This window comes from Lethenteron reissneri, unplaced genomic scaffold (assembly GCF_015708825.2).
Source record: "Lethenteron reissneri isolate LAM-NWPU_2019-01 unplaced genomic scaffold, ASM1570882v1 scaffold_1638, whole genome shotgun sequence".
NCBI classification, from domain to species: domain Eukaryota; kingdom Metazoa; phylum Chordata; class Hyperoartia; order Petromyzontiformes; family Petromyzontidae; genus Lethenteron; species Lethenteron reissneri.
Genome location: NW_026891375.1, coordinates 700,642 through 760,883, shown reverse-complemented (window position 1 = coordinate 760,883; position 60,242 = coordinate 700,642). Strand labels below are relative to the sequence as shown.

Here is a 60,242-nt window from a genome sequence, read left to right as displayed (position 1 = left end):
GGGTGAGTGGCTGTGTGAGTGGGTAAAGTGAAGCCCAAATCAGAGTTCGCCGCTGCCAGTCACTTCAAACAACCGATGGCAACTCCTCTCTCCGCCTCTCAAGGTAATGATGGAATGATCTTGGCAGGGAAGGATGCAGAGTTGCACTCGGGGTTCAAAGCTCAGAGGTCTTGGACGAGGGGCGTGTTAAATGTAACCCGATTGGAAACACAATTTGTCTCGAGAAACTAGTTTTTTGCGCCTCAGGGGCCGTCCATAAATGACGTCACGCACCTAGGGGGGAGGGGCAGATTTTTGTAACTATGTGTGACGTCACATCAACATGCGCAACTTTGAATAAATATAGAATCGTTATAAAAACACTAATTGTTATTGAAACACTCCTACAACAGAGAGTGCAGCGCCACATCAGAGTGCAGCGCCACATTAAATACGCACCACAATGACAACAATAGTTTAAAGCGATTTGAAGCATGTTTCATTTTATAACAAGTAAACCCGTAAAAACAAAGTTTTTCACTATAAATCCTTTATATGCGTGGCGGCTAGAGTCCTCTCGTCCTCTGGCTTGAGATGGCTGCCACCTATGGGTCAGATGATTGTCTGCCACCATTAAGCAATTGGTAATTCAATATTTAATTTGTTTTCCCTAAACAGTGTAAAATTTTGGAATTTTTTTCACGAAAATTAATTGTCACACACAACGAGTCTGTGTGGAAAATGTCAGCTCGATTGGATCACGGGAAGTGGGTTAAAAAACGAGCGAAAAATTTGCACGGTCCTAAGCAAGCAAGCGAACTTAATATAAAGGATTTAAAAATATATTCGCCTGTGGAGGACGCGGGGATCGATCCCGCGACCTTTGGCATGGGAAGCGAGGGCGCTACCAACTGCGCTACTCCGCCACGGCCTGTGGAGGGGTTACGCTCTGGGCTCTTACACTCTGACGTTCAGCCAAAGCGATGAATGAGTTATATTTGAATATATGTAAAATAAAAAAATTTTGCCTAAAAAGTGTAAAATTTTGGGAATTTTTTTCACGAACATTAATTATCTGGCACAACGAGTCTTTGTGGAAAATGTCAGCTCGATTGGATCACGGGAAGTGGGTTAAAAAACGACCGAAAGATTTGCACGGTCGTAAGCAAGCAAGCAAGCACGCACGCAAGCAAGCGAACTTAATATAAAGGATTTAAAAAGAAATATAGTTTTTTGGGGGGGGGGGCAGAGCTTTGTGACGTCATATTTGGGGGGGGGTGGTCTGACTTTGTGACGCCGTGTGACGAGAAGGGGGGTCAAAAATCGTCCAAAGTCGCGTGACGTCATTTATGGACGGCCCCTCACGACGTCAGCTGTGGGTTCCCAGCGCCGAGAATGACTTCGTAGGCCAATCCCCGTGCGTGGCAATCCTCGTGCCGCGGCCATTACAGGCGAATGCGGTGGCTGCTGTGGCTGCTGCTTCAGAGGTGGCTGCTGCTTTTTAAATCCTTTATATTAAGTTCGCTTGCTTGCTTAGGACCGTGCAAATCTTTCGGTCGTTTTTTAACCCACTTCCCGTGATCCAATCGAGCTGACATTTTCCACACAGACTCGTTGTGCGTGACAATTAATGTTCGTGAAAAAATAATTCCCAAAATTTTACACTTTTTAGGCAAAAAAAAAATATTTTACATATATTCAAAAGAACTCATTCTTGGCCAGAGCGTAACCCCTCCACAGGCCGTGGCGGAGTAGCGCAGTTGGTAGCGCCCTCTCTTCCCATGCCAAAGGTCGCGGGATCGATCCCCGCATCCTCCACAGGCGAATATATTTTTAAATCCTTTATATTAAGTTCGCTGCCACGCATATAAAGGATTTATAGTGAAAAACTTTGTTTTTACGGGTTATACTTATTAAATCCTTTATATTAAGTTCGCTTGCTTGCTTACGACCGTGCAAATCTTTCGGTCGTTTTTTAACCCACTTCCCGTGATCCAATCGAGCTGACATTTTGCACACAGACTCGTTGTGCGTGACAATTAATGTTCGTGAAAAATTTTTTCAAAAATTTTACACTTTTTAGGACAAAAATATAATATTTAATTACCAATTGCTTAATGGTGCAATGCAATCATCTGACCCATAGGTGGCAGCCATCTCAAGCCAGAGAGAGGACTCTAGCCGCCACGCATATAAAGGATTTATAGTGAAAAACTTTGTTTTTACGGGTTATACTTGTTACACGCTTTTATTTCGCTCACTTTGTCTGTTGTATCCTCAAAAAATAAATCTTGCAACTCAATTTCAACACACTTCCCAATGTGCTATGGACTGCAAACTTGGTATAGCGATGTCATACTGATGGCAACACGATATTATATCATAAAACATCCAAAACATATCTTTTAAAACTTTTTACACGCTTTTATTTAACTTTGTGTGTTGTCGTATCCAAAAATCTTGTAACTCAATTTCAACCGTATTCCCAATGTCGTATCGACTGCAAACTTGGTATAGGTGTGTCATACTGATGACAATACTATATTCTATCATTACATTTTTTAAATAAAAGCATAGTTTGAAACATTCTTTTACACGCTTTTATTTAACTAACTCTGTCTGTTGTCGTATCCTCAAATCTTGTGACTAAATTTTAACCCACTTCCCAATGTGCTATCGACTGCAACCTTGGTATACTTATGTCATACTGATGACAATACTATATTCTATAATTAAAAATAAAAAAAATATTTTGAAACATTATTTTTATAAGTTATGTTTCGGCTTGGGTCTAATTGTCCACGCTCAACTGACGTTGGCTGTGATTGGCCACGGCCCCTTACGTCGTGGCAAACTTCGGGGCCACTTCCAGGAGTCGTGGAGTTCTTCCGTCACTAGAACATTTCATAAAAGTTTTTACAAACATTCCTTATCGCTCCGTCGCTCCCTGTTGGTGCGCCAAGCGGTGCTGAGGCGTTGGGACTGCGAGCTTGCCACGCGATCCCGAGGATGGATGCGCCTGAGACCAGCGGAGGTGGAATGTGTTTAGGGGCCGTCCATAAATGACGTCACGCGATTTTGGACGATTTTTGACCCCCCCCCCCTCGTCACACGACGTCACAAAAAGTCAGACCCCCCCTCAAATATGACGTCACAAAGCTCTGCCCCCCCCCCCCCCAAAATATAAAACATGCTTCAAATCGCTTTAAACTATTGTTGTCATTGTAGTGCGTATTTAATGTGGCGCTGCACTCTGATGTTGTAGGAGAAAACATTAATTAAAAAGTCTATTTAATTAAGTAGAACGTGTTGTCTGTATTTATTTAGAGTTGCGCATGTTTACGTGACGTCACATTTCTCAAACCCCCCCTCCCCCCCTCGTCACACATCGTCACAAATGTCTGACCTCCCCCCCCCCCCCAGGTGCGTGACGTCATTTATGGACGGCCCCTTAGTCGATGTTTCTGACGGGCGAATGTTGTCCCGGACTCGGACCCGTAGCGGAGGGAGCTACGGGCACTTTGGTGTTGGGAATTCTCCACCACTCTGTTGGCCAACCTGAACATCGCTCTAGAATTGACACTACGAGACCTCCTTTACCAGAAGCAAAATATAGTAACAGGTTTTTACCCTTCAATCTGGTACAAAAACTGACAGATTAAAGGGTACCAGATAAAATGGTAAAAACCTATCACTATATTTTGCCACTGGTAAAGGAGATGTCTCATAGTGTAAATGCTTCACCCCGAGCTCTCAATACTCTGATAGTGCCGCTGTCTTTGAGTTGTATATGTAAAGTAGTAACTCGGCAGGAGACGACTTCACGGGTAGCACACTCTTTATTTTCGCCAACTTGTAGCTACACGGATGACTAACACCCACTCAGCTACACGGGTGACTAACACCCACTCAGCTACACGGGTGACCAACACCCACTTAGCTACACGGGTGACGGACACCCACTCAGCTACACGGGTGACTAACACCCACTTAGCTACACGGGTGACCAACACCCACTCAGCTACACGGGTGACCAACACCCACTCAGCTACACGGGTGACCAACACCCACTCAGCTACACGGGTGACTAACACCCACTCAGCTACACGGGTGACCAACACCCACTCAGCTACACGGGTGACTAACACCCACTCAGCTACACGGGTGACCAACACCCACTCAGCTACACGGGTGACTAACACCCACTCAGCTACACGGGTGACCAACACCCACTCAGCTACACGGGTGACCAACACCCACTCAGCTACACGGGTGACTAACACCCACTCAGCTACACGGGTGACCAACACCCACTCAGCTACACGGGTGACCAACACCCACTCAGCTACACGGGTGACCAACACCCACTTAGCTACACGGGTGACTAACACCCACTCAGCTACACGGGTGACTAACACCCACTCAGCTACACGGGTGACCAACACCCACTCAGCTACACGGGTGACTAACACCCACTCAGCTACACGGGTGACCAACACCCACTCAGCTACACGGGTGACTAACACCCACTCAGCTACACGGGTGACCAACACCCACTCAGCTACACGGGTGACCAACACCCACTCAGCTACACGGGTGACTAACACCCACTCAGCTACACGGGTGACCAACACCCACTCAGCTACACGGGTGACCAACACCCACTCAGCTACACGGGTGACCAACACCCACTTAGCTACACGGGTGACTAACACCCACTCAGCTACACGGGTGACCAACACCCACTCAGCTACACGGGTGACCAACACCCACTTAGCTACACGGGTGACTAACACCCACTCAGCTACACGGGTGACCAACACCCACTTAGCTACACGGGTGACCAACACCCACTTAGCTACACGGGTGACTAACACCCACTCAGCTACACGGGTGACCAACACCCACTTAGCTACACGGGTGACCAACACCCACTCAGCTACACGGGTGACCAACACCCACTCAGCTACACGGGTGACCAACACCCACTCAGCTACACGGGTGACCAACACCCACTCAGCTACACGGGTGACCAACACCCACTTAGCTACACGGGTGACTAACACCCACTCAGCTACACGGGTGACCAACACCCACTCAGCTACACGGGTGACCAACACCCACTCAGCTACACGGGTGACCAACACCCACTTAGCTACACGGGTGACTAACACCCACTCAGCTACACGGGTGACCAACACCCACTCAGCTACACGGGTGACCAACACCCACTCAGCTACACGGGTGACCAACACCCACTCAGCTACACGGGTGACTAACACCCACTCAGCTGTACTGACACGGGCTCTTACGCCCCGTAGCCTTCCGGGACACACCCAGCCGGGGTGCCCGTCTCGGCTCTGGGTACCACCGTCCCGACCCACACGGGCGTCGGACTACGGTCCCCCCAGTCTCGGCTCCGAGCCACACAGGGCCCCGGTCCCCACAAGGACGGCGGGACTAGGGGTCTCGGGCCCCTACCTCCTCCACCCCGTCTTCGGTCTTCAACTGGTTAACACTGACCACGAGTGCTCTCGCGCGTCCCCCTTTATACCCCTCCTGCGGACGTCGCTGAGAGTACCCACTTATCTGACCAATCACTGCGCACTCGCTACGATCCTCTTTTCCCAGCTTGTGTGAGCGCGCCTCACCACCGGCGCGCGCGTCCATGCCACGCCCACACCGCGTGCCCAACCCCGCGCCCCGTGATCCATCACTGCCGGCGCACGTCAATACCACCACTACATATACAAGGCATCATGTTTTTGAGTTGTACGCCTTTTGGCGTCATCTGGTCCAACACCGATGGAGACTAGGCTCTAAGAAAAGCTGTCTCGGGTGTGGACCAATCAACTTCAAGGACAGTGCATATCATTACCAGAGTTGTTTCTTTTTGTTTGCATTTTGGCTGCTTGTGTTGTGGTTATTGCAAACATGATCCCTTGTATAAAGGTGTCAGTTTTTGTACCAGTTAAAAGGGTAAAAACCTATCACTATATCGCTGTAGAAGCCTTCCATCTCTGTGGCAAGGGACACACAGCGGGTGATGGTGGAACCCAAACAGGTGAAGTCCTGGACAGCTTCCAGTGTCTCGCTGCCAGTGTCTCTGGAAGGGGTGTCTCTGACATTCAGGCCCCGGACATTGGTCTTTTTTAGACCACCACTCACAATAGTCTAGTCCATCCCCATCACTCACAATAGTCTAGTCCATCCCCTTCACTCACAATAGTCTAGTCCAACCCCATCACTCACAATAGTCTAGTCCAACCCCATCACTCACAATAGTCTAGTCCATCCCCATCACTCACAATAGTCTAGTCCATCCCCTTCACTCACAATAGTCTAGTCCAACCCCATCACTCACAATAGTCTAGTCCAACCCCATCACTCACAATAGTCTAGTCCATCCCCATCACTCACAATAGTCTAGTCCAACCCCATCACTCACAATAGTCTAGTCCATCCCCTTCACTCACAATAGTCTAGTCCAACCCCATCACTCACAATAGTCTAGTCCAACCCCTTCACTCACAATAGTCTTTTTTAGACCACCACTCACAATAGTCTAGTCCATCCCCATCACTCACAATAGTCTAGTCCATCCCTTCACTCACAATAGTCTAGTCCATCCCCTTCACTCACAATAGTCTAGTCCAACCCCACACTCACAATAGTCTAGTCCAACCCCATCACTCACAATAGTCATCCCCATCACTCACAATAGTCTAGTCCAACCCCATCACTCACAATAGTCTAGTCCATCCCCTTCACTCACAATAGTCTAGTCCATCCCCATCACTCACAATAGTCTAGTCCATCCCCATCACTCACAATAGTCTAGTCCCACCCCTTCACTCACAATAGACTAGTCCAACCCCATCACTCACAATAGTCTAGTCCATCCCCTTCACTCACAATAGTCTAGTCCATCCCCATCACTCACAATAGTCTAGTCCAACCCTTCACTCACAATAGTCTAGTCCATCCCCTTCACTCACAATAGTCTAGTCCAACCCCTTCACTCACAATAGTCTAGTCCAACCCCTTCACTCACAATAGTCTAGTCCAACCCCTTCACTCACAATAGTCTAGTCCAACCCCTTCACTCACAATAGTCTAGTCCAACCCCATCACTTACAATAGTCTAGTCCAACCACTTCACTCACAATAGTCTAGTCCAACCCCATCACTCACAATAGTCTAGTCCCACCCCTTCACTCACAATAGTCTAGTCCAACCCCATCACAATAGTCTAGTCCAACCCCTTCACTCACAATAGTCTAGTCCAACCCCTTCACTCACAATAGTCTAGTCCAACCCCTTCACTCACAATAGTCTAGTCCAACCCCTTCACTCACAATAGTCTAGTCCAACCCCTTCACTCACAATAGTCTAGTCCAACCCCTTCACTCTACAATAGACTAGTCCAACCCCTTCACTCACAATAGTCTAGTCCAACCCCCTTCACTCACAATAGTCTAGTCCAACCCCATTCACTCACAATAGTCTAGTCCAACCCCTTCACTCACAATAGTCTAGTCCAATCCCTTCACTCCACTCAGTCAATAGTCTAGTCCAACCCCATCACTCACAATAGTCTAGTCCAACCCCTTCACTCACAATAGTCTAGTCCAACCCCTTCACTCACAATAGTCTAGTCCATCCCCTTCACTCACAATAGTCTAGTCCAACCCCATCACTCACAATAGTCTAGTCCAACCCCTTCACTCACAATAGTCTAGTCCAACCCCATCACTCACAATAGTCTAGTCCAACCCCATCACTCACAATAGTCTAGTGCAACCCCTTCACTCACAATGGACTAGTCCAACCCCATCACTCACAATAGTCTAGTCCAACCCCATCACTCACAGTAGTCTAGTCCAACCCCTTCACTCACAATAGTCTAGTCCAACCCCTTCACTCACAATAGTCTAGTCCAACCCCTTCACTCACAATGGACTAGTCCAACCCCTTCACTCACAATAGTCTAGTCCAACCCCATCACTCACAATAGTCTAGTCCAACCCCTTCACTCACAATAGTCTAGTCCCACCCCTTCACTCACAATAGTCTAGTCCAACCCCATCACTCACAATAGACTAGTCCAACCCCATCACTCACAATAGACTAGTCCAACCCCTTCACTCACAATGGACTAGTCCAACCCCTTCACTCACAATAGACTAGTCCAACCCCATCACTCACAATAGACTAGTCCAACCCCTTCACTCACAATGGACTAGTCCAACCCCATCACTCACAATGGACTAGTCCAACCCCTTCACTCACAATGGACTAGTCCAACCCCTTCACTCACAATAGTCTAGTCCAACCCCTTCACTCACAATAGTCTAGTCCAACCCCTTCACTCACAATGGACTAGTCCAACCCCATCACTCACAATAGTCTAGTCCAACCCCTTCACTCATAATAGTCGAGTCCAACCCCATCACTCACAATAGTCTAGTCCAACCCCATCACTCACAATGGACTAGTCCAACCCCATCACTCACAATAGTCTAGTCCAACCCCTTCACTCACAATGGACTAGTCCAACCCCATCACTTACAATAGTCTAGTCCCACCCCTTCACTCACAATAGTCTAGTCCAACCCCATCACTCACAATGGACTAGTCCAACCCCTTCACTCACAATGGACTAGTCCAACCCCTTCACTCACAATGGACTAGTCCGACCCCATCACTCACGTTGGTATCGATCCGCGGTTTTGTTGTTGTCGTCGCTCTCGTTGCAACCAATGAGCGCGCGCGTCCGGCTGTCACGTGACGCGCACATCCGGGTACCGCGGCGGAGTCGTCGTCGAGGCGGCAGTTTGCCCGCGGCCGCCTCCGTCGTCCGCGCGTTGCCATGGGCGCGATTTTTGAGGTAAAAAAAATTAAATCTTTAAAATAATAATTTTTTTATTGACTCAGTCCCACTTTGAAATCTCTCTCGAGTTGTTAACATTGTCGACAGTAGCCCCCCGCCCCCCCGGCCCCCCGAGCGCTGAGTGAGTCGCTACCGGGATGAGTGTTTCTCTCTTGAAGCTTCTGGAAAGTGGGTTTAGCAGTCGCGGTGGGTGGGGGTGGGGAGGGGGGCGATATCGCGATACGATATCGATCAAGTCGCGATTATCGCGATACGATATCGATCAAGTCGAGATATCGCTATGCGATATCAAACATTGCGCGTATGGGGCCGTCCATAAATGACGTCACGCACTTGGGGGGGGGGAGAAATGTGACGTCACATCAAAGTTGCGCAACTTTAAATAAATAAAGACAACGCGTTCTACCTAATTATATTCTTAGGTTTTTTCGGTAAAGTCACGTAGGTAAAACATCAAAATTAATTAAAATAAAATAAAGATCACGACGTTTCGGAGGCAACACAACGCCGTGATCTTTATTTTATTTTTTATTAATTTTGATGTTTTACCTACACGGTGACTTTACCGAAAAAAACCCAAGAATATGAATCCTTGCAGTCACGAAAGCTTCAAATCTAGAATTACTTAATTATACTTCTTAAGAAAAGTTTCCTACAACATCAGAGTGCACCGCCACATTAAATACGCACCACAATGACGACAATAGTTTAAAGCGATTTGAAGCGTGTTTTATTTTAGGGGGGGCAGAGCTTTGTGACGTCATATTTGAGGGGGGGGGGGTCAAAAATCCTTCAAAAGTCGCGTGACGTCATTTATGGACGTCCCCATACTGGTTGGCCGTGTTGGGTGGTGGCGGGTTTACCGACACGACTTACATGCACGGACCACCTCAACCCAACACAGCATCTACACTATGGGGACCTCATTTGCCAGTAAAAATATGATAATTGGTTCTTTACCCTTCTATCTGGCAACAAAACTGACACCTTTTTGCAAGGAGTCATGTTTGCATAGACCGCAATACCTGCAGTCATATTACAACAAAGTATCAGTAACTCTGATAATGTGCATTATGACTGCAGGTATTGCGGTCTATGCAAACATGACTCCTTGCAAAAAGGTGTCAGTTTTGTTGCCAGATAGAAGGGTAAAGAACCAATTATCATATTTTTACTGGCAAATGAGGTCCCCATAGTGTAGATGCTTGCCCCGAGCTCTCATACTCTGATGGTGCATTGTCCTTGAGTTGTGCGCCTTTTGGCGTCATCTGGTCCAACCCATATGAGACTAGGCTCGAAGGAAAGCTGTCTCGGGTGTGGACCAATCAACTTCAAGGACAGTGCACATTATCAGAGTTATGTCTTTTGTTTGTATTATGACTGCAAGTATTGCGGTCTATGCAAACATGACTCCTTGCAAAAAGGTGTCAGTTTTGTTGCCAGATAGAAGGGTAAAGAACCAATTATCACAACACAGCCTCTTGTGGATAACAGCCCAACTCTTCGCGTTCCACTGACGCGACGAGTTGCGGTTGAGCGCACAGCCACCAACTGGGCGTCGCGCTGTGTGACACAGTCACTTATTGTTCATGGGGAGTAAGTGTTATTTTACAAATTGCTTCAGCCTCAAAAGTACTTAAATAGCGGTTAATATTCCTCACAAACTTTGCTTTTGCGACCAGGACACAAAAGCAAAGTTAGCAATCCACTCCATCAATAACGCTGTGTAACACATTCATTCATTTTGTGTTCCTGGGTAGTGTTATTTCCTAATTGCGTATGCCTCACAAGTACAGAAAGTGGCTATTATTATTCACCACAAACTTTGATTTGTGACCAGGACAGTGATAGTTTGAAATGTGCCTGTTTTCAATGAGACAGCGTGGTGTGCATTTGTGTCATTCCTTCACGTCAAGTCTGTTGGGCTAAGTGCTGTGAGCGAGCGCAGTGGGGGGGTCTGACTGGCTGATGCACCACCTGTGCCCCCTACTGTGCCAACTTGCTGTGCTTTAGCCACCCGGCGCTCCGCTCGTTGTTGTGAGCGTCGCTCACACACAGACACTCTCACATTCTCACACACACTGACACTCACACACACACAAACACACACACACTCACACTCTCTCACATTCTCACACACACAGACACTCTCACACACACACTCTCACACTCTCACACAACAACAACAACAACAACCGCCATTCGCCACTAAGTGGCGGTGACGTCACCACGATGCTTGTGCCAGGCCAAGTGCACCTTGAGGCCACGTGAAGTGTCGAACGCTCGCTGACAGGAGGTCACGGGGCAGACCCAGGTGCCACGGGTCGACTGAGATGTCCGAGATGACTGGCTGATGCACCACCTGTGCCCCCTACTGTACCAACTTGCTGTGCTTTATCCACCTGGCACTCCGCTCGTTGTTGTGAGCGTCGCTCCTCCGCCCTCCGTTGTTGTTGGAGGGCGACTGCCTCCAACTGCCCAGTAGCGTCCTTCACGAGCCTCCTCCACTGAGGCCGATCTTGACACCGCTGGTACCAGTCATCGGCAAGTCCACTCAGCTCCACGTTCTCCTGTACCACATCACTCCATCTCTCTCTAGCCCGTGCCGCGCCCGTTTAGCCCCCTCGATCTGGCCGAACAAAAGCTGTTTAGGCATGCGGTGGCTGGGCATGCGGGCTACATGACCCAGCCAACGCAGCCTTGCCTGCCGGAGGAGCTCACCGATGGGACTTTGCCCAGATCTTTCAAGGATTTGTGAGCTCCTCACACAATCCAGCCTGGTTAAACCCAGGATGGATCGTAGGCAGGCCAGCCTAAATGTTTCCAACCGGCGAAGATGCTCCATTAGGGGGGTCCACGTTTCGCAAGCGTAGAGAAGGGAGGGAATGACCGTGGCCGAGAAGACCTGAAGCTTCGTGCGGAGCGACAGACCAGGTAGCTTCCACACAGCGTTACACAACCGATGAAAAGATATTGCCGCTCGACTGATTCGGAGTGAGACCTCTGCTGATAGACTGGAGCCGGTCATAAGCACACTGCCCAGGTATGGGAAACTCTCCACTCTCTCCACAACTTCCCCATCACCGATTGGAAGTTGTGGGGGTGGAGTGTCCGATGGTACAAAATACCTAGGCAGGTGCTTAGTTTTGGTGGGGCTGATGGTAAGGCCCCACCTCTTAGTGGCACGCTCCAGTCTCAGCAGCAGCGTCTCCAACTCCTCTTCTGAATGAGCAGCTATTACCAAATCATCGGCATACATAACGTGGTTGACCAATAGGGAGCCATTCCTTGATCGCACCCGGGCGTCGATCAGCCTCCCATTATATCTGTACCAAATGGAAATTCCCCCGGTACAGCTATTGAACGCTTCACGAACTACGCGGTCGAAATAGATGTTAAATAATGTGGAAGCCAGAGGACATCCCTGTCGCACCCCAAGGTGTACAGGGAAAGGCTCCGACTCCCGGCCACGTAGTTTTACCCGGGCCCGCTCACCATCATGAAGGTCCTTAATGATTGTGAGCAGAGGGTCAGGGACTCCGAAAGCACGAAGAACAACCCAGAGCCCAGTCCTACTGATGGCATCATAGTCCTTGACCAGGTCAATAAAGCAGAGATGTAGGTCTTTTTGGAATTCCCTACACCTCTGTTGTAGCAGACGGACAGAAACTATGGCATCTGTGCAGGACCGCCCTTTCCTGAAACCGCATTGGGGTTCCGCAAGCCTCTCCTCAGCGTGCCTAGCAAGGCGATGTTGAATAATCCTTGCCAGGACCTTTCCCGGCACACTGAGGAGTGAGATGCCCCTGTAGTTGTTACAGTCTGTGCGGTCCCCCTTCTTAAAGAGGGGAACCACCAGGGCATCCTTCCAATCCTGCGGTACCCGTCCAGCGGTCCAGACTGTTGTTATGATGTCATGTAGGGCAGTCTGTGCACAAACGCCACCCTCCCTCAGCATTTCGCTGGGGAGATCATCTCTGCCCGGTGCCTTTCCTGGTCTCAGACTCTGGATCGCCTTCAGTACTTCCTCAACAGATGGCACCTCAGCCAGCCACTCACAGGGGGTGACCTCTTCCAATATTTGAGGCACCGCAGCCTCAGCAGGGTTATCACTTTGTGCCATGATGTTTTCCTGGCTGAGAGATTTTCCCTCCCCCAGGACCTCACAGAAATGCTAAGCAAATCTGCAAACCTGTTCCTGGGGGTCGGAGATTGGATCACCGTTTTTTCCCCTAATGATGGTAATAGGTGTGGCGCTGCAGGTTACTTTTTTGATGGAGTTAAATAGTGATTTGTGATCGCGGGCCACTGAAGCAGACTCCATCTCCTCAGCAACCCGCGACCACCACCCATCCTTGCAGCGCCTTACGGCTCTCCGAACCTCCGAGCGAAGGCTGCGGTAAACCTCCTCATTCTCTGACGTGGGATGCTGTAGCCGATGAGAGTGAGCCTGTCGCTTTTTCTCAATTAACCTGAACACCTCTGTCAGCCAGGGTTTCTGGGGAGGTCTGGACCGCGTACCCAAAGCAGCCATTGCAGCTGCATGAGTCACAGTCTTAAACCTCGCCCATTTACCCTCGACATCAGGTGGAGTGGGGGACGATGCCAACCTCAGCTGCAAGCGATGATGAAATTCTCGTTTGCAACTTTCATCAGCTCACTGAGACCAGGCCACTTTTGGTTGGAATGGGGTCCTGGGTGTACACCCACCACCGGAGTGGAAGAATGGCAGGCGCATCTTACAGATGACTAGTCGATGGTCAGAGGGCAGATCAGCTCCACGGTAGGTCCTGGTGTCAAGGACATAGGCTCGCATCTGCTGGTCCGTCACTATGTAGTCCAGCAGATGTTCACACACACAGACACACACACACACACTCTCACACACACTCACACACTCACACACACACTCACTCTCACACTCTCTGTGTGTGTGTGTGTGTCTCAGGAGAAGAGCAGCCCCTCGTGCGAGCGCTCCATGGCTGAGAGACACTCACACACACACTCTCTCACACTCTCACTCTCACACACACGCTCTCACACACACTCTAACACACTCACACACACTCTCTGTGTGTGTGTCAGGAGAAGAGCAGCCCCTCGTGCGAGCGCTCCATGGCTGGAGGCTGCCGGGGCCCCGAGCAGTCGCTCCCAGCGCAAGCGCCGCACGACGCCAACACGGGCTGCTACAACAGGTGCAGGCGCACACACACACACACGTGCACACACGTGCAGCGGGTACACACACATACACACACACACATACACACGTGTACACACACACACGTGTACACACACACACAGCGGGTACACGCACACACACGTGCAGCGGGTACACACATACACACACAGCGGGTACACACACACACGTGTGCAGCAGGCACACACACATACACACACAGCGGGTACACACACACACGTGTGCAGCAGGCACACACACACGTGCAGTGGGCACACACACATACACACGTGTGCAGCAGGCACACACACACACACACGTGTGCAGGCTCACACACACGTGCAGCGGGCACACACACACACGTGCAGTGGGTACACACACACACATACACACACACAGCGGGTACACACACACACGTGCAGCGGGCACACACACACACATACACACACACAGCGGGTACACACACACACGTGCAGCGGGTACACACACACACATACACGTGTCCAGCAGGCACACATACACACACACACGTGCAGGCACACACACACACACACACACGTGTCCAGCAGGCACACACACACACACACGCGTGTCCAGCAGGCACACACACACACGTGTCCAGCAGGCACACACACACACACACACGCGTGTCCAGCAGGCACACACACACGCGCGTGTCCAGCAGGCACACACACACACACATACACGTGTCCAGCAGGCACACATACACACACATACACGTGTCCAGCAGGCACACATACACACACACACGTGCAGGCACACACACACACACGTGTCCAGCAGGCACACACACACACACGTGTCCAGCAGGCACACACACATACACACGTGCAGGCATACACACACACACACGTGTCCAGCAGGCACACACGTGCACACACACACGTGCAGCGGACACACACACATACACATGCAGGCACACACACACACACACAGATGCAGGCACACACACGTGTGCAGCAGGCGCACACACACACACACACGTGCAGGTACACACACACACACGTGCAGCAGGTACACACACACACACACACGTGCAGGTACACACACACACACGTGCAGCAGGTACACACACACACACACGTGCAGCGGGTACACACACACACGTGCAGGCACACACACACGTGCAGGCACACACACACACACACGTGCAGCGGGCACACACACACACACACGTGCAGGCACACACACACGTGCAGGCACACACACACACACGTGCAGCAAGTACACACACACACACACGTGCAGCGGGTACACACACACACACGTGCAGGCATACACACACCTGCAGGCACACACACACGTGCAGCGGGCACACACACACACATGTGCAGGCACACACACACACGTGCAGGCACACACACACACGTGCAGCAAGTACACACACACACACACGTGCAGCGGGTACACACACACACGTGCAGGCACACACACACACGTGTGCAGCAGGCACACACACACACACATACACACGTGCAGGCATACACACACACACACGTGTCCAGCAGGCACACACGTGCACACACACACGTGCAGCGGACACACACACATACACATGCAGGCACACACACACACACAGATGCAGGCACACACACGTGTGCAGCAGGCACACACACACACACACGTGCAGGTACACACACACACACGTGCAGCAGGTACACACACACACACGTGCAGGTACACACACACACACGTGCAGCAGGTACACACACACACACACGTGCAGCGGGTACACACACACACGTGCAGGCACACACACACGTGCAGGCACACACACACACACACGTGCAGCGGGCACACACACACACACACGTGCAGGCACACACACACGTGCAGGCACACACACACGTGCAGCAAGTACACACACGTGCAGCGGGTACACACACACACACGTGCAGGCATACACACACCTGCAGGCACACACACACGTGCAGCGGGCACACACACACACATGTGCAGGCACACACACACACGTGCAGGCACACACACACACGTGCAGCAAGTACACACACACGTGCAGCGGGTACACACACACACACGTGCAGGCACACACACACACGTGTGCAGCAGGCACACACACACACGTGTGCAGCGGGCACACACACGTGTGCAGCAGGCACACACACAGAGGCGTAGCTAGGATATTTTGCGCCCGGGGACGAACTATAAAATTGCCCCCCCCCCCCCCCCCTGAGAAAGCTGTTCCCGATGTCCTAGATCAGGAGTTGAGTCAGGTAAGATACCGTAGTACTTGTTTTTCCTGATATCACTCAACAATTGGTTCTTTACAGTCGACGCAAGTATGTGGATAAATTCATTCTGGATTTCCGGTGACAAATAAGAAACTGATCCTGGATTTTCTCCTGCGTGCTGTACGTGTTTTGCTAACAATGGGTCATACTGCGCAACGAGTTTGATCAGCGCGATAATTTTTCCAACATTTTTATCCTCATCCGCATTCAAATTTTCCTCATGGCCACGTAGTGCCAAATTTTGTGAAACCAGAAACTTAATACAGGTGAGTATTCTTTGCAATATATCTCGCCAACGTTGTTTTTCCAAATAAATCTGAGCTTCAACCACTGCGTCAATTCCAGTACCATCAATTATCCTTCGTTCGGTTTCCTTACATGTAGTAAAAGCTGTGGTGCGGTGGCTAGGATTGTTTTCATGAGAATTTAGTTTTTCTGGCTTTCTCCACTTGTTGAAACCGTTTGTTAACTCAAACGAAGCTCGTGAGTTGGAACTCGATGATGTAAATAATAGACAACAAAAACAGTAAGCAGCTTTATTGATTGGTGAATATAATAGCCACGAACGATTCACGTCCTCTCCGTTCGCTAGTCGGCGTTTAAACCATGCTGATGTAATTGAACGTGCGTGGGCTGCTCCGGTTGCTGCAGCCGCCTGGAGCGTGGTGTCACTAATAAGAACAAAAAAATTAACCCGTAAAAACAAAGTTTTTCACTATAAATCCTTTATATGCGTGGCATCGGTTTTATTTTATTATTCATTTCTGTTTTTCTTGACTAAGAGTTTCATTTTTATCACATTGGTATTTGAAACGGGCAGGCTAGAGTCCTCTCGTCCTCTGGCTTGAGATGGCTGCCACCTATGGGTCAGATGATTGCCTGCCACCATTAAGCAATTGGTAATTAAATATAAAAAAAAAAATCCTAAAAAGTGTAAAATTTTGGAATTTTTTTTCACAAAAATAAATTGTCACGCACAACGAGTCTGTGTGCATAATGTCAGCTCGATTGGATCACGGGAAGTGGGTTAAAAAACGACCGAAAGATTTGCACGGTCGTAAGTGCGCAAGCAAGCAAGTGAACTTAATATAAAGGATTTAAAAATAGGCCGTCGTAGTTTCCGCCACCAAAAAACAGGCCAGTGACTAAGGCTGAAAGACTGCGCCTGTCTGTTGTTTGGGACGTTCTTCCATGTAAGTTCTTAATAGGCGCGCATACCAAAATGTAATTACATGACATGTAGGCTGTGTGTGGCGGGATATATAAACTTTTAGGTTGAGGTGTAGATTTGTGCAGTAGTTTCAGGCTGCCGTGCCCGCCGCAATCAGTTATGTAACGTTGTAACCCTCATTTTGGCGCCCTTTTACCTTGGCGCCCGGGGACATATATACCCCCCTGCCCCCCCCTAGCTACGCCTCTGCACACACACACACACACACGTGCAGCAGGCACACACAAACACACACGTGCAGCGGGCACACACGTGTGCAGTGGGCACACACACACGTGTGCAGCGGGCACACACACACACACACGTGTGCAGTGGGCACACACACACACGTGTGGACAGGCACTCACACACACACACACGTGCAGCAGGCACACACAAACACACATGTGCAGCGGGCACACACGTGTGCAGTGGGCACACACACACACGTGTGCAGTGGGCACACACACACACGTGTGCAGTGGGCACACACACACACACACGTGTGCAGCAGGCACACACACACGTGTGCAGCGGGCACACACACACGTGTGCAGTGGACACACACACACGTGTGCAGTGGGCACACACACACGTGTGCAGCGGGCACACACACACGTGTGCAGCAGGCACACACACACACGCACCTTCAGCGGGTACGTACATGCAGCGGGCACACACTCACAGGTGGGGTGGGTACACAGGTGGTGATGGTGTTACAGCAGTAAGTTGTGGTGGTGGTTGTGCCATGTGTGTGTGTTACCGTGCGTGTGTGTTACCGTATGTGTTACCGTGCGTGTGTGTTACCGTGCGTGTGTGTTACCGTGTGTGTTACCGTGTGTGTTACCGTGCGTGTGTGTTACCGTGTGTGTGTGTTACTGTGTGTGTGTGTTACCGTGTGTGTGTGTTACCGTGTGTGTGTGTTACCGTGTGTGTGTGTTACCGTGTGTGTGTGTTACTGTGCGTGTTGTAGGAATGACGGCGCCGGTCTCCGGCGCTCTTCCTCTCACCGGGTTCCAGCCAAGAGCCGCTCCACCTCCTCCTCCTCCTCTTCTTCCTCCTCCACCTCCTCCTCCACCTCCTCCTCCACCTCCTCCACCTCCTCCACTTCCTCATCGGCCTCATCACGCTCGGTGCACCGCCACCACCACCACCGCCACCACCACCACCGCCGGCGCTCACGTGGCAGCCGCAGCCGGCGCCGTGCCCGCCGGTGCAGCTGCTCACGGTGCCGCTCACCGTCACCACCGGCACGCCGCTCGCGGGCCGCTCACCCTGCTCACCCTGCTCACCGCTACCGGCGCTCGCCCAGTCGCTCGCGCAGCCCTCGCCGGAGCCACCGCCGCCGTCGGTCACCGTCACGCTCACCGTCACGCTCACGCTCAACGTCGCACCGGTGAGCGCCAGCGTCGGCACCGGTGCGTGGTAATGTCGCAGGTGTAGAGTTGTTACGGGAGGGCAAACAAACACACCAGGGGTGGTTATGCCCGCACGCGGAAGGGTGCCTACATCCACGTCCGCATCGGGTAGCCTGGGGGGCTCAAACGGCGCTGTGATCCCCCACGGCCCCACCCCTCGAGGGGGGAGTTGCTATATAAGGCGGTGAGCCGGTGGGCTCGGGGTTCAGTGTTAGCTTAACCCAGTGAAGAAGGAAGACCGGCTAGATAGGCCCTGGGACTCCCCTGGATCGCCGTCCTTCTAAGGACCGACCAGGGCAAGCCAGCGGCGTGGCCCCGGGAGCCCAGAGCCGATGTTCTTGTAAGAGCCGGTCTGGTGACTCAGGGTGCCGTGATCCCAGCTTGGCCAGAGCTGGGTCAGCTAGCCTCCCCTAGCTCTGTAGTGGAGGACCTGGGAGTAGGCTAGCCGGGACAGAGATTGTGGGACCTCCCTGTTATACGGGTGAAGGGGCCGATACCCCTTCGAGTGTTGTATACCTTGGCCTGTATAGAGTGGAACGGTTAATAAATAAGTGTGCCTCCGACTACGTCGTCCACGTCTCATTGAACCTACTACAACTGGAGTCAGAAGTGGTCTTCTAAAGATGGACACAAGACGGACGGCTCGTACCAAGGAACCTGGGGAGGAGGACACCTCGGCCGACTCGGAGCCTGAAATCGCCGAAGGCGAATCCGAGCAACCGGGGCCGAGTCTACCCACACCGCAGCGGCCGGACGGGTGGGGACCGTCGGCTGACGGGCTGCGGCTGGCTCACTCCCGCCTGGCGGAGCTACTCTACGCGGCAGCCGCCACGTTGGAGGAAATCACTCGCCTGGGGGTTGGAGGAGCAGCACGGGGCGACGTCGGACGACAAGCAACGCCAGTTCCCGCCATTTCAACGGGGCTGGAGGTCGGATTTGCCGCCATCAGTACAGTGGGTGCTGAGGGCGAGGCCGGGCTACATCAGGTGACCGACAGTCGCCGACCAGAAGCCGCCACGTCATCAACAGCGGCCGGCGACGCCGAATGCCAATCAGCGGCCAGCGCGTCACCAGCAGTGCGACCGCTGATGGCGCCCGCCCTTCCCGCCGATACTGTACGGATTGGCGGGAACGACGGTTGGTGATCTACGGCTGCGGAGGCCTCGTTCCGGCAGCGATTGCCGGTCCTCAAAGAATTTGTGGTGGAAGACGGCGACTGGGGAGCCTTCCAAAGATGTTTCCTCGCCCACCAAGAAATGTCGCGATGGACGGACGACGAGGCGCTACGCGCGCTGCCGGCGACGCTGGACAGTGATGCCCTCGCTACCCTCACCTCGGCGCCAAGATCGGCGCGCGCCACGCTGCAGGCGGCGCTTCGACTCCTGTCTGCAGTCTACAGACCACCTTCTGACTGCAGACAGCTGTTTTACGATCGTCAGCGGGGCGCCAAGGAATTGCCCCTGGCATACCGCACAGCTCTCCTGGCCTTGGCGAAGACGGCTTTCCCGCGGATGGACGAGGAAGGGGTGGACGCTATGGTGGCGGAGAAGATATTGCTGTTGGCGGACGATTTGGACATCGTCGTCTTGGCGCAAGACGACAAGGAGATGTGTTCCCTGCGGGCCGCACGGCACATCCACGCAAACTTGCTGTCCCAGCGTCGCAAGGCCAGCAAGGCGGCGGCAAGACATACCATGGCTGCCACCACCCTCCCATCGGAAGAGGTCTGCGCTGTGGGTCGCCCGACAGAGTGGAGATCCGGGGGCCGGCCAGCTCGGGACGGGCCGAGCCACCAGGATCAACCCAAGCCGTCTGGGGCGCTCACGCGCTGCTACAACTGTGGCCTCCGGGGCCATGTGGCTTCGGGATGCCGGGCTCCTCGACAGCGCGGTGCGACGCCTCGGCCGGATGACGCGCCTCAACCCAAGGCTCCGCAGCAAACTCCGGCAAGTCGTGGCACCCCACATGTTTGGCCTACACACACACCTGTGACACACTCACGCACTGCAACGAACGGGGTCAGAAATCAGCTGTCGTTGCGTCGAAATGTGCCACGATGGGGAGGGCGTTCCAACCGGACCAGTGGTCTGAGTTGGCCCATCGCGTTGTTGCCGCGTCGGCGAGGTCGTCGGTCGTTGTGGGGCATATTGATGGGGTTGAGGTGCGGTCCTTGCTCCCCGTTGATGTTCCGTGCTATGCTGCCAACGGGGGCTCGCTGGGCATTATCGGACAGATCCGCGTGCAAATTTGTATTGGGGACATCAAATTATCCGGGCCGGTATTGGTCTCCTCCTCGCTGGCAGTTCCGTGCTTGTTGGGGACGAACTTCTTGGCCAAAATGCCAATTCGAATCTTGATCGACCAAGGCTGCATCGAACTCCCATCGGGCCGACGTATGATGTTCTTGTCTTCCCCCACTACTGTCCGTACGGTATTTGCGACGGTACAAGCGCTGGTTGCGAGGACGGTACGCGTACCGCCGGAGGCTCAGATGCTCGTGCCTCTTAAGCTGCGGCGACCATTCGCTAAGGGGATTGGGGATCGGGGTGTTCTGTTGGGACCGTCTAGGGCCGGGGTCAACGGACCTGATTTGGTTGCGGCCCAGACCATTGTGAAAGGGGACGGGGACCCCTTCATTGCGGTCCTCAATGTTGGGTTGCGAACGGCTGTGGTTCCTCAAGGGACCGTGCTTGCGCACGCAACGCCGGCACCCTGTGAGGAACCGGTCATTGGACAGGTGAGCACCGCTCCTCCGTCACAACCGCATTCGGACCGTGATGAGGGGTGGCTGGATGTGCTTTGCGCGGGATCATCGGACCTGTCCGACTCGCAGCGTGATAGGCTACGAACCCTTCTGCGCGATTTTTCCGACGTTTTTAGACGACACAAATATGATATTGGCTGTACTAAACTGCTGCGACACCATAATCCTTTTCGGTTGAGTCCCGCCGAAAAGGATCATGTCAAATCGGCCGTAGACGACATGCTAGCTGCGGATATAATAGCCCCTTCTACCAGCCCTTGGGGTGCTCCCATCGTGTTAGTTAAAAAACACGACGGCTCATTGCGGTTTTGTGTTGATTTTCGTCGGCTAAACAAGATCTCCGTAGCCGACGCATATCCGCTCCCTCGGATGGATGAATCGCTTGACGCCCTGGCGGGGGCGCGGTTCTTCTCCACGTTGGATTTACTGTTAGGGTTCTGGCAGCTCCCTCTTGATGATGAATTTAAACCTAAAACAGCTTTCCGTACGCTGCACGGCCTATTCCAATTTAACCGCTTGCCGATGGGGCTCCACTCAGCACCGGCAACTTTCCAGCGATTAATGGAATTGGTCCTGGCTGGATTGCAATGGGATTCTTGTTTGATTTACTTAAACGATATCATCGTCTTTAGTAAAACATTCGAAGAACACCTCCAGCGGTTGCGGGCTGTTTTCCTCAAAATGCGGGCTGCTAATTTGAAATTCAAGCCGCAAAAATGTCATTTGCTCCGCGAATCGGTGCGGTATTTGGGCCACATTGTCGGACGGTCAGGTATTGCCACAGATCCCGCCAAAACGCAATTTGTTAGCTCCTGGCCGACTCCCACCTCGGTGGGGGAGGTCAGGAGTTTCATTGGATTCGCGTCGTATTACCGACGGTTTGTCGCCGATTTCGCGACGATTGCTAAACCCTTACATGCCTTGACATCAAAGTGGGTCAAGTTTCACTGGGGCCAGGAGGAGGAGGCTGCTTTTCGCTCCCTCTGCTTTCCCAGGTTGTTGGGGGCGTAGAGCATGTGGTAGCATACGGCAGTCGGGTGTTGTCTCCGGCGGAACAGAGGTACTGTGTTACCCGTCGGGAACTGTTGGCAATCGTTTACTTCGTTCAGCAATATCGCCCATATCTGTACAGTCGCCATTTCACTGTCTGCACAGATCATGCGGCGCTGCAGTACGCCTTGCGGGTTCAACAGCCATCGGGACAATTGTCCCGATGGTTGGAGATTCTCCAAGATTTCGACTTTGAGACTACATATCATAAGGTCATTCGCCACACGAACGCAGACGCTCTGTCGCGTTTGCCGCCCACCTCCGAGTGCGCTTGCCTCCTGGGTTCGGGGCGTTGCAGACCTCCGAATGTACTCTCTGATTCGATCCTTGCGGCCGCCGCTGATGCGCCTTCAATTGCGGGTCCTATTGAGCAAGAAGGGAGGGATTCTTTGCTGGGATTGTCTGTTGCGAAGTGGGGGCGCCTCCAAATAGAGAACACCTTCCTCCTCGCGATGCGCTGTTGCATCGGGGGATCTGGTCGGGGGGTGGAAAATGTCGACTCGTGGGGGTTGGTCCAGGGTCTCTTGATGCATTGGGACGGGAGATCCCGCCGCCACCGGCTGGTGGTGCCTTCCACACTGAGGGTTAGAGTGGTGTGGGCTGCTCACGAGCGACTCCTGCATCTGGGGACTCACAAAACCCTTGCCATGCTCCAGCTGGATTTTTCTTGGCCGGGCATGGCAAGGGACGTGGATGATCTTGTAGGGTCTTGTACTCAGTGCGCGCAACGGAAGCCACCAGCAAGGGGGTCCAACCCACCATTGCAGTCTATCAAGGTTTCCCTGGTTAACGAGCTCGTTGCGCTTGATATTCTGGGCCCATTCCTCGCTACACCTAGGGGAAATAAATACCTATTGACCGGGGTGGAATATTTTAATGGCCTATGGCCTGGCCCCTCGCCAACCAGTCGGCAGCAGCCATCGCGGAGGCCTTTGTCCAGGGCTACGTCCTCGACAAAGGTGCTCCGGAGCGGCTGCTGACCGACCAGGGGAAAAATTCTCGGGTAAACTTCTCCACGAAGTGTGCGAGCTCCTGGGTACGAAAAAAATCCGTACCTCCCCATATCATCCGCAAACTGACGGGATGGTGGAGCGTCTGCATTGGACTATCACGTCCATGCTGTCTCACCAGGTGTCTGAATCCCAGACCGACTGGGACCTTCATATTCCGGGGGTTTTGGCGGCCTACAGAATGGCTCCTCATGCGGTGACCGTATTTTCGCCTTTCTTCCTAATGTACGGTCGCGAGGCTAACCCGTCTGTCGCGACTCAGCTGCGGATCTCCGCGCCGCATGCGCAATCCAAATTGGCCAACCATGTCAAATTCAACATCTCTAAATTGACAGAGGCGCGGGAGGCGGCCATCCAAAATTCAGACCTCCGCCAGAGGGCGAATGAAAGGCTCAGGCTGGGCCGGGTACATGTGCTCCAGTGGAAACCGGGTGACAAGGCGTGGTTGCACTGTCCCCAAGTTCTGCTGGCGACCTCGTCCAAGCTGTTGCGGCCGTGGCGGGGGCCCGTGGTAGTGGTGCAGGTCTTGCGGCCACAATGTGTACGCATCCGGTGGGGGAAGTGTCGGTGGTTCGTGCACCCCTCGCGGTTGAAACCGTTCGTTGCACCCCATGTTCCTACCACACACACACATGGCCAAACATGTGAGGGGTCCACCGACTCCCGGAGTCCGACTTCGCTGCATTCGCCTGACTTGCCACCGACTGTTCCGCCTCCAGGTGCACCAGGATTGACGTGCTCGCAACCGCCAACCCCTCCCGGGGGGGTCGGGGGTCGCTCGTCGGCGAAGCCAGACACTCTCGCACCCGAACTATTGACACCCACCGCCGGGCCGGCCGGGGCTGCCCCTTGTGACGGCCCTGCTGCAAGAACGCGCGCTAAAACGCGCAGGCTTTTGTGAGGTCGGCCGCTCGTGCAGCCCTTGCTGGGGTCGCGGGGTGGGGGGGGGGGGTCCTTGAAAATGTATATATGTTGGTTTCTTACGGGATGGGGTATTTATTGGGGGGGGGGTGCGTCGGGTTATTTTTTTTTCTCTCTCGGTAGTGTTGTTGTTACTGTTGTTGTTGTTGTTCTTGTTGTTGCTGTTGTTGTTGGTTACGCGAGGCACACACGGGTTTGGGGGGGAATGCATTTTTATTGTGGATTTTGTTGCAGCCGGGACGGCTGCGGGCTGTACAGGGGTGGGTGATGTAGAGTTGTTACGGGAGGGCAAACAAACACACCAGGGGTGGTTATGCCCGCACGCGGAAGGATGCTTACATCCACGTCCGCATTGGTTAGCCTGGGGGGCTGAAACGGCGCTGTGATCCCCCACGGCCCCACCCCTTGAGGGGGGAGTTGCTATATAAGGCGTCGAGCCGGTGGGCTCGGTGTTCAGTGTTTAGCTTAAACCAGTGAAGAAGGAAGACCGGCTAGATAGGCCCTGGGACTCCCCTGGATCGCCGTCCTTCTCAGGACCGACCAGGGCAAGCCAGTGGCGTGGCCCCGAGAGCCCAGAGCCGATGTTCTTGTAAGAGCCGGTCTGGGAACTCAGGGTGCCGTAATCCCAGCTTGGCCAGAGCTGGATCAGCTAGCCTCCCCTAGCTGGAGTCTATAAACTGAGTTGCAGCTGTGGTGACTGTTACATTGGGGAAACGAAACGTCATGTCTCTGATCGTGTCCGCGAGCACAAGTCAGATTTGAAACACGGCAAAATTGAGTCTTCCGCCGTTGGCGATCATTGCGACAACGCGGTGGGCTCTCAGGAGATTGTTTTCTCCGAGACTAAGGTGCTCTGCAAACCCTCTGGCTACCATCAAAGGTTTGTACACGAAGCCACTTGATGCAGCAAATCTGGCTGTGACGGTCCCACCTGATGACAGAGACTTGTGTTGCCTCCGAAACGTCGTGATTTTATTGTTTAATTTTTATTAATTTCATTTTTTACCTACGTGACTTTACCGAAAAAACTAAGAGTATGAATCCTTGCAGTCACGAAAGCTTCAAATCTAGGGCCGATACCCCTTCGAGTGTTGTATACCTTGGCCTGTATAGAGTGGAACGGTTAATAAATAAGTGTGCCTCCGACTATGTCGTCCAAGTCTCTTTGAACCTACTACACGGGAGTGGTGAGGGTGGTGAGGGTGGAGAGGGTGGTGAAGGTGGTGATGGTGGAGAGGTGGTGAGGGTGGAGAGGTGGTGAGGATAGTGAGGGTGGTGAAGGTGGTGATGGTGGAGAGGTGGAGAGGTGGTGAGGGTGGTGAAGGTGGTGATGGTGGAGAGGTGGAGAGGTGATGAGGGTGGTTAGGGTGGTGAGGGTGGAGAGATGGTGAGGGTGGTGAGGGTGGTTAGAGTGGTGAGGGTGGTTAGGGTGGTGAGGGTGGAGAGATGGTGAGGGTGGTGAGGGTGGAGGGGTGGTGAGGGTAGAGAGGTCCAGTGGTGTGTGATAAACATCATCACGAGGGAGACAAAGGAGGCCTAGCAGGCCTGGTGCTGGCCACCCACCCACCCCCTTCGTCACACATCGTCACAAATGTCTGACCCCCCCCCCCCCCCCTAGGTGCGTGATGTGGACGGCCCTTCATAGGTGCTCACTAACAGCACTTGCCCCTACAGTCCGTTAGAGGCTACACGGGGTACCTTTGTCTTTGTGTTCCAGCCACGGTCGTAGCCGGGAGCGCGACCACCACCACCACCACGACCACCACCACCACCACCACCACGACCACCACCACCACCACGACCACCACCACCACCACGACCGGCATCGCAGCTCCAGCCGGGGCTCCAGCCGGGGCTCCAGCCGGGGCTACCGCAACTCAGCCATGGAGGCACAGGAGGCGCTGGCTCGCCGGTATTCTTCACCACTCACCAGTCACCACTCACTGCTCGCCACGCACCACTCACCAGTCACCACTCACCACTCACCGCTCGCCACGCACCGCTCGCCACGCACCGCTCACCACGCACCGCTCACCGCTCACCACTCACCACTCGCCACGCACAACTCACCACTCACCACTCACCGCTCGCCACGCACCGCTCACCACGCACCGCTCACCGCTCACCACTCACCACTCACCACTCGCCACGCACAACTCACCACTCACCACTCACCGCTCGCCACGCACCGCTCACCACGCACTGCTCACCGCTCACCACTCACCACTCGCCACGCACCGCTCACCACGCACCGCTCACCGCTCACCACTCACCACTCGCCACGCACAACTCACCACTCACCACTCACCGCTCGCCACGCACCACTCACCAGTCACCACTCACCGCTCACCACGCACAACTCACCGCTCGCCACGCACCGCTCGCCGATCACCACTCACCACTCACCGCTCGCCACGCACCGCTCGCCACGCACCGCTCACCAGTCACCACTCACCGCTCACCACGCACAACTCACCGCTCGCCACGCACCGCTCGCCACGCACCACTCACCAGTCACCACTCACCGCTCACCACGCACAACTCACCGCTCGCCACGCACCGATCACCGATCACCACTCGCCACTCACCGCTTGCCACTCACCACTCACCACGCACAACTCATCGCTCACCAATCACCACTCGTGTGTACGCGCGTGTGTGTGTGTGTACGCGCGTGTGTGTGTGTACGCGCGTGTGTGTGTGTACGCGCGCGTGTGTGTGTGTACGCGCGTGTGTGTGTGTACGCGCGTGTGTGTGTACGCGCGTGTGTGTGTGTGTGTGTGTACGCGCGTGTGTGTGTACGCGCGTGTGTGTGTACGCGTGTGTGTGTATACGTGTGTGTGTGTACGCGTGTGTGTGTGTGTACGTGTGTGTACGCGTGTGTGTGTACGCGTGTGTGTGTGTGTACGCGTGTGTGTGTGTGTACGCGTGTGTGTGTGTGTGTACGCGTGTGTGTGTGTACGTGTGTGTGTGTGTGTACGTGTGTGTGTGTTTTGTGTGTGTGTGTACGTGTGTGTGTGTACGCGTGTGTGTGTGTGTACACGTGTGTGTGTACGTGTGTGTGTGTTTTGTGTGTGTGTGTACGTGTGTGTGTGTACGCGTGTGTGTGTACGTGTGTGTGTGTTTTGTGTGTGTGTATACGTGTGTGTGTGTGTGTACGTGTGTGTGTGTTTTGTGTGTGTGTACGTGTGTGTGTGTTTTGTGTGTGTATGTGTGTCCGGAGTGGCAGTGTCGGAGTGAGCGCTACGCTGCGCTACCAGCCCGGCGACCCGAGTTCGATTCCCCCTCATGCCCAACCCCAGTGACGATTATTGGTCCTGGGCCTCCCCGAGGTCGACTCAGCCTCAAATGAGTACCTGGTGTGGTGTGTAAACATCGTCACTAGGGAAGACAAAGGCGGTCGGGCCTGGTGCTGGCCACCCACCGTCTTGCGTGCCGTATCGGCCTTCATAGGTGTTCGCTAACAGCACTTGCCCCTACAGTCTGTTGAGGCTACACGGGAGGTCCTGGGTTTGTTTGTGCGTGGGGAGCGGTGGTGTAGTGGTTAGCGCTACGCTGCGTTACAAACCTACCAAGCCGAGTTGCCTTCCCGTACACGGCCACCACCACCAGTGAAGATGATCTGAACCGGTCCTGGCCCTCGCCTAGGTCAACTCAGCCTCAAATGAGTACCTGGTGTGATGTGTAAACATCGCCACTGGGGAGACAAAGGCGGCCAGGCGTGGTGCTGGCCACCCACCCCCTCGTGTGCCGTTCCGGCCTTCATAGGTGCTACTCGCTAACAGCACTTGCCCCAACAGTCTGTTGAGGCTATACGGGGGATCTTTGTCTTTGAGTAAATGTGGTGACTCATTGCCCCCCGTCCACCAAGCCAGCATCAGGACTCAAGATCAGTGAAAACAAAACCGATTCTTTTTTCATTTTTACGTTACTCTATTTCATGGGTAGTCAGAGTTATGTTCAGCTTGGTGCGGTGTGTGCACATCGCCACTGGGGAGACACAGGCAGCAGCCGGGCGTGATGCTGACCACTCGCCCTTTTGTGCCTTTCCGGTCTTCAGATGTGGTGCTCGCTGAGAGCACGTGCCCCAGTAGTGTGTTAAGGCTGTTTTGTGTGTGTGTGTGCCTGTGTGTGTGCGTACACGTGTGTGTGTGTGTCTGTGTGTGTGTGTCTGTGTGCCTGTGTGTGCCTGTGTGCCTGTCTGTGTGCCTGTGTGAGGCTGTGTGTGTGCACGTGTGAGTGTGCCTGTGTGTGTACACGTGTATGTGTGTACACGTGTGTGTGTGTGCCTGTGTGTGTGTCTGTGTATGTGTGTGCCTGTGTGTGCCTGTGTGTGTACACGTGTGTGTGTGCCTGTGTGTGTACACGTGTGTGTGTGTCTGTGTGTGTACACGTGTGTGTCTGTGTGTGTGTCTGTGTGTGTCTGTGTGTGCCTGTGTGTGCCTGTGTGTGCCTGTGTGTGTACACGTGTGTGTGTGCCTGTGTGTGTCTGTGTGTCTGTGTGTGCCTGTGTGTGTACACGTGTGTGCCTGTGTGTGTCTGTGTGCCTGTGTGTGTACACGTGTGTGTACACGTGTGTGTGTGCCTGTGTGTGTACACGTGTGTGTGTGCCTGTGTGTGTGTACACGTGTGTGTGTACACGTGTGTGTGTGCCTGTGTGTGTACACGTGTGTGTGTGTGTCTGTGTGTGTACACGTGTGTGTGTACACTGTGTATGTGTGTGTGTGCCTGTGGGAGGCTGTGTGTGTACACGTGTGTGTGTGTATGTGTGTGTGTAAACGTGTGTGCCTGTGTGTGCCTGTGTGTGTCTGTGTGAGGCTGTGTGTGCCTGTGTGTGCGTGTGTGTGTTCACTGTGTGTGTGTGTGCGTGTGTGTGTGTGTATGCCTGTGTGTGCGTGTGTGTGTTCACTGTGTGTGTGTGCGTGTGTGTGTTCACTGTGTGTGTGTGTTCACTGTGCGTGTGCGTGTGTGTGTGTGTGTCTGTGTGAGGCTGTGTGTGCCTGTGTGTACACGTGTGTGTGTTCACTGTGTGTGTGTGTGCCTGTGTGTGTGTGCGTGTGTGTGTGTGCCTGTGTGTGTGTGTGTGTTCACTGTGTGTGTGTGTGCGTGTGTGCCTGTGTGTGCCTGTGTGTGCCTGTGTGTGTGTGTGTATGTGTGTGTGTATGTGTGTGTTTGTAAACGTGTGTGTGTGTGTGTGTGTCTGTGTGTGTACACCTGTGTGTGTACACTGTGTGTGTGTGTACACTGTGTATGTGTGTCTGTGTGTGCCTGTGTGAGGCTGTGTGTGTACACGTGTGTGTGTGTGCCTGTGTGAGGCTGTGTGTGTACACGTGTGTGTGTGTGTATGTGTGTGTGTAAACGTGTGTGCCTGTGTGTGCGTGTGTGTGTTCACTGTGTGTGTTCACTGTGTGTGTGTGTGTGCGTGTGTGTGTGTGTGCCTGTGTGTGCGTGTGTGTGTTCACTGTGTGTGTGCGTGTGTGTATGTGTACCTGTGTGTGTGCCTGTGTGTATGTGTACCTGTGTGTGTCTGTGTGCGTGTGTGTGTGCGTGTGTGTGTGTGTGCCTGTGTGTGCGTGTGTGTGTTCACTGTGTGTGTGTGTGCGTGTGTGTATGTGTACCTGTGTGTGTGTGTACCTGTGTGTGTCTGTGTGCGTGTGTGTGTGTGTTCACTGTGTGTGTGCGTGTGTGAGGCTGGAGCGAGCCAAGAAGATCCAGGAGCAGCGGGAGAAGGAGGCGAGGAAGCAGCAGCTGAAGGAGGCAGCCGGTGAGAGCAGCGCTGCTCACCACTCACCACCACTCACCACCGCTCACCACCACTTCACCATCGCTCACCACCGCTCACCACCGCTCACCACTTCACCATCGCTCACCACCGCTCACCACCGCTCACCACTTCACCACCGCTCACCACTTCACCACCGCTCACCACCGCTCACCACTTCACCACCGCTCACCACCGCTCACCACTTCACCACCGCTCACCACCGCTCACCACTTCACCACCGCTCACCACTTCACCACCGCTCACCACTTCACCACCGCTCACCACCGCTCACCACTTCACCATCGCTCACCACCGCTCACCACCGCTCACCACTTCACCACCGCTCACCACTTCACCACCGCTCACCACTTCACCACCGCTCACCACCACTCACCACCGCTCACCACCACTTCACCACCGCTCACCACCGCTCACCACCGCTCACCACTTCACCATCGCTCACCACCGCTCACCACCGCTCACCACTTCACCACCGCTCACCACTTCACCACCGCTCACCACCACTCACCACCGCTCACCACCGCTCACCACTTCACCACCACTCACCACCGCTCACCACTTCACCACCACTCACCACCGCTCACCACCGCTCACCACTTCACCACCACTCACCACCGCTCACCACTTCACCACCACTCACCACCGCTCACCACCGCTCACCACTCACCACCGCTCACCACTCACCACCGCTCACCACCACTCACCACCGCTCACCACCACCGCTCACCACCGCTCACCACCACCGCTCACCACCGCTCACCACTCACCACCGCTCACCACTCACCACCGCTCACCACCACTCACCACCGCTCACCACCACCGCTCACCACCGCTCACCACCACCACCACCGCTCACCACCTCACCACCGCTCACCACCGCTCACCACCACCACCGCTCACCACCACTCACCACCGCTCACCACCACCGCTCACCACCGCTCACCACCACCACCACCGCTCACCACCTCACCACCGCTCACCACCACCACCGCTCACCACCACTCACCACCGCTCACCACCACCGCTCACCACCGCTCACCACCACCACCACCGCTCACCACCTCACCACCGCTCACCACCGCTCACCACCACCACCGCTCACCACCGCTCACCACCGCTCACCACCACCACCACCGCTCACCACCTCACCACCGCTCACCACCGCTCACCACCACCACCGCTCACCACCGCTCACCACCGCTCACCACCACTTCACCATCGCTCACCACCGCTCACCACCGCTCACCACCACCACCGCTCACCACCGCTCACCACCGCTCACCACCGCTCACCACCGCTCACCACCACCATCGCTCACCACCGCTCACCACCGCTCACCACCACTTCACCATCGCTCACCACCGCTCACCACCACCACCGCTCACCACCGCTCACCACCACCACCGCTCACCACCACTTCACCATCGCTCACCACCGCTCACCACCACCATCGCTCACCACCGCTCACCACCACCACCGCTCACCACCGCTCACCACCACTTCACCATCGCTCACCACCGCTCACCACCGCTCACCATCGCTCACCATCGCTCACCATCTCTCACCACCACCACCGGTCACCACCGCTCACCACCACTTCACCATCTCTCACCACCACCACCGGTCACCACCGCTCACCACCGCTCACCACTTCACCACCGCTCACCACTTCACCACCGCTCACCACTTCACCACCGCTCACCACCACACCACCGCTCACCACCGCTCACCACTGCTCACCACCGCTTCACCATCGCTCACCACCACTCACCACCTCACCATCTCTCACCACCGCTCACCACCACCACCGCTCACCACCGCTCACCACTCACCACCACTCACCACCACTCACCACCGCTCACCATCGCTCACCACTCACCACTACTCACCACCGCTCACCACCGCTCACCACCACTCACCACCACTCACCACCACTCACCATCGCTCACCACTCACCACCACTCACCACCGCTCACCACCGCTCACCACCACCACCACCACCACTCACCACCGCTCACCATCGCTCACCACTCACCACCACTCACCACCGCTCACCACCGCTCACCACCACCACCACTCACCACCACAGACAAAGGTCCCCCATGTAGCCTCTAACAGACTGTAGGGGCAAGTGTGGTTCGCGAGCACCTATGAAGGCCGGCACTCTGACACATGCCAGGCCGCCTTTGTCTCCCCAGTGGCGATGTTCACTACACACCGCTACACCGGGTATTCATTTGAGGCTTAGTCGACCTAAGGGAGGTCCAGGTCCGATTCAGTTAATCACCACCGGTGTTGTTACCGTCCCACCACCGTCACCACCCCCACCATCACCACCGTCACCACCCTCACCGTCACCACCATCACCACCCCCACCGCCACCGTCACCACCCCCACCGTCACCACCCTCACCGTCACCACCCTCACCGTCACCACCATCATCGTCACCACCCTCACCGTCACCACCATCACCGTCACCACCCTCACCGTCACCACCCTCACCGTCACCACCCTCACCGTCACCACCCTCACCGTCACCACCCTCACCGTCACCACCCTCACCGTCACCACCCTCACCGTCACCGTCACCACCCTCACCGTCACCACCCTCACCGTCACCACCCTCACCGTCACCACCCTCACCGTGACCGCCCTCACCGTTACCACCCTCACCGTCACCACCCTCACCATCACCGTCACCGTCACCACCCTCACCGTCACCACCCCCACCGTCACCACCCCCACCGTCACCACCCTCAACGTCACCACCCTCACCGTCACCACCATCATCACCCTCACCGTCACCACCCTCACCGTCACCACCCTCACCGTCACCACCCTCACCGTCACCACCCTCACCGTCACCACCCCCACCGTCACCACCCCCACCGTCACCACCCTCACCACCCCCACCGTCACCACCCTCACCATCACCGTCACCACCCTCACCATCACCGCCCTCACCGTCACCACCCCCACCGTCACCACCCCCACCGTCACCACCCTCACCACCCCCACCTTCACCACCCTCACCATCACTGTCACCACCCTCACCGTCACCACCCTCACCGTCACCACCCCCACCGTCACCACCCCCACCGTCACCACCCTCACCACCCCCACCGTCACCACCCTCACCATCACCGTCACCACCCCCACCGTCACCGCCCTCACCGTCACCACCCTCACCGTCACCACCCTCACCGTCACCGCCCTCACCGTGACCGCCCCGCTGTGCCCCCCACCCAGTGCTAGCGGCAGCATCGGCGGCGTTGCTGGGCGCCGACTCGGCATCGCCGATGGACCCCCGGATCACCGTGGCAACCCTGCGGGCGCTCGCCGGGTCCCTGGCCGGCGCCGGATCAGTGGGCGGCGCCACCACCTCCACCTCGTCGTCGTCAGCGTCGTTGTGAAGGGGGAGGGAGGGGGGAGGAGGGGGAGCAGCAGCATGGGGGAGGGAGGGGGAGAGGAGCAGTGGCAATGTGACGTCTCATACAGAACCCTTGTGTCATCTCATCGTGTGAGTCAATAGAACTCTGTGGGAGTCTGTGGGTAAGCATCTGTAGCCCCAGAGGTCGCCACCGAGGTTACCCAAAGGTCGCCCCTGAGGTTGCCCCGAGGTCACCCAGAGGTCACCCCCTAGATTACCCAGAGGTTTTCCTGAGGTGTTCCCGAGGTCACCCCGAGGTCGCCCAGAGGTCACCCAGAGGTCACCCTGAGGTCGCCCTGAGGTCACCCCCAAGGTCGCCCAGAGTTCACCCCGAGGTCACCACGAGGTTGCCCTGAGGTCATCCTGAGGTTACCCCCAAGGTCGCCCTGAGGTCGCCCTGAGGTCATCCTGAGGTCATCCTGAGGTCACCCTCAAGGTCGCCTCTGAGGCCACGCCGAGGTCGCCCAGAGGTCACCCGACGCGCCGAGGCCGCCCTGCAGCCAGCTGTGACGAGATGTTGACTACCTCGCCTGGTCTGCAGGAGGTCGTGGGTTCGATCCCGACCCTGACGATGCCTGCTGCTGTATATTTGGAGTCTACGTCTCTCTCTCATCATCACCACGGTGACTAGGAGATGTTAACTACCTCGCCTGGTGCGCAGGAGGTCGTGGTTTCGATCCCGACCCTGACGATGCCAGCTTCTGTATGTTTGGAGTCTGCGTCTCTCCCATCATCATCATCACGGTGGCTAGGAGATGTTCACTACTTCTGCGTCTCCCCGTGGTGGTCACTGCGTGGATTGTTCTCCGAGTTCCTCTGGTTTTCTCCCTCCACGTTTGGAACCAACATCACCACGTGTTCTTGGTTCTTTCGGTAAAATCACGTAGAATGGAAATAATAAAATAATAAAAATAAAACATAAAACAATTCTCACGACGTTTCGGCCACAACGCAAGCAGCCGTCCTCAGGTGGAGAGCAGGTCTGTTGAGAAGACGGAGTCTGAATGACACACCCCAGGCTTGGAGCGTCTATTTAAGCTGGGTTAGAGGGGGAAGAGCGCCTTGACAAAAGAATTTGCATATCAAGAGGAATTTACGTGTTTCGAGTGTTTGCCTCCTGCTATAGATTCCCTACCAACGACGACGACGACGAAGACCAGCGGTTGAGCTGCTGTCAGTCGTGATGGCCAAGAGCTCAACGGGGCCTTACCTGGTTGTAGTAGAAGTGTTAGTTTTCCCTCCACACTTACACATCACGCCTATAGAGTCATTTGGCTGAGGCTGATATAAATTTCCCACGTGATCATCATGATGATGATAATCTATTATTTCTGACTAGACTAGTATTCATCATAGAAAGATTGATAAAGTTGTGCGCTTACCAACGTCATGGGACGTCTCTCCCTGTGACTTGTGACGGCGTCTGCGGGGAGGACGGCAAAGTGGTGTCGGTGGGGACCAACTCGATCCCGGGAGTCGACACCGAACCGCCTGGTTCTCTCTCTCTCGAGCGATCATCATATTCATCACAGACAGACAGAGAAAGTTGTTTATGTATCATTATAATTTTACATCTGGAAGACTTAATTGAAAGCGACATTTCGTGTTAATTTTCTCTCGTCGCTAAGTAGATGTCCTTGCTGGGGGTTCGTTCGACGCGAACTTTCACCCGGTTGGGATTGCGGGGTCGAGATGGGGCGACACGGAGCCGCTGGCCGTGCGAGGAGACCGCCGCCGTCTGCAGGTCGATTCGCACGTCATCGAGCGTCTGCCCTCGCACCTCCGTCGTGCATGCAACGACGGAGGTGCGGCGTTCACGATGTTCATCGCGGATAAAGTTGGGCGTTTATATCGTTATTCAGTGGGCCGCCTGGTTCTGGTCAATACCACTGGTCAACACTTTTTCTGGCATAAACTATTCCAATGTTTTTTTTTTTGGGGTGCTGATTCCAAATCTGGCATCAGTTTTTGTCTATCACATCAGGTTTTTGAGATATCAAATATTGCATTTTCAATAAAAACTGCAGAAGAAAAATATTAAATAAATGTGGGTATCTACATAAAATTATATTATAAACACACTATCCTAAAAATACAGCACCATATTTTAACACTAAAGCAGTCGCTGACTCGCAACAACTTGCAATCATAAGTGACAGAGTTAATTTCGGGTAAAATCAATGAAAACGGGGTATGCCGATAGCATAAAAATGAGATGTGATAGAGCAAATCTGAGATCAGATTTGGAATCGGCACCCTGAAATTAGTCTAGAACAGCTGCAAAAGTCCAGACCATAAAAAAATGTTTTTTCTTTGTTGACCAGTGTAATAGATACCGTAGTTTAGAAGTTAGCAAGTCACACTTAATTGGGTTGGGTTTTTGACCACTTTCGTGAGGGTGCATTGGTGTTTTCCCGGTTCCTGCCCCTTTCGTCACAAGCCCGCGGGCCCGGCACCGACTGTGCAGCAGCCGCAGCAGCAGCAGCAGCGGCAGCGGCGGCGTCGAAGGCGAGTTGGTGGGTCACCGCACAGATGGGGTCGTGAAACTCTCTCCTCGCTCTGCAGCGCTCGCTCGTGGGCAGGTTGCCACCCATTGTCAGACAGCAGTAGAGAGAGACTGGGGCCCTCTGAGCACGGGGCTGCCTGGCGCCATCTGTTCAGTTAATAAACCCGTTGCGTGAAGACACTCTGTGTGTTTGTCTGTGTCTGTGTGTGTCTTGTCTGTGTCTGTGTGTGTTTTGTCTGTCTGTGTCTGTGTGTTGGGTATTTTGTACCATTGGACACTCCACCCCCACAACTCCCAATCGGTGATGGGGCAGTTGTGGAGAGAGTGGAGAGTTTCCCATACCTGGGCAGTGTGCTTATGACCGGCTCCAGTTTAACAGCAGAGGTCTCACTCCGAATCAGTCGAGCGGCAATATCTTTTCATCGGTTGCGTAACGCTGTGTGGAAGCTACCTGGTCTGTCGCTCCGCACGAAGCTTCAGGTCTTCTCGGCCACGGTCATTCCCTCCCTTCTCTACGCTTGCGAAACGTGGACCCCCCTAATGGAGCATCTTCGCCGGTTGGAAACATTTAGGCTGGCCTGCCTACGATCCATCCTGGGTTTAACCAGGCTGGATTGTGTGAGGAGCTCACAAATCCTTGAAAGATCTGGGCAAAGTCCCATCGGTGAGCTCCGGCAGGCAAGGCTGCGTTGGCTGGGTCATGTAGCCCGCATGCCCAGCCACCGCATGCCTAAACAGCTTTTGTTCAGCCGGATCGAGGGGGCTAAACGGGCGCGGCACGGGCTAGAGAAGAGATGGAGTGATGTGGTACAGGAGGACGTGGAGCTGAGTGGACTTGCCGATGACCGGTACCAGCGGTGTCAAGATCGGCCTCTGTGGAAGAGGCTCGTGAAGGACGCTACTGGGCAGTTGGAGGCAGTCGCCCTCCAACAACAACGGAGGGCGGAGGAGCGACGCTCACAACGAGCGGAGCGCCGGGTGGCTAAAGCACAGCAAGTTGGTACAGTAGGGGGCACAGGTGGTGCATCAGCCAGTCATCTCGGTCAGTCGACCCGTGGCACTTGGGTCTGCCCCGTGACCTGCCAGCGGGCGTTCGACACTTCACGTGGCCTCAAGGTGCACTTGGCCTGGCACAAGTGTCGTGGTGACGTCACCGCCACTTAGTGGCGAATGGCGGTTGTGTTGGCGTGGTGCTGGCCACCCACCTCGTTTACCACAGTACCAGCCGCCATAGGTACTGCTGCTACTCTCCACTCACAGCACTTGCCTCTACAGTCGGTTAGAGGCTACACGGGGACCTTTGTCTTTGTGTGGGGAACGGTGGTGCTGTTATTGCTCCGTGGATCTGTGGTGTACAAACAACAACAACAATAATCGCACGTGATGGTTTTAATGTTTAAGTATTGTTACTGTTTAATGTCGCACCCTGTCAGAATGAAGTAATCACGGACTCTCACAGCAAGTGAGCGTAGCAACACCACGGCAGTAGCATCCACACCACTTGACACAGCAGGTCATCATCATAGCGTAGTGTATAGTAGTGTAGTGTATAGAACAGGAGTCCTCAAACTACGGCCCGCGGGCCACATGCGTCCCACGAGGACATTTATCCGGCCCATGGTCACTAATTGGGCTGCGCTTGTGAGCACTAATTGAACACTGATTGAGCTGCGGCGGTGGGCACTCATTGGGCTGCGCTGGTGAATGGTTCAATGGGCTAATTGACTGGACTTGCCCCCCAGGCCTAAGGCTGCCAGCCCTCCCCTGGCTGCGCTTGACTGGCTCTCCCTCCCTCAGCTCCCTCACTTGCCCCTCGGCTCCACTCCCAGTGATATTCCTGTGTGCTGAGTAAATGATAGAGGGGTAATAACAGAGTGATCTCTGATCTCTGGAGGGGCTGCCTGCTGTTTTCCCGTGCTGGTCAGTGACAGACAGCCGAGGAGTAGGAAACCCAATTTAAATGACAGTAAGTGCATTTATATTCTGATTGTTATTCAGTTGTATGAGGTTATATGTTGTATGTTGTGTAAGCCCCGGTTCATACTGTTGCGATCACTGAGCAGTGCGAGTTCAGCCATATGCTTGTATGGCTGAACTTGCATTAGATTCGGAAGAAAAAAGGCACATGTGCCTTCTTTTTTCCTGCAGTTGAATCGGATCGCATGGGTCTTCTCCCCCATGCGATCAGATTCCTATGCGAGTTCGCAGATCGCACTGCGATCTGTGAACAAGACTGCAGGTGTCATTAACTTTTAATGGCACCCGCACCAGTGTGAGCCTGGGGTAAAAGCAGAGTTCCCCCAAACAGACTGCATTGATGGGCAGTGCAGTCTGTATGTCTCTGTGTGGGCAAAGTTATTGCTGGTATATTGTTTTTGTAGCGCTGTATATATATTGGTATTTTACTAATAGCAATTTTGACTCCCTAGGAAACAATGATGTCAAGAAAGAGAAAAATTGACTCGGAGTGTAGGATATTCAAAGAACAGTGGACTTATGATTACTTTTTCATGCAGTACAAGGAAAGAGCTGTGTGTCTGATATGCCAGAATATAGTGTCTGTGTTCAAAGAATACAATTTACGTCGACACTATGAAACTCAACATAAAGATAAATATGATTGTTTGGCCGGAGAAGTGAGAAAAGATAAAATATTAAAACTGAAAAATACATTAACAACTCAGCAAAATACTTTTGTGAAGCAGAAGCAGCTAAATATTTCATCACTGCGAGCAAGTTTTCAAGTTGCCAAGCTAATAGCGTGCACTGGCAGACCATTCGTGGAGGGAGAATTTGTTAAAGAATGCCTTCTTTCTGTTGCCAAAGAGATGTGTCCAGAGAAGGCCGATTTGTTTAGTACAGTGAGTCTTTCAGGACCTACAATTACACGGAGGATTGAAGAAATGGGAGACAATTTGCATCAGCATTTGCAAAACTCCACAAAAAAACTTTCCTATTTTTCCTTGGCACTCGACGAAAGCAATGATGTTCGTGATTCTGCACAACTTCAAATTTTTATTCGTGGGACGAATGACTTTCGAAGTCACAGAAGAGCTTGCTGCACTGCAAAGCATCAAAGGAACAACTACAGGAGAGGATATCTATGAAAAGGTTTGCCAAACTGTGAATGGTTTGGAGCTGAACTGGGCTAAACTAGCCAGCTGTGACAACTGATGGTGCTCCTAGCATGGTGGGGTCTAAGAAAGGAGTAATTGCTCGCATTAACCAAGAGATGGACAAACATAACCATTCTCATCCAATAGCCATACACTGCAGGGATTCATCTTCTTGGTTCTTTCGGTAAAGTCACGGAGAATGGAAATAACAAAATAATAAAACATAAAGTAATTCTCACGACGTTTCGGCCCACAACGCAAGCAGCTGTCCCCGACAGACCTGGTCTTCACCTGAGGAGGGCTGCTTGCGTTGTGGCCGAAACGTCGTGAGAATTATTTTATTATGTTTTATTTTATTATTTCCATTCTACGTGACTTTACCGAAAGAACCAAGAAGATGAACCACAGAGAACGTCTGAAGGATTTGGTTGCGTTGGCTGTAGTCGGTCTCCTTGGTGTCTTCCTCAGAGGCCGGTGCTGGTGCGTAGGTGCCCGATGATGGTTCCGTATTGGTCTTTTGCGAGCGTCATGTTGATGATCGTGTTGTCGACTGCTAAACCCACGTCATGCAGGTGTGGGCCGTGTGCTGCATTACCCAGGAGAAGGTGCAGCCTCTGCTTGGCTCCGTCAGTTGCCCCTCGTCAGCCAGACGGGTGGTGTCGCTGAGGGCGGCAATATGGATGTTAAATCGTCCCTGGCTGGCGTGCCACACACAGTAGCTGCGCTGCGCTCTGGACGGTGCGAGTTTGGGTTGTCTGCGAGGGCCCTGACATTCCAGGATCCAGCGTTTAGGTGATACTACTTCTTGTTTCGACCGCAAGTATTGATGCTCCCTCTGAGTCGCAGTTAAGCCAGACAGGATGTTTACACCATGGGAACCTCATTTGACAGTAAAAATATGATAATTGGTTTTTTACCCTTCTATCTGGCAACAAAACTGACACCTTTTTACAAGGAGTCATGTTTGCATAGACCGCAATACCTGCCTTTTGGCGTCATCTGGTCCAACCCATGTGAGACTAGGCTCTAAGGAAAGCTGTCTCGGGTGTGGACCAATCAACTTCAAGGACAGTGCACATTATCAGAGTTATGTCTTTTGTTTGTATTATGACTGCAGGTATTGTGGTCTATGCAAACATGACTCCTTGTAAAAAGGTGTCAGTTTTGTTGCCAGATAGAAGGGTAAAAAAACCAATTATCAGACAGGATGTTGCTAGAGGCAGACGATGTTTAGGGCACCTTTCCTAGCCCGCGTCCCCCGTTTGGGGTGAGCAGAGTGGATCCTTGTGGGCTGTTGAGTCGCAGCTGCAGCTGCCTCATCCGAGTGCGTGACGACGACGTCCTGATAGCCGCCACCACCTTGGTGCTGGGCGGTGACTCGAGCGTCTCGCTGCATGGGCTGCTCCGCTCGCCACCGCCAGCCGCACAAGGACTCTGGGTGGGCAGCGCGGTGGTGAGACGGCTCGGCTCCTGAAGCGTGCCGGGCCGCGATGGGATCTGCGTGCCGTATCCGTGCACAGCAGGCTACCGCACGGGGCTGAGCCACGAGCCCAGCCTGGGTCCAGTGGCAAGGCAGGGAGCCGAGACGATGAGAAGGGGCTTGTCCTGCAGCGCCGGACATCCTCCGCCATGTGCTGTTGGCCATCAGGACCACAGCTCGCACGTCCCATGGGCCGTTGGCCACATGGTGTCCACCCGGGATTGTGTCCGGGTTGACTCCCCTAGTCTAAGAGACTCACCGTAGCCCCGTTGACCACCTGGTGTCCACCCAGGATCTTGTCCGGGTTGACTCCCCCAGCCTAAGAGACTCACCGGAGCCCCGTTGGCCACCTGGTGTCCACCCGGGATCTTGTCCGGGTTGACTCCCCCAGTCTAATCGACTCACCGTAGCCCCGTTGGCCACGTAGTGTCCACCCGGGATTGTGTCCACCCAGGATTGTGTCCGGGTTGACTCCCCCAGCCTAAGTGGCTCACCGGAGCCCCGTTGACCACGTGGTGTCCAGGTGAGTCCAGGTGAGTCCAGGTGAGTCCAGCTGAGTCCAGGTGAGTCCAGCTGAGTCCAGGTGAGTCCAGGTGAGTCCAGCTGAGTCCAGCTGAGTCCAGGTGAGTCCAGGTGAGTCCAGCTGAGTCCAGGTGAGTCCAGCTGAGTCCAGGTGAGTCCAGGTGAGTCCAGCTGAGTCCAGGTGAGTCCAGGTGAGTCCAGCTCAGTCCAGGCCTTCACGGCTATTGGTCGGACCGCCCACCATACTTCGCCCTGTCTGGCACTCCTGTGTTGTACCTGTTACCACCTCCCGCGACACGGACGAGGGCTTGGTTTGGGGCCGTCCATAAATGACGTCACGCGATTTTGGACGATTTTTGACCCCCCCCCCCCCTCGTCACACGGCGTCACGAAAAGTCAGACCCCCCCCCCTCAAATATGACGTCACAAAGCTCTGCCCCCCCCAAAACCATATTTCCATTTTGAAAATGAAACACGCTTCAAATCGCTTTAAACTATTGTTGTCATTGTGGTGCGTGTTTAATGTGGCGCTGCACTCTGATGTTGTAGGAGAACACATTTATTAAACAGGAGGCGTTGGAAAGCTTAAATGTAGCATAACATTCACTTGAACATATTCAACGTCTTACTAAAACTGCAGATGTTCAGAATATTATATTGGAATTATATTATAATTATAAAATATTAAAAGTAATTATAACTATTAAAAAATACTTGAAACGTTGTAGTAGAACGAAGCAAAATGGAGAGTACAGTTATAACACTCGTATATACATTGCACAGAATGAAAAGCCCTGGCAGAATCATTAGAATCAAAACGTTTAATAAAAAATTAAAAATGTATGCTTCTCCATTCTCCCATGAAGCAAAAAGCTTCTTCATGGAATAAATAAAAGGTGACCTCAGTAAATTGAAATAATCAAATTGTTCATAATGAAAATTAATCAAAATTAGTGTTATAACAATTCTATATTTATCTTCTTGGTTCTTTCGGTAAAGTCACGTAGAAGGAAAGTAATAAAATAATAAAAATAAAACATAATAAAATAATATATATTTTAATAATATATATTTTATTATGTTTAATTTTTTTTATTTTAATAATATATATTTTAATAATATATATTTTATTATGTTTTATTTTTATTATTTTATTACTTTCCTTCTACGTGACTTTACCGAAAGAACCAAGAAGATGAATCCCTGCAGTCACGAAAGCTTTAAATCGCAAAAAAAATTCTATATTTATTTAAAGTTGGGCATTTGGATGTGACGTCACATTTCTCACCCCCCCCTCTCGTCACACATCGTCACAAATATCTGACCCCCCCCCCCTCTAGGTGCGTGACGTCATTTATGGACGGCCCTTTCACGCACGCTCCAGACGCAAACCACGCGCGCGTGGTGACGTCACCTGTCAGGCCCCGCCCCTTGTACTAGCCCCTCCCCCTTAAATATCAACCCTCCCCCTCATCACAGCCCCTCCTCCCTTAAATAGCGGCCCCGCCCCTCGTCACAGCCCCTCCCCCTAATGGTGGCCCCGCCCCTCGTCACAGCCCCTCCCCCTAATGGTGGCCCCGCCCCTCGTCACAGCCCCTCCCCCTAATGGTGGCCCCGCCCCTCGTCACAGCTCATCCCCCCTTAAATAGCAGCCCCGCCCCTCATCACAGCCCCTCCCCCTAACGGTGGCCCCGCCCCTCATCACAGCCCCTCCCCCTAATGGTGGCCCCGCCCCTCATCACAGCCCCTCCCCCTTAAATGGTGGCCACGCCCCTCGTCACAGTCCCTCCCCCTAATGGTGGCCCCGCCCCTCCCCCTTAAATAGCGGCCCCGCCCCTCACCTCCGTCTCTTTCTCACTCCGCCGACGATGGCGGCGGCGTCGTCTTCTACAGCTTTCCGCCGCCGCTCCCCTCGTCGTCACCATCCGCCGCCATCCTCGCCGCCCGCGCGGCCGAGCGAGGCGGGTGGCGGCGCGGCGCGACGGGGAGAGTCCTGCGCGGCGCGATGGAGCCTCTCGGCCGCGCTGGGGAGACTCCCGCGAGGCGGGAGGAGGCGGCGGCGGCGGGAAGAGGCGCGCGGCCGGGAGCGCTGAGGAGGACGGCGGCCATCGCCTCCGCGGTGAGGAGGGATCGGCGGTGTTCGATGGCTCCGATGTTGCTCCGGACGCTGTGGGGAGCGCCGTCTAACGATGAATAAACTTCGCAGATTGTACCTCGCGAAGTAAAGGGCTGTTACAGCAGGGGAGACCCGCGTCAGCGCTTTGCGCCATGTGCTCATGAGGAAGGCCCATGCACCGAAACGTCGCCTTTTGTGCGCGTGCTGTTTTCTTGCATCTTATTTGAGTTGCGATTTAATAGAATTTAAAGTTTTCTTCTCGTAAATCTGTTCAGAATTTCCCTGCCGCCTCAGATTATTTTGGCGGGAAATGTTTTCTTCATAATTGCCGCGTCTTTTAACGGCTTGTTTACTATATTAGCTTCATACGATTCTCCATCGAAGTCTCGGTGATTTGCGACGCGAGTTTGCTTTGTGACTATTTTAAGAAACCCATTGCCAATATTAACCGCATCGATTAACGTGGAGGTTAAAGTAATGCTACTACGGGCGCCGGCGTGCTATGAACCAGGCCTATTGCCCGAAACGTCGTCTTATTACATAGTGTGTACACCGTGTGTTTAATGCTGAGTTCCATCCCGACCCTGACGATGCCTGCTGCTGCTGCATATTTCGAGTCTGCGTCTCTCATCACATTGGCTAGGTGATATTCTTTGGTTCTTTCGGTAAAGTCACGTATAAAGATAAAATAATAAATTCAATAATAGCATACGACGTTTCGATTGCTTGTGTTGCAAGAATAATTCCTGCAGTCACGAAAGCTCCAAAATTAAGATTGGCTATGAGATGTTAACTACCTCGCCTGGTACACAGGAGGTCGTGGGTTCCATCCCGACCCTGACGATGCCTGATGCTGCTGCTGATGCTGCTGCTGCTGTATATTTAGTCTGCGTCTCCGATGTGTTTTCCCCTCCACGTGTAGTCAACATCACGCGTTTTTAAGAGTTGTTTGTTTGCTGCTCCACATTTCCACGAGGCGACGATGACGACGATCGCCGCCACTTGGTTGAGCGATCACTTGTGATGCCCAGGTCCGCTTGTGGAAATTGGCTGCATAGGAGCTCCGCGAGGCCTTACAGCTGGTTACATACCAAAACTATTTGAAGTAAAAATAAAAACCACTATTATTATTATTTAAACTGCATCATGCGTCCACACGCGCACGGTCTTGTCATTTGACACGGATCGTGTCGAGAGGTTCGTTGCCCGAAACGTCGTCGTTGTCGCAAGACCACGTGGTCTTGCGTTGCTATTTATAATTTTAATATTTCGTGAGTTTTAATTAATTAGTGTGAGCCGTGGATACCTCGTGTGGCCTTCCCGACCCCGTGCCCCCCCCCCCCCGTACGGGACACGTCGGTGAAAGAGTTTCGTGGCTTATCGGGTTTCTCCCAGGATGCGACGATAGCAGATTGGGAACGAACGCGGCGACCTTTTTAGGGTCCGTGTCGAGTAGCCGTAGCATCACGATGGACGATAGAGACGATGTTTCGAGCAGTGACCCTTCTACAGAAGCGCACATCCATCTCATGAATTATGGAAGGGGCCTTGTGCCATTTCAAGGCCTTAATCCAGCGGTGGATTGACCGTTCTCAGTCGCCGTGTTTTTGTTTCGCCTGCTTAAAATTCAAATCGTTAGGCTGTCGATATTTTTTGTGATGTGTTTATTCTACCAGCTAGGGGGCCCCTGGGCTGCTGTAGCCTTCGCAATGTAACGGGCAGCTCCACACACTGGTGGTGGTTCGTCATCGCGCGCAAAGTTGTCGTGGCCAAATAACTATGAACGCGATGTCGATTCGAAATGTGGAGGCTGAAAATCCGCGCGTGAGACACCGCAAACTCCAAATATGCAGCAGCAGGCATCGTCAGGGCCGGGGATCGAACCCACGAGCTCCTGTAGACCAGGCGAGGTGGTTAACATCTCCTACGCACCGTGATCAGGGAGACCCCAAATATAGAGCAATAGGCATCGTCAGGGTCGAGATCGAATCTACGACCTCCTGTAGACCAGGCGAGGTGGTTAACATCTCCTACGCACCGTGATCAGGGAGACCCCAAATATAGAGCAATAGGCATCGTCAGGGTCGAGATCGAATCTACGACCTCCTGTAGACCAGGTGAGGTAGTTAACATCTAGCCACCGTGATCGGGGAGACTCCAAATATAGAGCAATAGGCATCGTCAGGGTCGGGATCAAATCTACGAGCTCCTGTAGACCAGGCGAGGTGGTTAACATCTCCTACGCACCGTGATCAGGGAGACCCCAAATATAGAGCAATAGGCATCGTCAGGGTCTGGATCGAACCCACAACCTCCTGTAGACCAGGCGAGGTGGTTAACATCTCCTACGCACCGTGATCAGGGAGACCCCAAATATAGAGCAATAGGCATCGTCAGGGTCGGGATCAAATCTACGACCTCCTGTAGACCAGTTCCCGGAGAGGGGAGTCCCCGGCCGTGCTCGCTCTGCTGCTGGATGATTGTCCCCCCCCCCCAGTGTCGTGTAGGGGGTGGTGCTAGTTTAGCTCCCTCACGGCCACCGCCCCGTGCTGCTGCTGCTCCTCCTCCGCTCGCGTCGAGTGATGAGAACACGTGACCAGTTCTGCTACCGAGTGACAGTGACGACGCTCAGCTCTGACGACGTCGAGGAGGAGGAGGATGGGCAGGAGGAGGATGGGAGTGAGGTGCCGTGAGGCCCAAGAGAAGAGTGGGGGGGGGGGGGGGGGTGTGAGTCGTGAGTGTTAGGCGGTGTGGGTCGTGAGTGTTAGGCGGTGTGGGTGGCGAGTGTTAGGCGGTGTGGGTGGCGAGTGTTAGGCGGTGTGGGTGGCGAGTGTTAGGCGGTGTGGGTGGCGAGTGTTAGGCGGTGTGGGTCGTGAGTGTTAGGCAGTGTGGGTGGCGAGTGTTAGGCGGTGTGGGTGGCGAGTGTTAGGCGGTGTGGGTGGCGAGTGTTAGGCGGTGTGGGTGGCGAGCGTTAGGCGGCGCGGGTGGCGAGTGTTAGGCGGTGCGGGTGGCGAGTGTTAGGCGGTGTGGGTGGCGAGCGTTAGGCGGTGTGGGTGGCGAGTGTTAGGCGGTGTGGGTGGCGAGCGTTAGGCGGCGCGGGTGGCGAGTGTTAGGCGGTGCGGGTGGCGAGTGTTAGGCGGTGCGGGTGGCGAGTGTTAGGCGGTGCGGGTGGCGAGTGTTAGGCGGTGTGGGTGGCGAGTGTTAGGCGGTGTGGGTGGCGAGTGTTAGGCGGTGTGGGTGGCGAGCGTTAGGCGGCGCGGGTGGCGAGTGTTAGGCGGTGCGGGTGGCGAGTGTTAGGCGGTGCGGGTGGCGAGTGTTAGGCGGTGTGGGTGGCGAGTGTTAGGCGGTGTGGGTGGCGAGTGTTAGGCGGTGTGGGTCGTGAGTGTTAGGCGGTGTGGGTGGCGAGTGTTAGGCGGTGTGGGTGGCGAGTGTTAGGCGGTGTGGGTGGCGAGTGTTAGGCGGTGTGGGTGGCGAGCGTTAGGCGGCGCGGGTGGCGAGTGTTAGGCGGCGCGGGTGGCGAGTGTTAGGCGGTGCGGGTGGCGAGTGTTAGGCGGTGCGGGTGGCGAGTGTTAGGCGGTGCGGGTGGCGAGTGTTAGGCGGTGCGGGTGGCGAGTGTTAGGCGGTGCGGGTGGCGAGTGTTAGGCGGTGTGGGTGGCGAGTGTTAGGCGGTGTGGGTGGCGAGTGTTAGGCGGTGTGGGTGGCGAGTGTTAGGCGGTGTGGGTGGCGAGTGTTAGGCGGCGCAGGTGGCGAGTGTTAGGCGGGGTGGGTGGCGAGTGTTAGGCGGGGTGGGTGGCGAGTGTTAGGCGGTGCGGGTGGCGAGTGTTAGGCGGCGTGGGTGGCGAGTGTTAGGCGGCGCGGGTGGCGAGTGTTAGGCGGAGTGGGTGGCGAGTGTTAGGCGGTGTGGGTGGTGAGTGTTAGGCGGGGTGGGTGGCGAGTGTTAGGCGGGGTGGGTGGCGAGTGTTAGGCGGTGTGGGTGGCGAGTGTTAGGCGGTGTGGGTGGCGAGTGTTAGGCGGTGTGGGTGGCGAGTGTTAGGCGGTGTGGGTGGTGAGTGTTAGGCGGTGTGGGTGGCGAGCGTTAGGCGGGGTGGGTGGCGAGTGTTAGGCGGCGTGGGTGGCGAGTGTTAGGCGGCGTGGGTGGCGAGTGTTAGGCGGTGTGGGTGGCGAGTGTTAGGCGGCGTGGGTGGCGAGTGTTAGGCGGCGTGGGTGGCGAGTGTTAGGCGGCGTGGGTGGCGAGTGTACGTAAACCGCATCGCGCGTTGCCAGCCTGTAGACAATCTGCCTGCGCTGCCGGTTCTGACCGCGTGTACCCGTCTGTAACCGCTGGCGCGGTGTGTAGGGTGACTGGCGCTGGCCAGCGTGAAGGGACTGGCGATGAGGACGAGGCAGCGGTGGTGGACGTCTGGAGCTTGACCGGCTGTCACCGGCTCGTTGACACCGAGGTGAGGGGAGTGAACGGTGAAGCCGGGGTAATGTGAGGGTGAGGAAAGGTGGAGTAGTTAGGTGATAGTGGTGTGGTGGTGAGGGTGGAGTGAGGTGATAGTGGTGGGGTGGTGAGGGTGGAGTGAGGTGATAGTGGTGTGGTGGTGAGGGTGGAGTGAGGTGATAGTGGTGGGGTGGTGAGGGTGGAGTGAGGTGATAGTGGTGGGGTGGTGAGGGTGGAGTGAGGTGATAGTGGTGTGGTGGTGAGGGTGGAGTGAGGTGATAGTGGTGGGGTGGTGAGGGTGGAGTGAGGTGATAGTGGTGTGGTGGTGAGGGTGGAGTGAGGTGAGGAGGGGGAGTGGTGAGGGTGGAGTGAGGTGAGGAGGGGGAGTGGTGAGGGTGGAGTGAGTGAGCCCTGCCGTGAGGGCACCGTGTGTGACGGCACTTGTGATGATTGTGACGCTGCTTTTCCGATTTAATTGCTGAGGAAATGTCGTTACCTTGGAGATCTGAGCCGTCACGCGGTGCCCGTTACAGGGTGTAGTGGGGTAGGGGTGTAGTGGGGTAGGGGTGTAGTGCTGTGGTGTGTAGGGCTGCAGCACTAAGAGAGGTTGGGTGGTCTGGTTTGGCACGAGGGATGTTGGTGTCTTGTCCGCTCCTCCGCTCCGTGTTGCTCAGATCCGCCGCTCTGCGTTGTCCCCACAGGTGGCTCCGTCTCCGCGTGGCGGTGACGGTGACGAGGAGGAGGAGGGAGCCGCGAGGCCCCCGGAGGTGAGTCCACGGCCATGCTCGCTCCACGGCTGGATGTGAGGTCCGCGTCGCTTAGGACGTGGCGCTTGGTTAGCCATACTTCACCACGCCGGTCGGTGAAGGGGGAATGTGTGTCCCTTCCCACGGGGACTAGCCGTGGGTTGACCGCTGTCCCGCCACTCGCTGGCTCCCTCACGGCTCCCCCCGCCTCCTCCGCTAGCGTCGAGTGATGAGAACACATGACCAGTTCTGCTACCGAGTGACAGTGACGATGCTCAGCTCTGACGACGATGAGGAGGAGGGAGACCCCATGGGGCCGTGGGGGGAGTGTGGTGTGCTCGGTGGTGTGAGGGGAGTGTGAGCGAGTGTGCGTTAGGCCGAGTGAGTGGGGTGTGTGGCGAGTGAGTTGTGAGTGTTAGGCCGAGTTTAGATGTGCGAGTGGGTAGTGACCGAGTACACAAACCGCATTGCGCGTTGCCAGCGTGTAGACAATCGGCCTGCACTGCCAGTTCCTACTTGCGTGGACTCGTCTGTAACGGTGTGGTGTGGTGTGTAGGGTGGCTGGAGCCGGCCACAGTGCAGTGACTGGCGGTGACGACGACGACGAGGTGATGGTGGTGGGCGTCCGGAACTTGACCAGCTCTGTCACCGGCTCGTTGACTACGAGGTGAGAGGGAAGGGTGAAGTGGGGTGAGGTGATGGTGAGAAGGGAAGGGTGGTGAGGGTGAGGAAGGGTGGAGCGAGGGGAGGGTGCAGGGTGGAGCCAGGTGAGGGTGGAATGAGGTGTGGAGGGTGGCTTGAGGGTGGAGCCAGGTGAGGAGGGGGAGGGGAGCGGGGTGGAGTGGTGATGGTGGAGTGTGGAGCCAGGTGAGGGGTGGAGTGAGTGAGCCCTGCCGTGAGGCACCGTGTGCGACGGCACTTGTGATGATTGTGACGCTGCTTTTCCGATTTAATTGCTGAGGAAATGTCGTTACCTTGGAGATCTGAGCCGTCACGCGGTGCCCGTTACAGGGTGTAGGGGTGTAGTGGGGTAGGGGTGTAGTGGGGTAGGGGTGTAGTGGGGTAGGGGTGTAGTGGGGTAGGGTTGTAGTGGGGTAGGGGTGTAGTGGGGTAGGGGTGTAGTGGGGTAGGGGTGTAGTGGGGTAGGGGTGTAGTGGGGTAGGGGTGTAGTGGGGTAGGGGTGTAGTGCTGTGGTGTGTAGGGCTGCAGCACTAAGAGGTTGGGTGGTCATGTTTGGCACGAGGGATGTTGGTGTCTTGTCCGCTCCTCCGCTCCGTGTTGCTCAGATCCGCCGCTCTGCGTTGTCCCCACAGGTGGCTCCGTCTCCGCGTGGCGGCGGCGGTGACGAGGAGGAGGAGGGAGCCGCGAGGCCCACGGAGGTGAGTCCACGGCCGTGTTCGCTCCACTGCTGGATGTGAGGTCCGCGTCGCTTAGGACGTGGCGCTTGGTTAGCCATACTTCACCACGCCGGTCGGTGAAGGGGGAATGTGTGTCCCTTCCCACGGGGACTAGCCGTGGGTTGACCGCTGTCCCGCCACTCGCTGGCTCCCTCACGGCTCCCCCCGCCTCCTCCGCTAGCGTCGAGTGATGAGAACACATGACCAGTTCTGCTACCGAGTGACAGTGACGATGCTCAGCTCTGACGACGATCAGGAGGAGCGGCCCCTGTGTGGCTGAGTGGGAGCGTGGGGCGGGGGGAGTGGGTCGTGAGTGGGTGGGTGGTGAGTGAGTGGTGAGCATTTGGGAATGAGTGGTGGGTGTTTAGGTGGTGTGTGAGTGAGTACACAAACCACATTACACGTTGCCAGCGTGTAGACAATCGGCCTGCACTGCCAGTTCGCACCGTGTGGACTCATCTGTAACGGCACGCGTGGTGTGGTGTGGTGTGTGGTGTAGTGTGGTGTGTAGGACGGCTTGTGCCAGCCCCCGTACAGGGACTTGGCGGTGCCGATGGGGACGACGAGATGGAGGAGGCGGAGGTGGTGGGCGTCCGGAACTTGACCAGCTCTGTCACCGGCTCGTTGACTCCGAGGTGAGGGAGGGAAGGGTGAAGCGGGGTGAGAAGGAAGGGTGGTGAGGGTGAGGAAGGGTGGGGCGAGGGGAGGGTGCAGGGTGGAGCCAGGTGAGGGTGGAGTGTGGAGTGGTGAGGGTGGAGTGTGGAGTGGTGAGGGTGGAGCCAGGTGAGGGTGGAGTGTGGAGCCAGGTGAGGGTGGAGGGTGGAGTGGTGAGGGTGGAGTAGTGAGGTGAGGGTGGAGGGTGGAGCCAGGTGAGTGTGGAGTGGTGAGGGTGGAGTGTGGAGCCAGGTGAGGGTGGAGGGTGGAGTGGTGAGGGTGGAGTAGTGAGGTGAGGGTGGAGGGTGGAGCCAGGTGAGGGTGGACTGTGGAGTGGGGTGGGGGTGGAGTAGTGAGGTGATAGTGGTGGAGTGTGGAGCGGGGTGAGGGTGGAGTGAGTGAGCCCTGCCGTGAGGCACCGTGTGTGACGGCACTTGTGATGATTGTGACGCTGCTTTTCCGATTTAATTGCTGAGGAAATGTCGTTACCTTGGAGATCTGAGCCGTCACGCGGTGCCCGTTACAGGGTGTAGGGGTGTAGGGGTGTAGTGGGGTAGGGGTGTAGTGGGGTAGGGGTGTAGTGGGGTAGGGGTGTAGTGGGGTAGGGGTGTAGTGGGGTAGGGGTGTAGTGGGGTAGGGGTGTAGTGGGGTAGGGGTGTAGTGGGGTAGGGGTGTAGGGGTTGTGTAGAGGGTTAGGGCTGTCGAGAGGGGCTTGGTTGGGTGGTCAGGTTTTCATGTTGACCATGAGGGGGGCGTGTTTGACGCTGCGTCTCCGTGTTGGAGTCTGTGTGTGTGCACGCCGCTCCGCGTCGCTCAGATCCGCCGCTCCGCGTCTCCCCCGCAGGTGGCTCCGTCTCCGCGTGGCGGTCGCGTGGGGGAGCTGTGAGTCCCCCTGAGGTGAGTCAACGGCCGTGCTCGCTCCGCTGCTGGACGCGAGGTCGTGTAGGACGTGGGGGCGCCCGTTTAGCCATGGGGGGGGGGTTGATGGCGGGGTGCCGACCGCTGGCCAGCCACTCGCCCCCCCCCCTCCTCCCGCTAGCGTCGAGTGATGAGAACACGTGACCAGTTCTGCTACCGAGTGACAGTGACGACGTTCAGCTCTGACGACGATGAGGAGGAGGGAGAGGCCCCGGGGGGGGGGGGGGGGAGCGTGATGTGGGGAGTGAGTGTGTGCGAGCGTGATGTGGGGAGTGAGTGTCTGTGCGAGCGTGCGGGGAGTGGGTGTCTGTGCGAGCGTGTGGGGAGTGGGTGTCTGTGCGAGCGTGTGGGGAGTGGGTGTCTGTGCGAGCGTGATGTGGGGAGTGGGTCTCTGTGCGAGCGTGTGGGGGGTGGGTCTCTGTGCGAGCGTGTGGGGAGTGGGTGTCTGTGCGAGCGTGTGGGGAGTGGGTCTCTGTGCGAGCGTGTGGGGGGTGGGTGTCTGTGCGAGCGTGCGGGGAGTGGGTGTCTGTGCGAGCGTGTGGGGGTTGGGTGTCTGTGCGAGCGTGCGGGGGTGGGTGTCTGTGCGAGCGTGTGGGGGGTGGGTGTCTGTGCGAGCGTGCGGGGCGTGGGTGTCTGTGCGAGCGTGATGTGGGGAGTTTCTCTGTGCGAGCGTGTGGGGGGTGGGTGTCTGTGCGAGCGTGTGGGGAGCACGGTCATATCGCAGCGGTTTGCAGCGCACCAACCCGGCGACCCGAGTTTGATTGCCGGCCACCAACACCGGTGACGATTCTCTGAACCGGTCCTTGGCCTTCCCCTAGGTCGACTCGGCCTCAAATAAATACCCGGTGCAGTGTGTAATCAACATCACCACCGCCGCTCTGTGCAGGCAGCGGGTGGTAGTGCGGTGGTGGTGGTGGTAACGTGGTGACGACAGCGTCTTGGCGTCTGTGTGTGTGAGGGCAGCAGGAGGCCGTGATGGGTTCCGGTGCTCGTGGACAACCCGACCGGTGAATCTCCACCGACTACAATCGCCGCTTGCCGCGTGCTGCCACGGTGAGCGATGGGGGTGTCTGTGTGGCAGGGTGTCTGTGTGTGGCAGGGTGTCTGTGACTATGCGCAGTCGGTTCCATAACGCGGTGGTGGTGGTTGTTGAACGCCGTGTGATGGAAGCGCCGCGTAGTAATCAACAATGTAGGGGGTAAAACAGTCTCGTGGTAACGCGCGAGACCATAATGTGTGTTTTGGGTTGCCTAATTAAGTTGTGAAGAGGGAGTATACAGCATTATAGACGTTATCCAATTAACACTTCTGAATCACTAAATTAACTTCCACGTAAAATGAGTAACAGTGGCTACAGATCATTGGAATATATTCACGGGATCCAGCCCCAAAAACCCGTGTGGATGATATTGGTTGCGCTGGCCTGCTGCTGCTACTGCTGCTACGTGTTGAACTGATGGTGAAGGTGAAACACGCAGGGCCAGAACGCGGTGGTGGTGGATGGGTTTCGTCCAGAAGCAGCATCCCCATTGCCTCTGCTACGATTGCGATGACGGTGCGACGTCTAATTCCTACTTTTCCTGCGACGTTGTTCCGTTGCCTCTACAATTGGCGTTGGTTAAAGCTGCCCGCGAGGGTAGAGCGGGGACCGTGCCACACTAACTAATACTACCAGCTGGTGTTTCACCCTTTCTGTCAGTAAAACAGGGGAGGTGTTTGAGATGTTTAAACACCAAATAGAAACCTTGTTCAAGGAATCGAGTGCTGCTGCATTCACCACACACGACTTGTGGTGAACATGCACCACGCACATGCGCTGGTAATCTACGATGCGGTCGTCTTTGAATGCACGGATTGGCCTCCGTCAGAGACGGCCGATGCATAAAGATTATCAGAGCATGTTCACCGCACGTGCCGCGTGTGGTTAATGCAGTAAACTTGATCGCTTGCATCATCCGTGTAGTTGGTGTGAGAACATCTTGACACAACTCCTGTTTATTGCCACAAAGGGTAAAACCTGTTGTTATTTTGACACTGGCGGATCCAATTGTACGTGTGGTGCACGTTGAACTTCTTTCGTGCCGTACGTAACCAACCGTGCTAATGGAAAGGGTGCAGGGAAGGACGATAAACTAAACACAAAGTTTGATAGCTGAGCGTGCGGGGGGGGAGGGGGGGGATCCACTGGTGGGCGATCGGCGGCGTGGGATGATGATAACCCAAAGTCGCGAGGTGGGCGTGGGCCGTTACGGTCACATGGCGCCCTCCCATGATGCCGCTTTGTCATAGTTACTCTGACCACAGCGCGACGCTTCACGCACACACCCCGAGTTGACCCACGGGGTCTGTGTGTGTGGTTTGGGAGAGCCGGCTACCTCCCCGCTGCTGGCGCCGCTCCGTCCGCGCGTGGGGATCGTCGCGGCAAACGTGCTCCGTGTGCCGTGCGAGGGTGACGTGTGAGGGTGACGACGTCTGGGCTTTGTGTCGTTACTCCGGGCAGGTGACGCGGTGGAGGCGTGACGACGGAGGCGATGGCTGCCGATGGAGGTGACGCCACAGGCGGCGATTCGGACAACAATGATGGTGACGCCGGAGGAGGTGGTGAAGACTGACGTCGCGAACCAGCGTCGATGAGCTTCTCACAAAGGGGGAGGGTGCTTGTGTTGGCTGATGAAATGTTGAAAAACCCAATAAAACAACTAGTCAGCAACTACCACTGTGTGAAGCGGTTGTTTATTCACGTCTCTCTAATCGCGAAGCTGCTCTGGTGACCTGCACGTGTGGATGGCGGCAGCGCTGCTGCTGCTGCTACGAGCTCCATTATCAACAACGTGACGTCCACTAAAGCTGGGCCCGACTGTGTTGTCTACTCACTCGGCACTAGAACATGCAACTTGTACACACGCCGGGCACAACCACGACACGGCCTTGGCTCGCCTGCACACTCGCCCACCCGCTCGTCAACTTGTCCATCCACAGACCCACCCATTCATCCATTTGGTGGCCACCCACTCATCCAGCCACCCATTCAGCCACTCGCCCATGCGCTCCTTCACCCTATTGACATAAAAAAGTGTACAGGGCAGTTTCAAAATACTGAAGTGTTAAATAAATTTATTGAGTACTCTCTTTACTACCCGGCTTTGTCCGAGACTTGGAGTCTTGGATTGATACACGGCCGACGAGGAGGGGGGGGGGGATGTGTGACGTCGACAGGCACATTGCGTGACGCTGCTGCATGCTGGTGACGTCACCGCTCGCTTGCCGTGCAAAATTTCCCACCCCCAAAATACAAAAGCCTCTTTGTATACTTATTGCCAGAGGTGGGACAAAGTCATTGTTATGCAAGTCCAAGTCGAGTCTGAAGTCATCAAATTCATGACTCGAGTCTGACTCGAGTCCAAGTCACATGACTCGAGTCCACACCTCTGCTTATTGCGTTGTGTACAGTCTGGAAGCTACCCACATGCCACATTTAAAGTGTGTTGCATGTTGGGAAGTTTGCTAAACATTTCAAACTGACTCCACAAATTTCCCTTCTCGATGAATGTGGTGTAAAGGTTTTTATAACTCGAGTCATTGGTGATCAATATGCGCACGTTGTGGTGTTCAGTCGAGGTACAAGTGCGTGTTTTTGGTTGGGTGTGAAGCACAGCACCATTTCTCCACGGTAAAGTTTGTCCGGGGTGAGTTGGCGCGAGAGTGAATGTGTCGCTAAACCCGCCACCACCAGCCACGCGGCCAATCTGCCGGGGAGGTTCTTCACATAAACAAAACCGTGGTGAGTTAAACCCACGATTATGACATTTACACGATTACTCCAAGACAGAGGTACTCTGCAAACCTACCGGCTACCTTCAGAGATTTGTTCATGAAGCCGTCCAGATATATAAACAAACTTCAACCGAGAGGATGGGTACGAACTGAGCTGTCATTGGAAGGACGTAATTAACCGGGTTCGAGAAGGAGGACGTGGCGAGGGGCGGAGAGAGCCGGGGCTGACTACAGTATATAAGCCGGACCGCTGAACGGGTCTGGCTGCTGTTGTATTCTCGACCTGAAGCTGTCACCCTGAAGAGCCCGAAGACGGGACCCGGACCCCAGCCAGGGTCGGGTCGAAGTCGGCCTCCCCAGTGTGTTGGGGCGCGTCAGCCCGGAGGGTACACCTCCGTAGAGTATTGGGTGGAAGGTGCCGCTACCCCTTCGTGTTAAGGTCTATTATACTGGTAGGAACGAAGTGGACCAGTCTACAATAGATTATATCGTCTGTCCGTTTGATGTCCGTCCGTCCATGTAGCAACATCGCCCCCTACTGCAAACACTTGGCATGATCCTACAAAACCTTTAGACTCAGTGACGCTTTCCTGGCTAAACAAGTGTAACATTCCCTTATAATTCCCTGAGATAGCTTTTAATTAAAACTTTAAAATTCAAATTTTACTCACAGCGCCCTAAAGCCTACAGCTAGGCCTAAAGCCTCGAACTACGCCTATCACTCTCCCTTCGTATCGTACCCCCGCGTGTGTGAAAGGGAGTTAATGTTTTACAATGTTACATTCCCTGATGTTTTTAAATAGAAACATTTACATTTAAAGCTTTTACATAAATAATTAAAACATTTAAATTAACAATTAACTCACAGCGGCCTAAAGCCTACAGCTAGGCCTAAAGCCTAGAAATAGGCCTCACACTCTCCCTTCGTATCGTACGATTCGGTGTAGCAACATCGCCCCCTACTGCAAACACTTGGCAGGACCCTACAAAAACCTTTAGACTCAGTGGGGCTTTCCTGGCTAAACAAGTGTAATAATACATTATGTTTATATTCTTTGGTTATTCGTTCCTACTAGCCCACCCCGCAGGGTCCTGTTTGTTATAATAAACGTGTTGCTTCTAGTAAAGTCTCGCTCTCCCTTCTACCCACTACACAAGTGTAGTGGGTTAAATTCAGGCGCACACTGGACTACTATCTAAACACAACGGGTAACCGTTAACATTAACAGGATAACGACATAGGGTGGTGGAGACCACCGTCCCTAACTTAGCCAACACGGGGATACTACTACATCACTGGACCCGAGACCGAGGATCGTAGATGGTGGCTTCATCCCAGAGTTGGCCCAGCAGACGGCACAGAACAGCGAAGCTCTCCGTCCACGCCCCGCTGGCAACACCTCCGGCGTGGCCGCCTCCACTCCAAGCCACGCCCCTTCCCGATCCTTCGGGAAGACCCGAACCCCAACCACGTGACCCCCCTTTATCTGGTCACGTGTCCTGTTGGGTCCACGCAGAGTGTCAGGGCCCGACACGACCCCGTGACACCCGCCACGAGCCGGTAGAGTCGTGTTGTTCTCCGGCACCGCACAAGGTGAGGAACCACAGCGCTACTCTCTTCCCCCGTGGGCTCTGGCGAGTATTCCGCTCCGGGGCGGGCGAGCGAGAGACGCAGAGGGACAGGCGGCGAACAACGGAGCGCGCGGCGGTAAAGGCGCTGGTGCCGTGCCCCCCCCCGGGGGGTCCCGGCGCTGGTGCCGTGCGGCTGAACCCTCCCCGGCACTGCAGGAAGTGGCGGCCGCGGAGAGGCCCGAGGGGAGAGGCCCGAGGGGAGCTGCTGCTCCTCCGGGACGTGGGTGGCGATGCCAGCGGCCGGCGTTGGGACGAGGTGGGCGCTACCTGGGGTAGCCCACTCGCCGGGCTGGAGCTTGCCGGGGTAGAGGGGAGTGGTGGTGGTGGTGGTGGCGGTGGCGGTAGAGGGGGTTGGTGGTGGTGGTGGTGACGGTGGTGACGGTGGTGGTGGTGGTGCTGGCGGTGGTGGTGGTGGTGGTGGCCGCATGTCGCTTGCGGAGCCTCCCAGAGAGTGGCTACACGGCGTTGTAGGCGGCGGGGTCAGGCAGTGGAAACTTGCCGGGCTCCATCTCCTCACCGTCGTACCCCTCCTCCTCAGCGTCACCGTCGTCCTCCACGCTGGGGCCCAGCACCCAGTCTACGGGGTGGGGGGGAGATGGGGGAGGGGGTGACGTGTTCAGGCGCACACTTTAGCCACGCTCTCGTTGTGCAACTGCTCGCTCAGATGCTGGACAAAGCAGTCGCAGGGAGACTGAGGAGGTCAACTACAAAACGACTCAACGATTGTGTACGCTCCAAATGTACAGCGGCGGCGGCAGGGATCGTCAGGGTCGGGATGGAACCCACGACCTCCTGCAGACCAGGCGAGGTAGTTAACATCTCCTAGCCTCTGTGATGATGATGAGAGAGAGACGCAGACTCCAAATATACAGCAGCAGCAGGCATCGTCAGGGTCGGGATGGAACCCACGACCTCCTGTAGCCCAGGCGAGGTAGTTAACATCGCCTGAGCTGCTGGTGAAGGTAAAACGACGATCAGATGCTCGCCCCCCCCCCGCCTCGCGTCACCTGAAGCGTCGTCACGAGCAGCGAGAACCATAATCCGGCTCTGCTTTTCCAGGCTGCAACTGGGTCAAGGTGGGACCCGGCTGGGGATCTCGTGGGGGTCTCAGCCCTCTACCGTCACGTGGTCGTGAGTGGGGGACAGGGGGAGGGGCGGGGCAGCCCGCTACCGTCACGTGGTCGTCAGTGGGGGACGGGGGGAGGGGCGGGGCAGCCCGCTACCGTCACGTGGTCGTGAGGGGGGACAGGGGGAGGGGCTTTGACATCTCCATCATCGAGATGACTGACAAAGTCATTCGTTTAGAACGGCTACTTCTTGTGTTTAGTTTGTTGTTGTTGTGGTTGTTGTTGTTGTTGTGTTTAGTTTGTTGTGTGAGGGTAAATGGGCGAGGTTTAGGACTGTGCCTCATGCAGCTGCAATGGCTGCTTTGGGTACGCGGTCCAAACCTCCCAGAGACCCTGGCTGACAGAGGAGGTGTTCCAGCTGGCTGAGAAAAAGCGACAGGCCCACTCTCACCGTCTACAGCATCCCACGTCAGAGAATGAGGAGGCTTACCGCAGCCTTCGCTCGGAGGTTCACAGAGCCGTGCGGCGCTGCAAGGATGGGTGGTGGTCGCGGGTTGCTGAGGAGATGGAGTCTGCCTCAGTAGCTCGCGATCACAAATCACTCTTTAACTCCATCAAAAAAGTAATTTGCAGTGCCACACCTATCACCATCATGAGGAGAAAGAAGGGTGATTTGAACTCTGACCCCCAGGAACAGATTTGCAGATTTGCTGAGCATTTATATGAGGTCTTGGGGGAGGGGAAATCCCTCAACCTGGAAAACACCATGGGGCAATATGGGGATGACCCTGCTGAGGCTGCGGTGCCTCAAATATTTGAAGAAGTCACCCCTTGTGTTGAGTAAGTACAGAAGGCAGTGCAGAGTTGCTGAGGAGATGGAATCTGCCTCAATAGCCCGCGATCACAAATCAAGTCTTGACCACTGGACGGGTTCCGCAGGATTGGAAGGATGTCCTGGTGGTCCCCCTCTTTAAGAAGCGGGACCGCACAGACTGTAGCAACTACAGGGGCATCTCACCCATCATTGTGTCAGGAAAGGTCCAGGCAAGGATTATTCAACATCGCCTTGCTAGGCACGCTGAGGAGAGGCTTGCAGAGCCCCAATGCGGTTTCAGGAAAGGGCGGTCCTGCACAGATGCCATATTTTCTGTCCGTCTGCTACAGCAGAGGTGTAGGGAATTCCAGCAAGACCTACATCTCTGCTTTAGTGACCTGGCCAAGGCCTATGATACCATCAGTAGTCCTGGGCTCTAGGATGTTCCTCGTGCTTTCGGAGTCCCTGACCCTCTGCTCACGATCATTTAGGACCTTCATGATGGTGAGCGGGCCCGGGTAAAACTACGTGGCCAGGAGTCGGAGCCATTCCCTGTTCACCTTGGGGTGCGACAGGGATGTCCTCTGGCTCCCACATAATTTAACATGTTTTTCGACCACGTAGTTCGTGAAGCCTTTTATGGTTGTATCGGAGGAATCTTCATCCTGTACAGATACAATGGGAGGCTGATTGATGCTCGGGCGTGGTCAAGTGGATGGCTCCCTATTGGTCAATCATGTTACATATCCTGATGATCTGGTGATTGCTGCTCACTCAGAAGAGGAGTTGGAGACGCTGCTGCTGAGACTGGAGCGTGCCACTAAGAGGTGGGGCCTTACCATCAGCCCCACCAAAACTAAGCACCTGCCTAGGTATTTTGTACCATCGGATACTCCACTCCCACAACTCCCAATTGGTAATGGGGCAGTTGTGGAGAGAGTGGAGAATTTTCCATGCCTGGGCAGTGTGCTCATGACCGGCTCCAGTTTATCAGCAGAGGTCTTAATCCGAATAAGTCGGGCGGCATTATCTTTTCTTCAGCTACGTAACGCTGTGTGGAAGCTACCTGGTCTGTCGCTCCGCACGAAGCTTCAGGTCTTCTCGGCCACGGTCATTCCCTCCCTTCTCTATGCTTGCGAAACGTGGACCCCCCTAGTGGAACATC

General features: G+C 54.8%; 1 protein-coding gene and 1 long non-coding RNA gene across 3 annotated transcripts; both read left to right on the top strand.

Moving 5' to 3' along the window:
• The first annotated feature begins 8,749 nt into the window (after positions 1-8,749).
• LOC133362903 (arginine/serine-rich coiled-coil protein 2-like) lies at positions 8,750-36,598 on the top strand. The gene is made up of 6 exons (XM_061581864.1): positions 8,750-8,869; positions 13,958-14,067; positions 18,508-18,930; positions 26,415-26,609; positions 30,388-30,461; positions 33,732-36,598. Exons 1-6 carry the CDS (start codon positions 8,852-8,854, stop codon positions 33,893-33,895), a joined length of 984 nt encoding a protein of 327 aa, XP_061437848.1. The 5' UTR covers positions 8,750-8,851; the 3' UTR covers positions 33,896-36,598.
• A 6,801-nt stretch (positions 36,599-43,399) lies between these two features.
• On the top strand, positions 43,400-54,503 carry LOC133362936 (uncharacterized). Of its 2 annotated transcripts, none has more exons than XR_009757547.1 (9): positions 43,400-43,655; positions 47,989-48,091; positions 48,777-48,842; positions 49,378-49,488; positions 50,135-50,200; positions 50,718-50,853; positions 51,717-51,769; positions 52,757-52,843; positions 54,291-54,503. It is a non-coding gene; the product is annotated as an uncharacterized LOC133362936 (long non-coding RNA). The 2 variants fall into 2 exon arrangements; XR_009757546.1 differs by having other exon boundaries at positions 52,754-52,843.
• Positions 54,504-60,242: the final 5,739 nt, after the last annotated feature.

Bases quoted from the DNA above. Each gene is read 5' to 3' on its own strand.
- LOC133362903 (XM_061581864.1), top strand. The intron at 18,931-26,414 runs GTGAGCGCCAGC...TTTGTGTTCCAG, and splicing joins TCACGCTCAACGTCGCACCG to CCACGGTCGTAGCCGGGAGC. The intron at 26,610-30,387 runs GTATTCTTCACC...TGCGTGTGTGAG, and splicing joins CAGGAGGCGCTGGCTCGCCG to GCTGGAGCGAGCCAAGAAGA.